Source organism: Phalacrocorax aristotelis, chromosome 3 (genome assembly GCF_949628215.1).
Source record: "Phalacrocorax aristotelis chromosome 3, bGulAri2.1, whole genome shotgun sequence".
Lineage (NCBI taxonomy): Eukaryota > Metazoa > Chordata > Aves > Suliformes > Phalacrocoracidae > Phalacrocorax > Phalacrocorax aristotelis.
Window position 1 is genome coordinate 99,209,973 of NC_134278.1, and position 72,089 is coordinate 99,282,061.

A 72,089-nucleotide genomic window follows, 5' to 3' on the forward strand; every position below is an offset into this window, starting at 1 on the left:
CTTTTACAAATGTCCAAGCCATTTTACACTGAAGTGAACAAGAACACCTCAAAGCAATGACAGAAGCACAGAAGCAACCACTAGACAGTTTAAAGGCAAGAAAATTAGCCTGATTTTTTTTGTTAAGATATGATGGTATTTGAAATTTTTGTGAAAAATCAATTAAATCCTTGTTCTGACATTTTCTGATTGTCAGTAGAACCCAGTCACATGGATTTGTCAGATGGCACATGAGAAAATGTAAAGTATGGTGGCAAACATGACATGAAGGTAGGAGTTAGTCCTGCTTTCATTTGTGACATGCACTGCCAGAGGACTCTTGACAGAAACCACTTTTGGATGTTCAACAGGGTATATGAGATCAGATTTTTATACCATGACCTGCCTTTTAAGGCACGCCATTGCCTGTGATGTTTTAAGGGGGATATACATAGGGATATACACATAATGCTTACATGATGATATATGTGGAAGCAGCTCCTCTGAAACCTGCACGCACTTGCATCAGTTAAGTGTTTAGTTCTGATTCTGGGTTTTTGTTTCTTTCTTCCTTTATCTTTTATCTTTCTTTTTAAGATGTCAGTTGCATATAATTGACGGAGTTAAGGTTTTTGTTTTAATCTCTGCAGGGCCCATTTTTACAAGTCATCTTGTCACTCTCTCATTCACTGCCCTTGCCCTCCCTCTTCCTTCTGACTCTGTTAAATCAGACTCCATTTTTCCTCCAATTGCTCTGTACAACCTTGCATTCTGCATATTGACCTTTCGTATGCTGCCGTTTGGATCACCAGCTCTAGCCATAACATTAGCAACACACAATTACACCCTCAAGGTAGACTCAAGTGCAGATCCTACGTCTACATAAATACTTTAATGAATGAGAAGATGCTGATGTATGTTAGAAGTATGTTTTCAGCTCACGTACTGGAGAAGAAGGATTTTGCAGAGACTTGAAACCGTGGGTAGTGATGGGAGCATTTTCCAAATGTTTCTGTTCCACCAGATTGCCCTCTGTATGGTGCTGTTCTCTGAAGTGCCCATGCATTATATTTTTTTCTAGAGTTTATTGCCAAAGCTGCACCCAGTTGTCACAGCGGGGCTGTCACATCTAGTGAGCTCAGATGGGTAGCTCTTGGTTGCCGTGAGGACATGGCACTTTCAAAAGAAATGTTCTTGGTGACTTATTTGATCAATTTTGTCTTTGATATGAACTGCTATCCTGATATGCTGTAGTTTGGTGATATCTGTTGCTCTTTTGGGAGTGTGTTGTGCCCAGTAAAGTACCTATGCCTTTTTTTTTTCTTTTTTTCTTTTTTTTTCTTTTTTCATGATTTTCAGAATTTTCTTTTTTCAGAATGCAACATACACTTTTCTGTGAACAAGCAACATCAGGACTGAAGCAACTCTGGCCTCCCTCACAACAAAAGTACAATCTGACAGTGAAAGATGTCAAATCTGACATGTGAAAGACTTAGCCTCATGGCTAAGTGGATAATGAACATACAGCTATGTGGGACATGATCTATTGTTTTCTTTATAGTCTTACAGTTGTGATAAATTGAGCAATATGTGAAATGGTGGGTTTCAACCAGTTCAAGGTATTGCTCACAGTCCCCAGATCACTGAGAATGAACTATCTTTCTCCCTTCTAGGAGGAATTCTGCTGTGAGAGAAGGGAATTGGAGAAAAGGAACAGTGTGAGTCTATCCTGTACCATCTCTGTGAAGAAAGAGATATCAGTCTCTCAAGGGCCCTGCTGGGCATGTGATACTAACTTAGACATCTGGCCTAGAGCAGAGATGCACCACAGGCTCCAATATCAATCATAGAATCATAGAATCGTTAAGGTTGGAAAAGACCCTTAAGATCATCAACTCCAACTGCTAACCTATCACTGCCAAGTCCACCACTAAACCATATCCTCAAGCACCATGTCTACCCTTCTTTTAAAAACCTCCAGGGATGGAGACTCCACCACCTCCCTGGGCAGCCTGTTCCAATGCCTGACAACCCTTTTGGTGAAGAAGTTTTTCCTAATATCCAACCTAAACTTCCCCTGGCAAAAACCCTGTCAGATATTGTTTTACATAAAAGCATGCAATATTGCTCTTCTTATATTCTTTACTACATTGATTTTGCAATGGGACCTCCACCAATTTACAGAAGTTTTGCCTTAGCTTTGTGCACAAAAAAAAATCCTTCTAAAATCAGTAAGTTTCATAAAGATCAGTATGCCTGTTTAATTACCCAGTTCAAAAGAGGTGAGGAAAAGAGACCACTTCTGAAAGATCCCAGAAGGAAAACAACTTATTACCAGTGAAGCTGCTTCCCTCCAGCATATTCTAGGTTAGGCCAGTGTTCGATGTAATGACTTCAGTAAAATCCAAAGTGAAGTGATGGAATGAGTAAGCGTGTGGAAAAAATAAAGGGAATTAGGAAAAAAACAGGAAATAGCCTCCTTTGGCACTCATTACAGCAAGGCTTATTCAAACCTTGTCCCTCAGAAAAAAGAGTTTCTTCACTGAGATCTTCCTGAGGAGGGGAGACGCTGGGTCAATCAATGACTGCCTCGGCGGATCTTTGATCAGCCTATGGCCCTGCTGGCAAGCACATGCAGCCTCTCAGCTGAAGCAGGTCTTCCTCAGAGGTAGTGCTGCCTGATAACAAGGCTTTCAAGGACAGGCAACTTCAAATATGCAATGCCTTTTTGCTGGGCTTGAAAGAATTAATGGCAGCAAAAACTAGGCATGCTCACAATATGGTCTCTGTCAGGATAAACATGACTCTGAAATTCTGCAAGGCTTTTGGAGTTGGGAGAATGTGGCATTTGTTTGTATATCGTGTGCAGAAAGGAGACCTGTTGCACAGACATTTGGAAGATTACGTCAATATTGATCACCCAAGGATTTAAGTCCAATTAATTCACCTACTTTTTCCTAATTAATTAGACAAATCTGCTTGCTTTACAAAAAGATAGGCAAAAAGGCAACCCATAACTGAGGGTTTCTAAGCAGTTTTACCCCACTGCAACCACGGTTTGACATTCCTTTTCCCTTTTGCCTGCAGGGCTGCAGTGCCACAAAGGTGGCAACACTGCTGCTGGTAAAGGATCTCCATAGATGCCCTCCCTCCAGTCTGTGGTGTACTGCTCTAGCATCATCCTCCCAGCAAACCTTAATTCAACAGCCAAGACACAGATTTGGGATGAAGAGCTTATGTGCAGAAAAATACAGTGTCACGACATAACCTAGGCTATTAGTGAAGTCTGAATGCATATGGGACAATCATTTATGACTGACAGAAAGTAAAAAAGGAAAGAATGAGGTGGAAATTGCTACTTTTGATTTTGACATTTTCTAATATAAATCCTTTTATTTCTCATCCCAATGGCATCTTTCAAGGTCAAATTCAGTGACACTTACTTTTCAAAAGTTAAAACAAATGAGTCTCCCTGCAACACACAACTGAAGCTCATCTTGGTCAAATTTCACTCATCTCAACTCAGCCAGATGCAATTTTTCCTGTTTTACCTATGCTGCTGCAGAACAGAGAATAAACTGTTTGTACAGCTTAACCATTAGAACATGCTTCCACATTTAGCCTTCTCAAGAAGCGGGCGCTGGTGGAAAGCGCAGCGTTCACAACCAGCACACAATTCCCATGGACCCACTTTTAATGCAGAACATAAAAATATACAATAAAAATATTTATGCAAAAGTTGAAGAATGGGTTGTGAGCTCTCAGCATATAATTCTGTTTTCAGTGGGATAAGCAATTTTTCATATGCTTTGGCAAATTTTAGCCTAATTAAAAGAACAAGTAGGTAACTACTGATAGTATATGTGGATAAATAAGAGCAATAATCTAGTCATCCATTTCAAACCTATCCAGAAATTTATGAGGACTTTGACGAGGTGCAGATGGGCCCCTTTCAGTAAAGATCATAAGGAGTCCAGAGGACTCAGGATTCAAAAATTTACACATTTTATGAAAATCTACAACTCAGCACCAGTTCTGTTCAGTTGCAGTAACAGACATGCAGAGCAGTAGAGAAAACCATCACAACATGCATAGCGGTCACTGTTACGTACTAAATGACTTGTTTAATCCACTGTGCTCTGCTGTCTCATTTTTTCTTCCACCTCCTGAAAAATGACCTCCCTTCGTCTGGCTCCACTCCTCATACTTCAATATCATCTCCAGAAAAGCGTCTGGGAATGTCAGCAGAATTATCTTAATGTTAAGATTCCCCTTAACATCAGAAAAAGCTGAGAGCAAGGGGATCCGCTCATTGATTGCTGCAGGTTTCTGAGATTTGCTCTGACACCACAAGGCAGCCTTGACTGCTCAACACTCACTTTGTATCTATGTGGAGAATCATGGAAGGACATCTTCCTTGCTTTGAACGACACCTTTGTTGGGGGCCTTGGGGATTTTGATTGGATTCCTATCCAAAATTATCCAGACAGACTGTGAACTAACATGCATTTCTGGTATAAAAAAAAATCCCTCTTCACCCTGAATCTCAGCTAAGTTCATTGTCTAGTCAATGCCTGCTGACTTCACTTCCACAGGTGTCCACTTTCTGTCATCCTTAATGCACAAGGTCTGGATGTTTCCCTCTAATGATAGAGAATAGAAATCACGGCCGTTAAACAAAAGAGTGAGATGAACTGAAAAGCCCATTCTTCTCTAACTACAAGTTTGCACCTTTCTGACTCACATTCAGGCTTCTCCCTCCCCGCCTCCCTTAAGTGCACTTTAACTGCTGGAAGAGGAAAAATCCATGTTGGATCCCAAGAGCTGGCCACTGTCTGACATATTCACATCAGGAAACTCTGGCAGTGACTGCTACTGCTCCCTGATGTTTGATCCCAGGCCTCCCACACATGGCTAGATGCAGGAGGCTCAGTACCTTGGAGGCCAGAATGATAAGAAATACAGATCTCTGATGAGAATACAGGAGATGTGAGTCAGACATGAGCAAGACCCAGATTACTGTGAACTACACACCATCTGAACAGTATCTGCTTAATGATGGTCAGAGAGTCAGTACAGGTCTCATATTAAAACAGCTAACATCTCAATTTTCCAGGATCCATAGTAATACTGTGACATTCAATAATTTGCATTCTGGCCTGTAAAAATCTCCTTTTTTTTTTTTCCTGTCTATAACCTTAAAAATTGGTTTACTTCTTGAGCTATGAAGATGATCAGGGGACTGGAGCATCTCTCATATGGGGAAAGGCTGAGAGACCTGGGTTTGTTTAGCCTGGAGAAGAAAAGACTGAGGAGGGATCTTATCAATGCTTGTAAATATCTGAAGGGTGGGTGTCAAAAGGATGGGACCGGACTCTTTTCAGTGGTGCCCAATGACAGGCCAAGGGGCAACGGGCACAAGCTGGAACACAGGAAGTTCCACCTAAACATGAGGAAAAACTTCTTTACTTTGATGGTGACAGAGCAGAGGAACAGGCTGACCAGGGAGGTTGTGGGATCTCCTTCTCTGCAAATATTCGAAATCTGCCTGGATGCAGTCCTGTGTCCCCTGCTCTAGGTGTCCCTGCTCAAGCAGGGGGGTTTGATGACATGATCTCCAGAGGCCCCTTCCAACCACTACCATTCTGTGACTCTGTGATTCTCAAAATAAAAAATAATCTTTTCACTTGTGATTTCAATCAGTAAAACAATCATACCTCCTGCTTAACACATCACTTTTCACTTTGAAATCTCATAGTTATCATCAATGAATAGGCTGTATCTTGCTGAATGTATAGAATAAATGAGGCAGCACCTGTGCTTTTCACACTCTGAATATTTGATCAAAACAGAGAGTCAGGAGGACATCCACACACAACCTCTGCTTCAACCTATGGAAGACTGCTTGCTTGCCTGTACACATTAGAGATGCAGGGATCTTTGCACAGATAGAATTTGGATGTTTACAACACCTGTTCACTTTTCTAGCAATGCTCATAGGTGGCTTTACATGTGGCAGTAAAATGCACAGAGTCCCTTGCTTGCGGTTTTACTGGGTTTGCGTGGCAAGGTTTTGGTAGCAGGGAGCTACAAGGGTGGCTTCTGTGAGCAGCTGCTAGCTGCTTCCCCCATGTCCAACAGAGTCAGTGCCAGCCAGCTCCAAGACGGATCTGCCGCTGGCCAAGGCTGAGCCCCTCAGCGACGGTGGCAGTGCCTCTGGGATAACATATTTAAGAAGGTGGAAAAAAGAAACAGCTGCACAACTGCAGCTGAAGACAGGAGTGAGAATATGTGAGCGGAACAATTGTGTGGAGACCAAGGTCAGTGAAGGAGAAGGAGGAGGTTCTCCAGGCACCAGAGCAGACATTCCCCTGCCGCCCATGGTGAAGACCATGGTGAGGCAGGCTGTCTCCCTGCAGCCCATGGAGGCCCATGGTGGAGCAGATATCCACCTGTAGCCCATGGAGGACTCCATGCCAGAGCAGGTGGATGCCCAAAGGAGGCTGTGACCCTCTGGGAAGCCAGTACTGGAGCAGGCTCCTGGCAGGACCTGTGGACCCGTGGAGAGAGGGGCCCAGGTTGGTGAAGGTTTGCTGGCAGGTCTTGTGACCGAGGGGGACCCATGCTGGAGCAGTCTGTTCCTGAAGGACTGCACCCTATGGAAAGGATCCACGCTGGAGCCGGGGAAGAGTGTGAGGAGTCCTCCCCCCGAGAAGGAAGGAGTGGCAGAGACAATGTGTGATGAACTGACTGCAAACCCCATTCCCTGTCCCCCTGTGTGGCTCGGGGGGAGGAGGTAGAGAATTTGGGATCAGGTTAAGACTGGGAAGAAGGAAGAAGGTGTTTGTAAGATTTGGCTTTATTTCTCATTACCCTGCTCTGATTTGATTGGTAATAGATTACAGTAATTTCCCCAAGTTGAGTCTGTTCTGCCTGTGACAATACTTGGTGAGTGATCTCTCCCTGTCCTTATCTCGACCCATGAGCCTTTGGTTATATTGGTTATATTTTCTCTCCCCTGTCCAGCTGAGGAGGGGAGCGATAGAGCAGATTTGGTAGGCATCTGGCATCCAGCCAGGGTCAACCCACCACAGTATAGCATATTGAAAGTGTTGCCTTTGCTCTTCCAGTAACTCCATCTGAGACGTGATTAGACTTCACAACACGTCAAAAAGAAACTCTGAAATGAAAAGAAATCACCACAGTACCATATGCCACACTGCCTCAGCACAGCAAAAGTAAGTTAAATTCACTATTGCAGCTGCCAGAGTGAATTTGTTTGCTTTTATTGGTATATGACTCAGGTTTAATATTTTTCTAAGACAGTTCTTGATAATTCTATGGACAGATAAGTAACATTAATAACAGAAAAGAGTCAGTCAGTTCCTTCTAACCAGCCTAGTAAACCTATTCTGTGTATAAAGGGAGGCAAAACAAAAATCAGAGCATCCAAATTTTCTTATTTGGAATGGAATACTCCTAACCTTTCTGTCCTGGACAGATTTTCTCATTAGCAAGAGAAAGCATTATTCAGGGAGCAGCACATGAAAGCTAAAAGTACTGACTTCCTATCCTAGGTCAGAATATTGCCTATGGTGATCTTCAGTAGCTCCTCCCACAGCCTTAATTTGTTGGACCACGAAATACAAATAACCATTTCCCTGCAGCACATGTGCAGTATCAAACAGTAAAATACTTGGTGATTCTGGGATGAGACTATAAATACAGAATTAGATGCTGCTAATTTATACATGTTCCTGCTAATCAGATGTGGAATTGCCCCTGATCCCAAAATAACTAGTCTGGCACCAGTGGAAGAAGTCTCCTGAAGCTCCTGTAATGAAAGGGGAAAGGAAGAAAGGAGGAGAAAGGACTGATTTGTCCTTAGACATCAGTTGCACAGGTGACCTTAATTCTCACATTTCCTAACCTCACATTTGTGTGATGTTGCACATCAGCAATATGAGTGGCTTCTTGTGAATAGCACCTTCATTGCTGCTGAATTCTTTTTCCTTTAAGAAATAAACCTCTGTTACCGTTAGTGTTACTGGTCTGCTCTCTACAGTTTCTTACAGCTTTGAACAAAATCCAGCCACTGCTTCTTTCTTGTGAAGTGATACAGAGCACTGTGCTTCAGCTTACAGGTCTGCAAAGTGTCATTTGGTCTTTTTTAACTGCAACCACACAAAACAAAAGGAGCTGGCTTTGCCACGACCACTGGGTTTTGTAGATCTCTCAGAACAAGCCACAAATGAAATACCTGTGACATGGTGTATTTGTGATATCATCTCAAACACAAGCGCTTCCATTTCTGTGGGCTAACCCCTATTCCCTCCTCCCACAATTTCACATCAGTCCCTGACGCTATCTCTCCCACCCTGAGGGGCTGTGTGCAAGCTGGCTATGTCTATTAGACGGAGTTAATTCCTTTCAAGCTCCTTCTGTGCATGGCTGTGACTGACAGAGACGGGTGCTGTTTGCAAGTGTCAGTGGAGCATGACCTCGAGTTAATACATTGAATGATGAAAGAAAAAAAGATGCATTCAGCAAGTGAACTCTGAGATTAGCCAGAAGTACTGAGCACATACAAATTGCTGTTTTGACAGCACAGCGCTTGGTGGAGTTTTTAAATATTCCAGCTATTCTAAGCTCTCATCTTCAAGGCTGGGGCAACTAAAAAAAGAGGAGAATCAAAATAGCATTTCCAGTCCAAACGCCATTGTTTTAGATAAGAGATTTGGACCTGGATGATTAGAGCAAGGCATGACCTATTGGCAGCTGCAGACCTCAGTTTGATGTGAAAGAACTTGCAGTAACATGCACAGAACTGTTTGAAAAACTCAGAGAAGAGACCACAACATATGTAGCTTTTCAGTGGTAGATGTCAGTTTAACTCCAGCCTGACCAGGAGCAACTGGAAGTTACAAGGATCTCCAGAGTCTGGCTGCTTGTGCTAATTGCTCTTGTTTGAGTTGCCTGTGGACGTAAATTGGTCTTCCAGATGCCATCTCTACATCTGCTGTTAGCAGAACAGCCAGGGGCCACATAGGCTATGGTAGGTGACCTCTTCTCTCACCCAAGAAGTTCTGTCTGGAGCTGAGTCTCTGGCTGTCTGGGGGGCACCGCCTGCATTAGTGTTCAGGGCATAGATCTTATCTGTAGTTGGCTAAAACTTTAGAGGGTTGAGGAAAACCCCAGGAGAATATCAGTGATATTTCTTGCGATTTCTCCCAGCTCTACAGCTGTTCCGTCCGTTCTTAGAATTTAAAAAACAATGCAACTGTTAGCAGATGGATTGGAAGAAATACAGTTTCCCTTCCTCCTCTGACTAATTCTAGTAGTAACTATCACCAGAGGCAGGACTGCAGAGAAGATATCAAATCTCCTTCTATCTGTGCTTCCTATTGTTGACTTTGACAACTACATCCATTTAGGGTCAGATTCTGTCGTACACTGCTGCTTTGAAACCAGCAGACATTTGGGGCAGACAAAAAATTCAGAATTTAGAGTACAATAACCTCAGTGCAAAGAATCCTCTCTTCACCTCTCCTCACTGCCTGTCTCAACTCATGCATGGCTCTCTTGCCTTCGTATCTGACCCTGTGTTCAGAAACCTCTGTATCACCTGTTCCTCTTGCAGTCTTAACTGAATGAGCTGCTTCTCTCCATTTCCATTGTCATCTATCAGGTTTTCAAGCCCTTTAAAACAGCAAGATCCAAAGTGTTCCTGTCTTTTCTCAAAGCTGATCATACTCTAAGACAATGCTTACTACCTTCTCCTCTTGCCCCTCTTTTACCTCCCCTTTTACAGCTGCCTCAGGGAAAGTGACGTACAAAAATCTGCTTGAGAGGCAGAGGACAGTAAATGCTTGCTTTTGTGGAGGCAGCAATATCTATCCTGGGGTTGCTGCAGCCCATTAAACCTAACACACAGAGATCTCAGGGCTTCTTTCCGTTAATAACCTTTGCTTTTTGTTACTAACCAGCAGCAGTAGCTTTTAAGAAAAAGACAGATTTTACTGAAGCCTATTGCTTATTTAATAATCATTTGACAAGCAGATACAGTTTAGACTACCAAATTATTGGCAATACATCTGTGCAACATCTGTTTTTCCCACAGCAACCCCCATCATGTGCAGACCCAGCCCAGAGCTGATTAGTTTAAAAGGCATGGATTGCAACTTAAGCTGATACAAAAGCATCCCAGCTGATATTAGCCAGTTTGTAATTCTCTATGTGCTTTTTCTCTCTATTTGTTCATCTGCTCTGCCCTCTCACGTGGCTTCTCTCTGCTTTTAATCTGGATCACTTACAGCGCTAAGGAGTAACCAAGGGGAGAAAGGAGAGGGCATCTGTAGTAACAGCTATGCAGAATTATGTACTACATATTTATATACTACTACTTGTCAAGCACTTGCTCTAATGATGTGCTTCCATTCAGTTGCTGTTGTGGGCAAAAGCCAATGTCATTTGTTTGCAAGGACATGCATATATGGAACACTGAGGCTTGCTGCTGAAAGGACCGGTTGGTCAAACTGCCAGTGAACAGCAGAGCTGAGCCAGCAGAACATAATTGTAATTATATATATATATAAAACAAACAAAAAAAAAACCAAAAAACGAGAAAGAAATAAAGAAAAAAAGACCAGGCAGCATTTCCTAGAGAGTTTGCAAGCTTGATGGGACCCTCTTAATAGTCCTGCAAATGTTGTGAGTGGTGTGCAGGCAGTTGCCACTAAACGGTGCAAACGGGAGGACTGCAGCAACTCACCATCTTTCCACAGCGTCAAGACTGGAAAATACCTAGAGCCTGCGATTCAGACGTCGTAAACTAGACTTGCTCTGCCACCTCCTGGCTGTACCAGATACCGAACAGAATTTAGTATGCTAAACAGACTACTTTGTATCTTATTCCCTTCTGGGTCATGGGCCTGATATAAAGTTCACTGAGATGACGGAGCTTCAACCGGGCCCAGGAAAGGATATGCAGAACGAATGGAGACACAGACAATGCCTTTTGGACCATATATATGGAAGAAAACCTTTGTCACAACCTTACACTGCACTTTACACATGCATTTTAAAATACAATAAAAACATCCTCAGAATTCTTTTTATGCCTCCTTCCCGTACAAATGTGTTTTATTAGAATTTCTCACCTTAAAGGGGAGGGAGATCATGTCTCTAGAGGTATCCCTGATGTTGTTGCTGTCAGACTTTGTCCTCCCAAATGTTTAGGAATCTCTGCTTCTTTATTGCTCTGTGGAAAGGCAGTTCTGTAAGCACACAAAAAAAGGACTATTTACTTGTTTGTTTTGTAACATGGGACTATAATATGGAAAAAAGCCTCTAGTTAATATTCTTCTTTCCTTCCTATCTTGCAAAGTCTAGCAATATTTCCTACTAATGTTGGTGCAGGGATGGAGATAGATATTGACTTTCATCTCTGTACAGAATTCTGGCTTTACTGCTCCATAAACTGCTCCAAGAGAATAATAATAATATGATGTCATGATTTATAAGTACAATATAGTTTTTTACATTTTTATACAGTTTCAAATAGTATTTTCTTTCACAGTTTCCTTTTATTTGAAGTTCTACTCAACAGAAAGCCATAGAAAATCTCAAGGAGATTGTAAGCCTAAGGACATATAACCTTTGGCAATATGAGTCCACAGGTAAAGAGGGAATGTGGGTTTTGAGCTCTTGTTGTGCGAAGTCTGCCCTTGCATCATCAGTTTACAGCCCCTCATTACTCCATATTCATTAAGGACTCTGATAGTTTACTGAGCAATATTACCCTTTAGAAAGACTTTTTGGAAGACGTAAACCTAGGCAAAAGCAATGGTGACTGCATTTTGAAACTCACATTATATTTGCTCTGCAGCTGAGTAACATCAAATTCACCTGGTAGGAGCACATTCTTTCCTTGGTTTACATGTGTATGAAGAAGTGATGTATTTTTAATGAGATTTATTTTCATGACAGGAATTGCATTGACAATTTGCATTAAAGATAAGCTAAATGAGCTGTTCAAGAGTAAAGCTAGCTTTTTCACATTTTTTTCCTTTAATTAACCAATATAATATGTTAATTTTGGATTAAGCCCTGCCTTACACTATCTCTGAGATCAAAGTCATCCTTCCATAAAATCTTTGATCATCTCATTTTCTTCACATCTGTTAACCCTTTGAAGACATAGCTCACAGAGAGAAATTAGAAGGGCATTTTGCTTTAATGTTCTACCACAAAAAGACAGTAACTTTTTTTTCCATTTTGCCTCAACTGAAATGGCAACTGTTAAAATTTTCAGCTGGAAAGACATTTGTATTTCCAGCTGGGTTTACTTTAAGTGCCTAGTAATTTATTGGAATTACCAAGTCACTTCCCATGTTAATCGAAAATAAATGGCATTACACAAAACCCTAGTGACCTCCAAATGGCACTGAAACCTTTTAGGTCCACAATACGGATCTCTACCACGTGTGCTAATAAGTAATTGGTAGCAGTAGACCTGTGTTATCATCCATAGGGATCAGTTGCACGAGGGAGAAACTCAATGAACAAACTTGAGGGATGTAGGATACATACTGCATCACCAGATAATACAGTTATTTCCCAACAAAGAAACATGGAGACTCAAGAAAGCCTTGGACTGTTTCAGTCCTGTATGAGAAAGAACAGACATGGGGCTGTTCTGCTTTCTCCCTGCTTATTCTCCTTCTTTCCTATAATATCAAGTCCTAATACAGTCTCCAACTTTTGCCCTTTTTATCTGCTTTCCCTGCCTGCTGGCCCTGCTCCCCACTCCTTACCCTGCAGTGCTCCGCTCCCCACAGGAGAACCTGTCAGCTGTGGGTTGCAGCATGGAGCTGCCCACAGGCAGATGAGCTGGCAGGGAGAAGCTGGAGGGCGGGAGGATGCTCACTGCAGATGTCACCAGCCAGGAATTTAGCTGCCAAATTCTAACAAGCTTCTGTTGAGGGTGACCAAATTAAAATTAGCCTGAGTTTACAATTCATGTTTTCCTGGAGACAACAAAAGGGCCTTACTTGATATCAAAATTGCCTTTCTCTATAAAGCCTGGAAGAAGTAAGAGTTCCAAGTCAAAGTATTTTAAGATTTTTAACCAGGTCGACATATTTGCCATACTCTCATTTTTATGTGTGGTTGAACAATTTTAGATAAAATTTTCCAAAGTCTGACTGACATGAGCTGTGGAGAAAGGGTGTCTAAGAAGACAGTACCATACAGCCTAATCACATCTCATTGCAGTAATGGAAACATTCCCCATACCTTCAGTCCCAGAGCACGAAGCACAGGAGAGGCATCTTGAATGTCTTTCTTGACTCCAACAGTCATACCAAAAAAAAATTAAGGAACAAAGCACAATACACACCTTACCCATAGGACATAAAGTCTAGGCCTTGTCAAAGACTTGGAACAGGAAGCCTCTATGCTGTTAAACTGCTAGCACAGCCCTGGCGCAGGTCTGGTGTTATTTTGTTATATTATCTGTCAGCTAATAAATAACATAGATGTATTATATATCATTATTCTATTTTTATATACAATTTTATATATAATATATAAGATTATATATTATCTGTCAGCTAACACTCTTCTAGACAATGCCTGCGCATGGTTTGGGGGTTGACAAAGGCTACAGATTGTCTGGATGCAGCTACTTTTTTTTGGAGGTTGCATGAGTTTATCTGTGCCTTCACAGGAGTTCACTAGTTTGTTTACTACCTTGCTTGGGTACTAGTAGTTTGTTTACTACCCTGCCAGTTTGTTTACTAGTAGAGAGAGATTCAAACAGTCTCATAACTCAAAAAAATGACCATAAACACCCAAGAAGGTGGTGTGACAGTATCTTACCCCCCGCTTACTTCCCCTTCCATTTATCATCAAAGAAATAAGCCAGTGGCACTCAAGCTGTTAAACTTGCAAGTAAGGCAGTTAAACTACCTATTTGGAACAAGACCTTTTAAAATTAGAGCAAAAGAGTAAGAGGGAAGGTCATTTTTATACCCATAGCAAGAGACAAAAAGGTAGCGTATCAATCACATTTTGGCAGGGGATGAAGCCAAGGATCACTACTTGGAGGGTTCAATAAATGTCATTAGCATCTGTACTTTTTCCCACTTTGTTCTTTTATGACATCCTGGCAATGTGCTAAGATCTATTTATAAGGAAAAGGTCACGGATGCTGGCAGATAGGATCACAGGAGCTTGAACTTGAGGAACATTATCTGCCAAATTAAAAAAAAAAAAAACCAAAACGCTATTGGAGCTAGTGAGAAAAGATCAAAAAGAACTAGCATGGCAAAGTAACAACTGCAAAGGCAAGAATGACAGAATATGTTTTTAAATCATGTGCAAGAGTCCAAGCATTATAATGAGAGCAAAAGTTAGAAACAGGAGAATTCTAAAATGATCCAAAGCAAAGGGAAAGTGTACGCAGAACACCAAGGAACTCTTACAAATATAGAATCATTTACCTGGGGAGAGGAGTGAAGAAAATACTTAAATCAGTGCTATCCAGAAATGAATTAAAATCAATGAGTTCCAGTCCAGAGGAAAACTTTAAAGCTAGATTTTGGCAAGCAAATATGGTTCATACTATCATGCTTTCTGTTTGAATCCAGTGACATAGGTGGTGCTGAAGCCTTGTGAACCTCTAAAGGGGAAGATAAACCTATCACTGACGATAATTTAAAAGAGATGACTAAGGAGGAAGGAAAAATAGAACCACCTCTCTGGCACTGTCAGTCACAAATCAGCCAGGCCTAACTCAAGGCTGCAAAACTTGAGGAATCTGACAAGCACTTAGAAAAATACACCAAAAATTTCTTCTGACAGATACTGCAGCCCCCTTCAATTAGGAGAGTTTTAAGGCCTATTGCAGAAGCAACAGAATTAGTAAAAGTAAAAAAAAAAAGTGGTCAAGAAAGAAAGATGCTGCTCTGAGAGTAGAAGCAAAAGCATATTCCTGTGTTTCGATCATTCAATTAAGTTAGCTGTGTGAATTAACCTTTCAGCCTTGACATGAACCTGCAGCCAGCCCCAAGAACTCATACTATGTTGAAATGCAAATCTTGAGGAGCAATTATGCAAAAGCTCTTACTGGGCAAGTTTGGGGGAGAAACCTTAAAAATAAATTGTAAAGAACAGCCTGACCAGAAATGAGGCAGCACTGTGTGGAATATCAATTGCTATGCCAGGGGAAAGAAATGAAAGGAGTGTGCTAAGAATGTCAACTAAGACCCTGCTGTGAAACATTGAAATTACCCAAAGCATGAACAGCTAGCACTGTAGGCCACCAGTATACGCATCCAGCCCTTCTTACAGCAAAAGAGAAGAGCTGGGCATTACAGATGCACTCTCAAGACCTGGGAGGAAACCCTCACCTGTAGGAGACAGCAGGGTCACTTCCAGAGCATGTATTGGAGGTTCGATCTCTTGCAGCTACACAATATACAATCAAATACAAATGGGGCATTCTGTATCCCTGATCTTGCTTAGGAATAAAGATCAAGCCCTCTCTTCAGACCTCTTTAGCAAGTCTGGATTAGGTGAAATGGAATCCTGGATACAGGCGAAGGGCTTGTGTGGAGTTCTGCACGGGAAACTCTGAGACCCAAACACTCTTGTAAACTGTGAGCTGTCACTGATCAGCCTTCCAACATTTGTTTGATCAGGATAAAAGAAGCATGGTTCTTTATTAATATTAAGTCCTACAGCAATGTGGCTTCTTGTAATGAACAAGCAACCCCAGGTCTTTTCTGCACCTTGATCCATGCAGAGGAGAATTACAACCTTTACAACCACCTAATTTTCACTATTTACATGGATCAGATTTTGGCCCTGGTGTAGGTTAGTGCCCTCAGAAGACTGCTGAAATGTATGCCATTTACCATTATCCCTGAAAAGACAGAAGCAGAGTCCAGTGAGGCCCTTCCTTTTGCCTATGCTCAGTATTCCCTACATGCTGCCTGTCCCAGGCTTGAGGAAACGTGGTCTGGTAAGCTCCCAGTACCAGTATGAACAGCAGCGAGGACAACAGTATCAGCCCAGCTGCTTTCTGGACTGGAGAATCACAATGTCAAGATAGAAGAGCAACAGACTTGTCTTTGATCAACTGCTGCTGCCTGGTTTTGAGGGTGGTCCCTTCAGACAGGGTGATGTGACAATTCTCTGACAGGCTGCCTATGATCCCAACCTGTGCTCTGAGTGTATTAGAGAAGCATTATCCAAACTTGTCATCAGAGTTTCAGCCACACAGCCTCCCTGCGGTAGTGCACTAGTAAGGAGAGAGCATGACTGCACACCACATACAGAAGCAGGGACCAGGAAACATGGTTGCTTTCTACTGCACGTTCTGTTGATCTCAGAGAGTAAAGGACCTGCCTCCTCTCTAGCACCTCAGTTTTACATTTGGGAAGCAGGTGAAATAGTGTTCCTTTGAAGAACATACTGTGATGGGGTTAGGAGAGAACCAAAAGGAGACACTGCTGCTGTAGCTAAATAGATGCAAACCTCCTTCCCACTGCTGAATCGATGTAAAATATACAGTTGTAAACTCTGTAACCTCACGAACTAGTAGAGTATAAGATTAGAGGCACCACCTTAACTCTGCTCCCTTCGTGTGTGCATCACAACACATCTCTGATGGCATGATTATATATGGCTTCTAAAATAATATAATATCAGGCAGTTTTGTTCTACAGCCTTATTTATTACTTCTGAGTCTGTTGTCTCTATTTAATCTTTTCCTGCCTGGAAGAACATCACTCCATCAGTGAATCAGCATCTCCAGAGAGGAAACGAAATGGATCCATGTTCATAATATACAGCAAATTGCTGTCTTAACACTCAGTTAATGTTCCACAGTGGGTTAAGAATTATTGTCCTAGTATTTCAGCTTAGTCCAGATTTAGTGCCCCAGTGGAAGAATTAAGGACTAGATGAAGCAGTGCATGTAAAGCTAGTTTCCAGAGCAATAGAGGAGCATGTTGCTATCACAGTCACTAAGGCAGGTACGTAAAAATCAAGGAGATGTCACAAAGCGGTTCCCTTTTCACAGAAGCTTGAGTAAGGGGGAAAAAATGCATTTGGATACCACAAGAGATTTCAACAGTATTGCTGGAAAGCAAACAAAGACAAGCTGTTTAAACAAAATAATTTTAATGAGTGCAATTATAGACAGAAATATCACTAGTGCCTCCATGGTCCATGTGTTGTTATGCATTCTCTGTTTAGATACTGCCTGGATTGGCTACGAAAGAGACTTTACAGCAGCTGACGCACATGTCCTAAACCTTTACTCACAAAAGATTCCCTGAGAGGTGAGGTGTTCAGTGAGGATCTAAATTAGGAGAGGGATTTTCTCTCAAATTCCTACTTCTATTCAAGGAATATTCCTGCGGCTCCATATCTGGCCACTGATCTCCCTTTCTTTTCTCTGCCTCTGACGTGCTTTTGCAGGTTTTTGATGACTAAGGGTTGTTGAACTGTGTGTGGGATCTGAATTGTAAAACCCAGGAAGAAATGCCCCCTTGGAGCTTCATATGATCCTCGCTCTTCCTGCTGCTTCAAATATCAGCTGTGCAACTGTGAGCTCACACATCTGACTCACCGCTTCTAATCTATTTCTCTCAACTCAGCTTTGCTTTGGCAATATTGCCACCCCCACGTCTCTTGCTGACTGAACACCAAGCAAATTAAATCCTGATCTTTCTCTTTGACTGTGTCCTCTTGTTATCTTTATTTTTTATAACTAAGATGCTGCCATGTCCTTTTTCCTTCAGGTAAGTAGCCAGACAGCTCTGGTTGCTCTCTGTACTCTTTTGCACATCAGGCTATACCTAAATACAAATGATTCTTCTTCTGCAATGTTTCTAAGGTTCAGGACAGATCATGCACTCGCCCACTTTTACCTTATCTTCTGCTTGATATTATCTCCCCGCTTTCTGGCCTCTCTGACACTGCAGCTAACCCAAAGGACAGCTTCCAGATCAACATCATGCCCTGCATAATGATAATATCATTGACACTTACTTTTCCCTCCTCATCCTTGATTTCCCAATACAACATTATTTGTACACATCTCTGCTTTCCACAGTGCTGTTCTCCCCTCCGTTCTGACAACAGTGCTGACTCTGAGCACCAAGTATGACTTGTTTGTCACTCTATCCTCTTCCTTTCTCTCATGCTGCCGTGACATAAGTGACTTTTTTTTTTTTTTTAACCTGGCAGATCAGGACTCTCCATTTGCCAGTAGAGCTGTCTCTGTCCCAGCCATGCACAATGACACATATTACCCCATATTCCTTCAAATCCCTTTTCAAAACCTATTTCTCTTTAAGCCAGAGTCAGACCTTATAAAATCAGAATAACCAAAATACACAATGCCATTGGGCTTGCTGAGGGAAATACAGCCGTGCATTTCTTCCTCGTGCTGCTAAAAGAAACCCACTCAGTAACAGAAAGGGAGATGGTAAATGCTGTTACTGAGCATAGCATGATGTACAGACTGAGAAAGAAACCTCAGAGTTTTAAGTTCATTCTGAACTCATCATCTCTTCACTGAAACTATACGATGCCCCCATTGAACTATACAGTTGATCACATCACTACCAGCTCCATTGCCATCAGACATTTTACAGACCCATTCCTGGGAGAAACACGTGGAGCTGCTGGTTCCACTGAAATACATGACACATTTTCCACTGACCCTGTGCAAGCCAAACATTGGTATAGGCTTTCATGATGTGATGTGTTTGTTTCTTATCCATTTCTATAGGTTAGCTGTGTACTAATTACATTTTCTGTTACGAGTTCTTCTGTGTCTCTACACTTGTTACTGTAAACTGGTACCAGATATAAATCCTAAACATTCAGGAACTGTCGCATTGTTAGGCCGTCTCCTTCTAATCTGGCCTAGAAAAAGATGAAGGGAATGCAGTTTACTTATTACTCTAACATGGGGTTTCTTCCCAGAGTGCCAGGAATGCCCAAGGCTTATAATGTCTTCCTGTTACCGCATCAGAAGGCTTTCTGATGAGTCAATTCCTAATACCAGCAAGTGGGCCACCACTTTGAAGTTGGTCCCTCATGTTGCTGCTCAGTGCAACTCATGCTATTTTGTAATTTTCTGACCTTGATCAGAAAGCGGGCTGGTAAGTGCCTTTACAGAAAGCGTAAATAGTTGGATTTGGGGATAAGAATAGGAATAGAGTGCTTGTGCTACTAGCTCAAGTCAATCATAAATAATTTCTGCTTTTCATTTTCCATGCTAGTCCATGCCTCACACCAGGAGACTTTGTTGTCCGAGAAAATGGAGGGTCATTCTTCCCTCAGGGGGAGGTAGATAATGCTGCCAGTGTGAAAGAAAGAAGTGGACTCTTATGAGCTCTCTGGCCTGTGTTTTCCACCCTCAGTGTTCTGTGATTCATCTAATTAAGGTACACAGCCTAGAAAACAAGAGGCAATTTGGAACTTCTACTCATTAGCTGGGTATGAATGTTTTTTTTTTCCTGTTGACTGTCTTCATTTTATCTGCGGCAGTTCTTCATGACTCAGACTCCAGAAAGGCTCAAGTCTGTGTGGGTTGCCTTTGGCAAAGGCGAGTAGCTTGAAAGTAAGTGTCCGTCTGTCTGACTTTTACTTCTCTCTGAAAACAAACACTGAAAAGTCTATTCCCTGTGCGGCTGACCCAGCTGCTGTGTCTCGCCTGCGTGTTGGGATACAAGATGATTAATCTCCTTCTACATAGTTCAGTACTTAAACCATATGTGAAGGGGGCACAAGGGCTTTCAGATAAAGTAGGGATAAAAAAAGACTTGTTTTACGCTTAATGAAGAAATAATTTCCTTAAGAACAAAAAGCTCCTCACAGCCAGTGCTTATAAATTGCTTAATTGGAAATACACATAACAGTCCTATGAGGATTATCTGAGAGCTTCTGGCTGGAATTAGAATTAGGAAAGAAAAGTTATTTTAGAGATACTAATAAAACAGGAGGTTGTGAAGGCTTCTGGGATATATGCAGATGTTTCATTTTAGGCTTTGCAATAAAGCTGATTTTTAACTGATTTGTTATTGGTTTGCAAGCTCTGCTGATTAGCCTTGAGGCAGAGAATAGTGAAAATAAAGGGACAGGCCCCCCAGATCAGAGGGCGATAGCTCCAGAAAGCTATACTGACTTTTGTTAGCTGAGATTTTAGGCTATCAGGCCTGCTACTGCTGTCTAGGGAGCTACTGAAATTTAATCAAATGTGCCAGAAACACAGCTAAAGTAATCTTTGGCAGTACCTTTTCTTGTTCCTGATAGGTATCAACCCCTTCAGCAGTCCTTTGCTTTCTGCAGGAGACAACCATGCTCACAGGCAGGCTCCTTGCCCTGCCACAGTGGAAATGCCATCCTCCTCAACCCACCACGGTCAGTCTCACCAGCGTCCTCTTCAGAAAGGGGAAAATGGTGGGTCTTAGAGCCCCACCACCTCCTACTCCTCTGTCTAATGAGCTTTTTTGTGCAGGAGCAGTGGACCTCCTCAGGTTGAGTCAGAGGGCTGCCTCAGATCCCTGGGTTTTACATGCTTTGCTAAATACAAATATGGAGCCTCTCCGCCGCCCACTGCCAGCTTCAGCCACCACAGCTTCTCTGGTCCCTCGGAGACAGCAAAGATGAGAGGACGGGAAATGGCTGGCTGCTCTTCAGGGCTGAAACTCATCTCTGCCCAGCGACTCCCACAAGAGCCATGCAATACAATTTGGTTCTGTTTATAGCTCGCTGTTTAGAGCCCAGCTCCACGGTCAACTTCTAGGGTAGCTGGGGCCTGTCTGTTGGTGGGTGACAGTAAAGGCACCTACACCATCTTCCTGTAACTGGTTTTGTTGGTTTGGACATTGCGTTCAAAAGTTGTGCCATCGTCATGAGCCGGGCAGGGAGAGGTGCGGACAGGGGTGGCGGGCTCACCTCACGGCCCCCGGTTCCCCCGCGGCGACCCACGGCCGCCCTTTCCCGCCGGCAGGATCGCGGCGCCATCTTGCGGCCGGGAGCGGCGCGGCGGCCCCTCGCCCGGCTGAGGCGGGGCCGCGCTGGGTTTCAGCCAGCAAGACCCACCGGGGATGCGGAGTTTTGCTCTGGAAAAATGTTTAAGACGTCGTTAAAAAAACTCAAACAAGCTAATTGCGGTGTGTGCAAATGATCATTTGTAGTATCTGCACAGGTGTAAGAAGTTTTTACTCCTTCATGTGCTGCAGCTCTGGCAGCCAACAAGCCTTGGGGAAGGTAGGCTTGTTCATAATCCCCTTTTATTTTTCTCCTGCCTTGCCCAGCTGAGTTGCCTCCATTTTAGGAGTTACTATCTTTATTTTCTCTTCAAATAAAAGGCTGTATTTGCGTTCAAAAGCCACACATGGCTCTTGCAGTGCTGACAATGAAGCGAAGCAGAAGAGACGGTCTAGATGGATCCACTTCAAAGCTGTGGCGATTTGAGGACCGACTGGGAAAAGGCAGGGAGCCAAGTAGTGATCAGACAATAGCCAGGCAAAACTGGCCTTTCAGGCAATGCTGAAGGAATGAAAGAAGCAAAAAACCCTTGAAGCATTTGAAATTTAAAACTAATGCAGGGCTTTTATTTTAAAATACACTCTTTTTTTCTTTCTTTTAGCTGGTGAGAGCATATTCATTAGCAGCTGTCCCAGGTTCAACAGTCTTTCGATTTTACTGAGGATGGTATTAAGGTCCATGCAGAGAATAAAAGCAGTAGCTACCACAAACTAAAACCACAGCTGCCTATTTAAAGTCTAACCTGATCTTCCTAAAGGCAAGGAGTTGCCTTCCTGAATCTTAGAGTAGTTGCACCAACGGGTCCAGCATGGAGGCTTGGTGATGGTGCCAAAACCTGGCAGCAGCACCAAACTGGGACGCTGTTTGTCCCCAAGGGTTACTCGTGGAGTCATGCCTGGCTGAGGCAGGGTCTTTTTACAAAGAGCAAAAGAGAGAGTGAGGAAAAAGAAGTAAGACTCATGCAAGTCCTCCTCTTTCACATCACCCACAATGCTTGCATGTGCTTTCATGCTGTATTCTGTATATCATGTGCTTTTACTGCACATGATTATAAGAGCTTTAAATTGGGGTGTTCTCCCCCCCCTTCAGGCAGTGGGGGTCAAAGTCTCAGACCATGATGGAAGGGGCTCCCCAGGTCTAAACATCTGCAAAAGGGGGCTAAGAATGGGCATGGATTGGTCTAGGTTTGGATCTTGTAATTTAATTGATGTTTTATACTTGAAGGGGTGGTGGTGATGATGATATGTGTGTGTGTTGGGGTAAAACTGAGACCTTCTGATACCTGGTTCATGTTTTCCAAAGAACACAAAGCACAAATCTGCTGCTAGAATCTGTTAATTCTACAAAAGGAGAGCTGGGTAGTTTTATGGGAAAGCTACCATCATCCTCCCTGATCCCAAATTTGCGTTACTTACTGTACCTTACACCTTCCTGAAGCTCACCAGATCTGAGTGAGGTGGTGCAAGTAAGCATGTGGATTTCTGAGTGCTTAGGGAACACACCTTTAAGCAGAAACTTAATTTAGGCAGAGCTCTTTCTTTCTATCATTTCTGCTTCCCTTTCATTAAATCATAAATTATGCATGGAATGTAATTTTATCTCTGTCTGTCACCATGCAGGGCTCTGCCGGCTGGCACAGAAGTAAGCCAAAGCTCGTAGCTATCACTGAAGCTCAGTTCCACCCACAGAAGGAGTCCCATAAAAAACATTTGATCAAGCAATCAACTATATCAGTGAGAAGTTTAGTGTCTGAAAATATGTACATCACAGCTGAAAATAGCATCTCTCTAAGATCTGTAAACTTGGAAAAAGAGACTGCTGAGAGTGTCACTGCCTAACACCTTCCAGGCAGAAGAACAGAGATTTTTGTCTTGTAGTTGCTCATTTTTGGCTTCAGTCAAAGCCTCAAAATCAGAAGAGACTTTAACAACCTCATCTAGACTTTCCCTGCAATCTCAAGACACTGTGGTTTACACTGTGATGTGGGAGTTGCTCCAGAGGGACAGGCATTACCTCATTGATAGAGACCCTACAAGTACTTCTTTCATTAACCAGGCCTAAATATGTTGAGTATCATGTACGCATAATAAACAATGTTCTTCAGGAAATTTGGGGATGAGGTCAGTAAAGAGAGACAGAAGTTAAGAAGGCAGTCCAACCTGGTTTTGTTCCAGCGCCAGAGACAGAAGTATACAGAATAAGGATTTCAGGTCTGTATATGTAGTCCTGTATTTTACAAGCCTAAAACCTAGCTTTTCAAGTCTTTAGAGGAAAGGACAACTGGACAGGGAGGTACCACAGGGAGGTATTGAGCTGCTCTGCCGACTTCCATCCCACACGGGGCAACGCTTCCATGCTGGGGGAGATGCTTCTGTAAGCAGACTTTGCACAATTTATAAAGATCTTTAGGTTCTTCTGATGGACAATGCTTTTCAGTTCTGATGTCTCCTGTCAGAACAGGTTTTACTGCAAAATGTATTTTCATAAAAATGAAATTGTTTGTAAATGACTTGTCTAACTTAAAAGGATAGAGGGTAAAGGAAAGATCCAGTGAACATAATGTATTTGGGTTCTCAAAAGGCTGTTGACAATGTTCTACACCAAAGGTTATTAAAGAAATGAAGCTGTCATGGGATTGCAGGAATTATTTCATGGAGTAAAAGCTGGTTACAGCACAGCAAAGGGTGGGATTTAGTGGTTGGCAGAGAGAAGAGCTAGCAGTGGGGTCCTCCAGGGATCAGTGCTGGAACCAGTTTTGTCTAATATATAAGCAATAACTGGAGAAAGGAGCGAGCAGTGAAATCTCTGTGTTTGCACTGGGACTGGACTTTTTCAAGTATGCAAACACCACACAGATAGAAAAAGGCACCTGAAGGATCCCAGTAAACTGAGTGGGCAGAAAAGTGGCAGATGAGCTTCAGTTTAGATAAATAATAACTTGCTGCCATAGGGTGTTGCAGATGTGACTGTATCATCAGGCTCAAAAAAAAATCAGACAAATTTGGGACACCAGGTCAAAAGACGAATACTAAAGGACTAGGCAAGGATGTATCCTCTAATATCCCTAATCCAACAGCTGGGGGTATGGAGGGAGTAAGCAGGGAATGCACTGCAGAAAGTGGCCAAAGATGCTCTCCTTACCTGGCCTCTCCTACTGCCACTGCTGGAGACACATCACGCTGCTGGGTAGACCCAGCACTGTGGTCATTATGTTCCCATTTTGACAAAATTTCTGGTAGAAGAAAATCTGAACAAAGAGTTTCAGCTATCAGAATGGTTTGTTTTGATAAAGAAAATTTTGACTTTGTCTTTTGCTTTTTTTCCAAATTGTGCTACTATTGAGGAATTTAAATGCATGCTATTTTCATTTTTTATAGTGCTGTAACACTACAATTTATGATAAAATATTAAAAATGTAAAGCAAAATATTACATTATCAAAAGTTTGCTATTCTTTAAGAAATATCATTATAGATCTGCATCAGTTTTCTTCTCTGTAAAACTGAGTCCATACCAATTTTGTTGTTTTGAGTTTTCATTCTGAATCAGAATCGAAGTGTGTTTTGCAATATTGTGATTTTTGGTGGAATAGAAACATCAATTTCCAGTCAGCTCTAGTGATTATTTCCTTTTCTAATGCTTGTCAGCCTCTTCTCCCATTTCAGAAGCCTTCACTCATATAAGCACACCAAGTCTGCTCTGTCTAAGGGGGCAGTTCAGGTATTTCTTAGGTGCACATAAGGTAGAGCATAATGGAGGCAGGGACTTGGTTCAGCATTACTAGAAATCTCCCCTGTTTAATTTTGCATTAGAGGACAATATGATCTACTGCTTAAATGAAAAGCAACCTTGGAAAGGAGTAATACTGCCTGCCTGGTTGCTCATTGCTGTTACCAGACCCCCAGTCCCCCTGGGCAGTGCTGGCACTGGTGTGACAGCACCATGATCCAGCTTTGCTGGGGCTTGCTCAGTCGAGGGCAGGGGTAGGGAGCAGGTAGGCAGCAGCAGGGTGGACCTGTGTCTCTGAGCCACTAACACTAGTTCCAGCTTGAAGATTTCATGACAGTATCTTTCGATATGAGACAAAGACCATCTGAGATAAATGTCAGCCCGAGTGTGGATGGCCAGGACATTATATTGCCTTGGTTTGAGACTGCTGCCTGACACTCCCTGTGATCCTGAAGCTGAGCTCCAGGGGAAAGTGGCAGGGTGTGGTTTCTGTGCTTTTGTGCTTCTCCTAGTTTGTACTGCAGTTTGGGATTCTCCACACTCTTTTCCCTATTTCTGTTTAACTGTAGGAGCTGCTTCCCAGAAGGAATCTTGCCATACTGCCTCTCCCAATCCTTTTCTTCCCTTTTTTCTCCCACAGTTTCTTTTGTGAGTTTGGCAACTCTGTGATAATCATTCCTCCTCCTCACAGCTCTGCACAGGAATCTGCCCATCTGATGGCGTGGGTGGGCATAGCTGGCATACAGAACACAGCTGTCTTCTCTCTGTACGCATGAAGTTCACCAAAAGCCTTCCCACTAGCAATAAACCTCTGCTTCACAGGAGATCCATAGCAAAATACGAACACACTTTACTAGAGCTGGAACTGGGACCCAGTCTGGAAAGTGACCATTGATTTTCCAATTCAAGCGGCCTTTGGGAGTCGTCCCTGGAGAAACCTGGCTGCTTGGCTTCAGAGTGGCTTCCCAAGTGCTAGAGACAACTGTGAGCATCTTGGGAGCTGGATACCAATGGCCGCATGTAGTCATCCATATCATCAGCTGACTGTGGTGGTGCAGCAAAACACAGCCCATGCTCCCAGAAGGCGTTGCTGCTGTGCTCACCAGACAGACACAGGCTAGTATGGGATGTGTCAAACCCGTCAGCTGCATTTGGGGTGACTCACTTAGGGAGGGGCACTCAGGTAACTGAGGTGTGGGCAGGATTTCAGTCAATGCGCCATCTGCTTCTGACAGTGCTTTCCCTGCACAAGGGAATATACCCTTTAAATTTCTCTCTTTATTTAAATGCCCGTCTTGCTGCCCGTTGGCGTGTGGGCTACAACTAACTACAGTTGTGAAAAACCTGATACCTAGATGAGACTGGCTCTGAGGGGTGCGTCAGCCCAGGGCTCCCTCAGCTGCCAGAGCCCTGATGGTCAGCCTCAGCAGAGCTGCCAGGGCACAAGAGAAATCAAATCAGCTTCTCATTCTCAAATAAAGGAAAGGTGGCAGCAAATAAACCAGAAAACTTACATCTCTGGGGGCCACAGTCTTGAGGTGGAGTAGTTCAGGGCTAAATCTCCCACTGTGAAAGTAAGGATATAGTCTTTTTTAAGTGAAAACAAGTCCCCTCTCTTCATTACTCTGTGAAACAAATAACTTACTATGGAAGCACAGGCTAGAGTACAAACCCCTTGGGTTACAGCCTGTATGTACTAGTGCGCATTGAGACCTGTGGGTATGGTTGGCAGTGGTGTCCAAGCCCTGTGATACCATCACCTGGAAGCCTTTGGGTAGCTGTTTTTGGCAGGGCAGTGGAGGAGCTGGGTAGTCCATGTTCATGCACAGAAGTCAGTGGATTATTACCCCAAGGGAGGTGGCACAGAGGGTGCAAGGTGCACTTTTGCCTGAGGACCTTCAGCAGCAGCTGAGCCTACAGGAGCAGGTGGAGTTGGAGCTGGAAGCCTTACTAGGGCATCCTTCCTCAGAGAAAACCTTAGGAAGGAAAGCAGCTTGTTGACTGCATACAAAACAGACAGGGAAAGGAGGCTGCTGGCACTGTTATATTCGCTGCAAACAGCTTTGTCATAAACTGCCATGAGCTGAACTCAAACCTAAAAGATTAAAATCTCCAAAACCAATTACCACTTGCCCCTGTTGAGCCCCTTCTTCTGATTCATCACCAGCTTGCAGCAGATCTATGAAATGTGGGTTCACCTCATCACTTGGGGTCATCCCCCGCCAGCACAGCCAGCTATTGCAAGCCTGTGAAGGAAAATATTATCTTCCTCAGATAGCATTTTTTGAGGTAATGGCTCAGGAGTCAGAATGAAATCATCAAACACCAAGATGAGCCAAAGCAAAAGATATTGGTGGGTGGTTTTGACCAACTGGCTAATAAAAGACGCATCAAGTTTATACTGAAAGTTTATTACAGTAGTACAACCAGATTAAATGATTTTCACAGCTGATACACCTAATTATGTCACGGTATGTATATATATTTTATTCCCAGCACGTTACAATCTTTTTATTTTTAATCATGCAGCGAGTAATGTACAAACACAATTATATGGAAGTTTATTTTTTCCCCTAAAAAAGAGAAACCAAAATTACAAAAGTATGGCTTTATAAGAAAGTCATATCATACAATGAACATTCATTTGTACTTAGACATGGCAACATTTGGTCTTAATCAGTGAACAACAGCATCTGCCACTGTCATGCTGATCCCAAAAAATGCCAAGGGAACTGGGAACAGGGAAATGCCCATCGGTGTTAGAGAGATGGAAAATATATATCTATATACATTCAAAGTACCAAAAACATAAAAAAAACGTTTTCAGGGATTAAGCGTCACATTTATTTATATGCTGAAGTCAGAGTTATGGAGCCTTGAAGAATATAAGAGCATAAACAGTTTCTGTTTTCCTTTAGACCAACAAACATCAGGAGTGATGCAATTGACTTAAAAAGCGTTACTTCAGATGTACAGAGCTGTAAGTGAGGTCAGAATCTGGCCTGTCCTTCCTGCTAATGGTGCTGCAGAAATAGACAGAAGCATAGGGTTAGGAAGTCATAGGTGGCTGAATTTTGTTGGCAGCCCAGATAAAAGAAGGACAAAGATGTATGTTTAATAGATTTTATTTAAAAAAAAAAAGGATTCAAGAATAAAATGTGTCTGCTGTCACAAACCCTTCGCTGGATGGTTGTGGCTGTTGGAGAGCAGAAGCCCTTGTGGTAGGTGTCCAGGGGTAAAACACCCATTTCAAGAGCAAAGCTGCTGCCTCTTTACAAGAGAAGAAGAAATGTCCTTACCTGTTAGCAGCACAGAGCTTGGGACACACACTTATCTCGTGAAAAGGCTGCTTTCTTAAGGCATTGATCACTGATGTGTACAAGTACGGTAAGTCAGTTACGAGTTTTACCAGGAGAGGGCAGACAGAGACACAGACACGCATGTGCACACGCGGGCCCACACATCTACACACACAGGTGCGCACGCACACACCACAGTCACTCCCAGTGCTCCCTGAAGTGATACATCGCAACTGAAGTCACACGTGCGCACACACCTCAGATCCTTACAACGCTACTCCTCAAAACTGAAATTAGAAAGCTGTAACCTGCAGAGCCAACCGGTAATCCAAAGATTAGCAAAGACTTCGCCCTCTCCCTTTTCTCTCTTGCTTTTATTCTCTTTCCCAAGTTCAGAAATAGAGATCTTGGCTACACTTACTCAGTATGTACGTATGCTAAATGTAAACATCACCACACAGCACCTAGCACCCTTTTTGATTAACCAAGTCACTAACATATTTGTCATGCAAGCATAGGGGCTTTTCAAGACTACCAACTGTCAGGTTGCAGGAAGTGTGGAAAATATTTTGAGCTTATTTTTGCTAATGACCTGGCTAGGAAAGAATGGAGAAAAAAAATCAAAACAGATGGGGCTGAGGTAGATTTGGCTGTATCTGATGTAATGTCACTGTACTGAGCAGGAAGACAAATGGGATCTTAAACTAACAGGCAGGTCACTGCAAGATAAGCAAAACAGGTTTAGGGAGAAGATTCCTCCACTCCAGCAGAAGGATGCCCCATCCTGCAGTCACATCGCTACAGGTGATGGAAAGAGATGTCACACATGGAGGTCAGATGGCAGCTTAACAGCTGAGGGCCAGCTGGTGCTTGATCTCTTGTTAAAATGGTCAGAAAAAGGAGGAAGGAGAGGGCTGTGGGGTGATCCTTGCAGTGCAGGCAGCTGCCTGTTGCGCGCTGGGCCAAGCACACCAGAGTTTTTGCACGTTGGCCAACAGTGGGCCAGCAGCTTTCTTCCAGGATGTGGTACGAGACTCATATATACTCCAGATTTTGAGTTCCTTGAGCAGTTGCTGAGAGTGCAGCTCTTATCCTCTGTCTGGGCTGGTGTATAGAGGATAGCCTCCCACATGGACAAATGCACGCATACAAGCATCCTGCTCCCTGCTACAAATCCACCCATCGAGCCTAAAGTGCCTGAACCCTGACCTTCACAATGATCCACAACTATTACAGTCCAACAAGAGATTCCTACACCATTTTAGACCCACTTGCACCCAGTAGGTTGTTCTGGCTCTCTGGGTATATCCCTCTGCCTTCTTAGAACGTGCTACCTCATTAATGCCAAGAATGCCTACCTGCCTTCTTTGATTTGTAAGTTGAACAGCCTCCTCCTCTCTCCTGCCTTTCCTGAAACTCTTTATAGCACCGAAACTCTCATGGTTTCAAGCCAGCGCAATAACAGTTGATGATTTCCCTTCCCTCCTTCCCTGGGATCTCTGCTCCCAGGGCCTAATTACTATTCTAATAATATCCACCACCAGCCCCCTCCGCCTCTCACCCACCGTCATCCGGATGAGATACCGCATTGCTGCTGAGGACAAATCCAACCCTGCTCCTCCGGACTCCAGGGGTGCCACAGAGGCTGTGCTCTGCATAGTTTCTCTCATCTGCCTTGGGCAGTGAGTGCCTGCTTTGTCCTCTGCCTACAGCTCCGCATTTCTGGGAGCCTGCAGGGCTTGGCAGAGACAGCTCAGCCACCACTTACAATGCAAATCTCCCTTGGGCTCTGCTTTGCTTCCCAAGCTGTGACAGCCTGTGCCTGCTGCAGAGGCTGCCGAGCCAGCAGCCTCTCTGCAAAACCCTCGCCCAAGACTGACCCTGAATTTCTCCACCACCGTTCACGCCCTCCCCCATGCACAAGGAGGAACAGACACAGATGGGGAAAGACATGCAAGTCCCCAGGAGCAATGGTGGAAGGACACTGCAGCATCAGGGATGTGGGATTTCAGGAGAAGGGTTAACCCCTTCGTGGCCTGCTTGCCTCTTTTAGGGCTGGGCTGACATTTTCTCCATCTCACAAGCAAGTCTGCACCTTCACCTAGCGCATCATGGGTGGCACCAGCACTGGAGTGTTTCCATGGCATGCGGGAAGGGCTGTCTGGGACGAGCATCCCAGTGTCTCCGACAGGATGTTCCAGTTGGCTGTGCCCGGCAGGTTGTGCAGCCCTGCAGGAAATCTCCACTTAGCCATGGCTGGCATCGCCAGTGCCCTGGCACACGGGAGGTACCCTGCACACAGGGGAACCCAGCGGAAGTGCTCCCTGTGCTGATGGAAAAAAGGGTGCAGCTCCATCCAGCACAGCCCCTTGGCACAGGCAGGGGATTAGCCAGATGAGACATGAGCCATTTTTGCATGGAGCAATTGAGATGCGAATGCATGTCCTTTCTTAGACAGAGTCTTGCTAAAAGGGTTTTGTGCCCCACAGCCTTTGGCTCTAAATTTGAAGAGGTGAGTGATTTCTTCACTGCTGTTCAGTACTGATCTGGGGAAGTGGGTTATGCTACTTCAGCAGAGCGGAAAGTTGCACTTACAAAAAGAGAATGTTGAGGTCCAAAATAAGGGATGTCCCCCAAAGGGAATTGGGATCCTGCCACTGCTCTGTTGGTGCTGAGCACAGCCGGAAGAGGCAGGACCAGTGCCTTGAACAGACAGGGCTCTGCCTGGGCAGCCAGGCGCAGAGCTCCCCAGAGAGCAGGGCAGCCCCAGCCCTGCTCTTTGCAAACACACCCTGCCTGCAGTGCCCAGGGGAGTCAACGGGAACTTTTTGTATTTTCCAGGATCAGGCCCTCTGTCTGGACCTGGGTGGCAAAAATACTCTAATTGACAAGAAGTGACAACTTTTAACAGCAGAACATCATACCCCAGCATAGGGTAACCAGCAGGTGCCAGTCGCTGTGAGACCTGCTGGGAAATCAAGTTAGTGTGCTACATCCCTTGTGGAGATACATTCAGCCCTAAAACACAAGTCAAGGAGAAATAATGTCACTTATGAAGGATAGGGCTTCCACTGGCCCTGCTCTGATTTCCATTTGTTTACTGGACGGCAGGGAAAACGGTTCCTTCCCCATTGCACAAGTCTGTAGAGGCATCAGGGCTGGGATTGCCTTTAACCCCCTCACTCCCAGGTGAGACAGGATGCTTTCAGTTAGCCATTCTGCCCACCTCTATCTCCCCTCCCCAGGAATACACACTCACTGCCCCTCTCTGAACTCACACCCTCTGTGCTATGACCTGCTGTAAAGTAACTCAGTAAAATCAGGTACCCTGCAGGACTGCCTCTACGCCCCTGCAGCATCAGCCATGGACCTTCTGGCTATTACTAGATGATGGTGGATCATTGTTAGAAAGGAAACCTGACATCTGAACCTTGTTGGTACAGGATGGTGTTTCTCCCAGCTCTAGCAGAACACAGTCCCATAGATACATCATTTGAAAATCCCACTGGGCACATAGTTCCTTTTTACCTGGGTAGGTTACACAGGATACAGTTATACTGGGAATTCAGATACACTGATACCAGCTGACAGCTAAGAAACCAAACATAACACAGTCTCGACTACAGTTAACCCTTCACATGCACAACAAAACAGAAAACAAGGAAGGCTTTTGCCTTTAAAAGTGCCGTGCCTGCAATCAATTAGAAAAGACATTTAAAACCTTGTCACAAAATACTGGATTTTCCAGCATAGCCTAATAGGTCAAGTACTAAAATCACACTAAAATGCAGAGGGTGGTGGATGACCAGATCCCCTAAGTTGCCTTTGAAAATCCAAGACCCAGTGAATAAAGTCAAGGAAAAACATTTACCACATTTTTTGTTGGTAGCTTTTTGCCATAGGATGGTAAGGGCTTTAGTGCCTGAGGTATAGGTAGCTCCTGGATGCTTTTAGGGAAGTGGGAGGGGGGAAGAGTCTGGAGAATAGTTTGCATAGCTTGCAGATATAAAGAAGCAGGTGTGTTCCCCACCAGGCTGTTGAATTTGTCTTCCCCCAGCAAAGCTGTCCAGTGGTCCGGATGCTCCTGCAGAACTTTCCGCATCTTAAACTGTGGGTTGGGCATGAAAAGCAAGAGGTAGTCGAGGCAGAGCTTCTTTGATGCCACATTGACTTTGGAGTCCCACATCTGCTCCAGGATGACGTCCAGCGGGGTAAGCCCTTTACTGTCCTCTATCCTGGGAGAAGCTCCATTTCCGAGGAGGATGAGGACCGTCTCTGACCTCAGCAGTTCGCAGGCAAGGTGCAGGGGGGTTTTCCCATCTTCCAGATGAAAGCAGCCAGTCCTATTGATGTAAGAGTTCAAGCTGGGGAGCTTGTGTGCAATTTTGATGATCAGCCCCAAGATATCTCTCCTGTCGTATGTGACCGCCATGGCCAAATGCGGAGCAGAGGATGGGCAATAGCAGAAGTGTTCCCCAGGCACCTTGAGAGCCTCCTCTGGAAAATGAGACAGCAGATACTGAGCGTAAGGCAGGTGGTTATGCACCACTGCATAGAGAAGGGCTTCTGAAGGTGAGTAGGTTCTTAGGCTGGCATTTTCCTCCCAGTAAAAATACTCCATAGTTCTCATGTCTTCCAGCATCCACACAGGCTTGTGATCTCTCACAGCCTGGTAGAACATATAGGATAAGAACTTGCAGTGCCTGCTCTGATCATCCTGCAGGCTGGCCTGGTTACTGGCCATGGCTCAGCAAATAAAGAGCAGCTCCACGTAAAATCACTCCAGACTGTAAGATCTGTGCACTTGGAATGCAGATCCGGATGCTGCTGCAACCTTCAGGCTGTCATTGCTGCCTGGACTGCACTAGCTGGAATGCATGGGCTGATCATCTCCACCCATTCATTGTTTTTCCCCTCACTGCAGTGGTTTTGTTTAGGTAAGCACAATCCCACAGGCTCAGTTAACCCATGCCATGCAAGCAGATGGTTAGTAAGTACATCCCGCTCTGTGTGTGGCACAGGTTACTGGAATGCTGTCAGACTGCAAGTGATTTTATACACACACAGCTAGAGAGAAGAGAGGGAGAGACTAAAATTAGCTTGAGAGGTGAGGCAGATTTCTGTCTGCATTTCGTGTCTACAGCTCATCAGCTCATACATTGCAGTAAGTGCAATAGCAATATTCGTCTATTTTTTGTATGCCACTCACACACACGCAGCTCATTACATAGTAAAAAATATGTAGCAGCATAAAATGCTCCACAGCTGATAATACACCTGATTATATGCTCAGGAAATCCAGGGATTACTGGTAGCTGTAGCATTAGAAAGGGATCCCTATTTTATAAATAATGGTATGGCTAGCCACTTAGGAGACACTGATGTTAATGGATTGTCTATAAGGCATTAGGGATGTTTAAGATCCCAACATTAATCTCTGCAGAAAAAAAAAGGGTCGAAGAGGATGTGTGGTAACCATGCCCAGAGTCATAAAGCATATTGCTTGGTTTAAATGCCTGCCTTTGTTTAGCAAGGAAATATCTAAAGTGCCTCTCCATTGCACAGGAGGTACATAAACAAAAGGTTAATGGCCAAACTCCACTGGTGGATGGAGAGCTTTGTTCTAAGCATTTCTCAGATGTCATGCTCCAGGACTGGGGTCAGAATGAGTTTTAATGGGGGGAAGTGGGTTCCCAGTGCAACGCCCAGTGAAATGCCCTGGGAAGACACAGAGGAGCAAGTCCCACAGGCTTGAGGGAGTAGTGCCTGTTGGATGAGGCAGAAGGACCTGGCCAAAATTAAATTCACAGAAAAGACATTAACTAAGCACCCTTTATGGCAACTTGTGTTTAAGGAAGGAGGGCTTCCACGCATCTTATAAATCAACAGATTGCTGTAAGATGGTATCTCACCATCTTGATAGGAAAACTGGGAAAATACAGCAAATCAAGATTTTTTTCTTAATTTAGAAAGGAGACAAAAATACATTCAGTATATTGGAACTAGAGAGTATTCAAGTATCAAATCTGAACATCTCCAAATGATGTCTGGGGTCATCCATCATGCTATCACTTCCAGCTTAAGCCATGGCACATTGACCCCAGCACAGGCAGGCTCACAGCCATCTTCTCAGATGTTAAATCCATCACTGACGGCGATCATCTTGACCAAAGTGGTTCTGCCACTGCTATGGCAGGGTGATGACCAAGCAGAGCCACTTTTGTAGTGCCTCCTGTCCCTCTGCTGTGCAGAGACTGACAGGCAGTCATCTTGCAGTAAAATGCAAATGAATTTCTGAACTCCACCTGTTGTAGACTATGGCACACAGCAGACCTGGACACCTTTGCCTTCCCTTCCTTGGCCATCCGGCCCCTGGGAGACACAGTCTGTGCAGCACATCCCCCCTCCTTACTTGCACCTGGCCTGGCGACTGCAAGCTCACAGGCTCACTTGGACCAGAAAGTTGACCATGGTTATTTTGGACATGGAGAAGGGATAATTTGGCACTGACTCTGCTTGCTGACCCAGCTAACCCTGAGGCTGCAGGACAGCCAGCCTGGCACAAGGGATGGTGCAGGAGTCTTCAGCCAGGAGAGCAGAAATGAGGAAGCCAGACCCTTTCAGGGTCAGCCCTCAGTCACTGAGGGGTGGCTGCAACGCCAAACCTAATGTGTGCAGAGACACATAAAAGTCAAGAGAAAATATCCTGTGAGTATCTCCAAGGAAAAGGGAAGCTGAAATCCCGAATCGGGGATGTCCACCAGGCTTACAGCAATTGCCTCTATACCACAGGTCCAGGATGTCCAGGACGTGGAAATATCTGTAATTACAGGTTACCTTGTAATTACAGGTTACACTGTAATTCTGCCCAGGAAGGCCAGCACAAAACTAAGGGAGTCCTTCGCATGGTTTGCTTGGTTCTGTGTGATGTTAAATGGCACAGATCTCTGCCAGAGTAATGCCTGCTGTGCTGGCTCCTGTCCTTGGCCTGTCCTTGGTTTTTTCAGTAGTTTAGAAAAGCTGGAGCCAAGGGCACATGTTTGATGGCAACGTGTCTCTTCTGAATTTTGTTACAAACATAATGCACCTCTAAAACATTCTAGAACCATTAGAAATGGAAGACGTTAATTTGGAAAGCTTTACTGAGGAACTGGAAGAAGATAAAAGAGTTTGGGAGTTTCTGTTTATTTCTTCGAATTTGGATTTGTGGCTAAAAATAATGCATCCTAATTCATAAGATATTTGTTGTGACTTCCTTCTTTGCCAGAGTGCAGGCTAGAAGGTGAGCACAATCAGTTTGGACTCACGGAGGGAGTGTCCCAGGGAGCTTTCAGTAATGATAACAATAACAATAACAACAATAATACTAACAACAACAACAACAAAAACAAAACAAAAGAAAAAAATTGCTACGCACACACTTCTTAGCTTCTACCCCTACTCCTGGTGTAATGCTCCCCCTGCCCTTGCTTCTCTGCGTCCTAAGGTTGGTGGTTTCATTCTGGGGGTGGTAGGGGTGTTACAGGACATTGTCAGCATCTGGATTCCTTCAATGGGAGGAATGTGAGGTTGATGGTGATGGTTTCTACTTCCTCACTCTAGAATCTTCTCCGGGTCAGTTTTATGATTGTATGCTTTTACACCTTGTTTTTTTTTCATTGGATTGAAACTGCATTTTACATCCTAATTTACTATATATGTTGATTGTATACATGTAATAAACTGCTTCTTTGTCCTTTTTGCTGTCCCTAAAATCATTCTTTCCCAGCTCCACATCTGTATTTCTTTGTGACCATACGTGAGTTGTTTGTAGCTGTGAGGTCTCCCGAGACAAGCCTGTGCCCTATCTCTTACCATCCCTTGCCTGTACTCCTCTGCACCGAATCCTGTGCCTCTACTTCTCTGTGCCTTTCCTGTCATACCAGGCTTATGATTAACTCTATTAACTCTAGTGTATTAAGCTGGAGTCGTGAACATCTGTTGTGTTAATGATAAGTCTGAGGAGAGGATAGGGAGAGAACCTACCGTTGAGTAACAAGGTTCAGACAGGACCCCCTTGCTTTCTAAACTCCTTCTCAGAGAGGAGTCTAGGTGCAGCTAAGTCCAGTCTTAGTCTCAGACTTGGTCAACGGTTTATTTTCTAAGGGTTGTAGAAGTAACCACTCATCAGAGTATTTGTTGTTAGTAACTAATTTGCTAAATGCTCCGGACGGTACCATTCAATGAGAACGATCCTGGCTAGTTTAATTAATAGTACAATTTATTACAGCAACAGATACACAGGTTCTTTGGGTTACCGGTGATAAGATTGCTGGTTACAAGACACACACAAATACTAAGAAGATGAGTAACACCGCTAGGCTACAAATGCATTAGGCAAATATGAAGCATTGGAGATTTAAAGTGAAGCTATAGAGAGGTTTCTAAGTTTTCCCGGGGAAACATTTGGTATAACCAGATGTTTTGATCTTACCCAAAGGTGTCCCAGTGGGGGGAGAAGAGAGGTTCAGCCTGTCGACTGGTCCCAGAAGTCAGAGTGGTACGCAGTGGTATCTTCCCCAACACCCTCTTTCTCTTCATACATTTTATACTACTTTTTATCTTTCTGGTGGAGCTTGAGTGACTCTAGTCATACATACCTTTATTATGATTGGTGTAAAATTTCCTCGCTTTACTTTTAAAAGCATAGACTAGAAGAAATTCAAAGCGCATGCCCAGTGAGGGGTAGTTGCACCTTAGAGGCAGGTATCTTTTGGGATGGAGGGGTGTTTTGGTATTATAATGAGCAAAGTTCACCAAAAGGACAGCATTTTGTCAAAAGTATGATGGACTGTTGGCCCAGGGTAGCAAATATGCAGCGTACCAGCTTCATGGTACCTCGAGTTCCCATTTATCACACAGCCTGGCCGCGATGCCTCCACACCTCTCCACCTTCCGGACAACTCCTCTTAGAGTCTGTACACCAAGTTCTCCTGGCATTGCCGACATCTCTGGTTACTAGGGAACTTCCATGGCATGGATTCCTCACATAGCAGCTGCACTTCACCCTGACAGCTTCTTCAATCCTGTACCTTTTCTAAAAATATAAGTTTAATTTCTAATTCACCTCCAGCAATTATTCCACAACGTCTCACAGTGCACAGAATAGCTACTTGTTACTGCTATATGTATAAAACTATGGTTGTACCATACAGTGCTAATGAAAGTAAAACAATTCAGCCATAGCTACCTGGTCAGAAGGAAAAAAATGCTTTTACAGGTAAACCGAATTAAAATAAAGTAGCAGGCGGGTCAATAAAAGTCCAGGCAAAGCAAGCCTGATATGCCTCAGTCCTGAGCTTTGCAAACTCAGTACAAAACCTGCAGCCTGTTACTAGCAATGGCCATACTGTACTGCAGGGATAGAGGGTTTCAATAGATCCTGTTTCTGGAATAAACCGAAGCAGAAAGGCTTTGCATACTGCATAGCACTGAGAATGTGGCTTAGGCTTATCACTCCTGTGTCATTTCTTCCTCCTGCCACTCTGTATGAAGATACCTTCTGGAAACAGACAAAAGTAACAGCAGCTTTTGGTCTCTGGGACTGAGGATAAATCTCTTGTTTGCCTGGGCGTGGGGCTTTCACATTTGTCATTTCACTGTCTGATGGGAACAAGGCATTTCCTTACTTGAAGAGAGGAGCAGGCATGCAACAGGCTGCAGCAGTCTAGAGGCTAATTTGAGCTGAGCTCAGCTCCTTCCTGCCACATTTTTGCCTGGGCACACATGTGAAAAACTTCAAGGAAGATGCTGTTTGGGAAACAGAAGAACAAAAGCTTTGGGGAAGACTGGGACAATCTCCAGCGTCCTACAACTGTCAAAAACCTCAGTGAGATGTTTCTTGCTGTCTTTCTGCCTTTCTTCAGTGATCTTTATTGACATCTGTTTGCAGGGCACCACTGACACCAATTTCTCTAGGTGCTTTGCACAGGAGGGGCACAGGATGGTCTAGACAGGACACACAAAGAAGTAAAGCCATTGCCAGGTTATCAGTTGCCTGAGTACAAAGCAAGAGGGTTACAGAAACCTTATCACTTGATTCAGAGGCATACTGGTTTTCAGTATCCTGTCTGCTGGTCTTCTTCCTTTCCTCAGGAAAAAAAACCCTGATCTGTAGGTGGTGGACGATACCCCTTCAGCCACAGTGAGCCTCTAGCAATGCTCGCTGTGTCCTGCTTTCCATGTCCAGCCCAGGCTGCGCAGCGCAGCTTGCGGGCACATTGTGTGATGAGTTAGCACCCTTGTGCAGAGCCCTACTGTGCCTCTCTGGTTTCTTCAAGCTTTTAATACTGTGGTTGTGAAAGAGCGATAGACCCAGCTGGTAGCAAGTGTGGATCCCAACTCAGGGATGCAGTGAAAAAGAGTGTGACTTAAAAAAATCTGATAAAACGAAGGTCAAAGACGGCCGGTGCTGGATAGAAAAGAAACTACCCAGTTACTAAGAAAATGGTGGACAGCTTACCTATGTCAAAAACTGGAATAGTATAGCTAACACAGAAGGCTGGTTTTATGGAACGTGAAGGGTTTCTTTTATATCCTTCTACATGCTTACCAGCTCTAATTCATCCAGCTGACTAAACAAGGCTTTGAGATGGTAGAAAAATCTACAGTCTGACCTGTCTTGAATTGCAAAATATTTCAGTACTGCTTGCAGAATCCAAACAGTGAGTGAAACAATCTCTGACTATATGGCTAGAGGCTGGAAATGAAAATAAGCAGAGCTTTACCAGTTTGGAAATCATTTGAATTACAGGTAATGGGACCAGCTGATGTGCTGTATGCAGAACAAATCAACCCCCAGATGGTTATTTACCTGCAGAAGTTTGGAAGTAAAAGAAAACTACCTAATATGCAAGTCATATCATCTAGAGACAAATGGAGGGTGTTCAGATTATGTCCACACTGGTGGTTGAGCACTGCTGTAATCCAGACATATGTCCTGTTCATACTCTACATTCAGACGCTCACCTGCACATTGTACCAAGACCTGGAGCACTCACAAGAGGTAGGGGAGCCTGGGCAACAGTTTTCCTGTGAGTTTTTGTTTATCCAGCTGGTGAAGGGTTTAGCCTATTGTGTCCGAGTTTCACCTAGTGCTTCACTTCCCAACTGCAATGAGTCTGAGCTCTACCGCAGCAAGCAACAAACAGCATGCACAGGAAATACACAAATCAAGGGGGCCAAGTGTGCCTTCGCCTGTTCCTTTGTCCACTTTTAAGCTCAGAGTACAGAGAGAGCCCTTGATATAGGAAACGCTTCCAGTATATATGGATGTTGATATGGGGCAAGCCTTTCAGAAGCAACACAGTCTGGTGGCCACCAAGAACATAGTCAATGCAACACGAGCATCATGAGAGCTATGCCAGATGGAGAGCTCCCTTGCAATACACTTAGAGTGAAGTGGAGCCTGCTGCAAATGTGACAGCATCTTTACAATGGTGAAAGAAGGAAGGTGTAAGACTGAAGATGGATCTTGAGACTACTTAGGTAGATCTGCAAAGTTTTCTTCTGTTTCCTACAGGATACTTAAGCAAAATCCTGGCATTGTAATGTTGTACTCACCTAGTGCTAACACTTCGTGTTACATCCTCTTTGTCTGGGAAATAGGAGCCAAAAGAGATGAAGATGGCAAAGCATGAAGTATCATGGGATTAGCGAATTTGTGAACTCTGGCCCGTCACAGCAATTATCAGAAATTTTTAACAGCATTTCTGGAGTTATGATTAATATTTGTTCCTTTAATCCGTCTTCTTGCTTTAAAGGATAGAAGTAATAAAATATGTGGCAGTTCTCTACCTCTACTCCAAGTGAAAGCTGAATGTTTATTTTTGGAGACACTCTCATCTCTTCTGACATACATAAGCTCAGTGTGTGTAACTGCATGGCACTGGCCAACCACAAAGGCATGTCTGGGTGTCACTGTGTGACCTTGTCGCAAATACAGATTTGTGGATAAGGCCAACTACACCAAAATGTCAGGAATATGATTTGTTACACAGCTTTGGTTAGCAATTTAGGATTTATTAATATTTTTGAGATAGATCACAGTATTAGGTTGCATAATTCTTGAGAGCATCAGCCAATTTAAAACAACAATTTGATGGAATTTTTTATAGTCAACATAGTAACTTAAAGATTCAAGAATGGCAAGGGTCGCTCTATTACTTACATAGAAGAAGTGCACAAAGGAAAATTCAGTTATACCCGAGTTAGAATGATTCACAGAGGGATTGGATACAGGAGATAAGGAGGACCCTCCTGTTGAGTCACGAGGTTCAGAATAGATGCCCTTGCTTTTTAAACTCCTTTCAGAGAGAAGTCTAGGTGCTCCTAGGTCCAATCTTAGACTCGGACTTGGTCAATGCTTTATGTGAATAGGGATTTTATATATAGAGAGAGTCAAACTGCACACACGAACCCCAAGGTTGTCCTGGGAGTAAAATTTCCCTTTTCATGAGTTTCATTAAGTACTCACTTTTGTGTGCTGGCATTCATCAACGCACAGCTGGTGAGCCTCACAAAGTCAGGCCTTTGAGTCCTTGCAAAATCGTCAACAGATGATCCTTCAGACCTGAGCGGCAGAGACCTATGGCATAATACTAACTGTGGCCCTTGACTCTGAGGTACAACCTCCCTTACCTTCAGATGAGACATGTGGGAATGTTGAGTCTTTCCCAAAGAAATTTCCCTCCTAAGTCTCAGCATGAGGAACACTGCAGGAGGCAGGCGTTGGGGTCTGAACAAGCCTGAGCAAGGGGAATGGGTTATGAGGTCTCTAGTTGGCCTTTGCTTAGGACAAAGAGTAAGATGGGCCAGGAGCAGGACCCAAATGAAGTGCTAGAATTGAAGAATCAACTTTCTCAGGGTGCTGGAGAAGACAGAAAGCAACGACATGCCACTAGTACCACCCTTCTGCCTGTGTTCTGAGTGGGGCTTTCATGGATATGGCATCCAGGGCCCAAATAAGCTATTTGGCTTATTGAACTCTCCATTTCCAGGGATACTGCTTGTGAGCAGCTGGCAGGCTTGTCAGAGTCTGGGGGCTGTCAGGTGCTGCAGGCTGGTCAGGGCAAAATCCCTATCGCCATGAATCAAATGCTTTTCCTCTGTCAACTCCCAGGGAGGATGGCCCATTTCTAAAGGCAGGCACTCAGTAAATGCTGGAATAACTCCAAAGGAAGGATAAAGATGTTGCTAACTCTCACTGAATGTCATACATCTCTTCAAATATAGGTTAGATCAAGTAGTACACTCATGTCTGGAGGATGAGATGTCAGCTTGGTTTAATCAGCTATGAAAAAAACAAGGCTCATTTTATTCCATTTTTGAAAATGCTTTTGAGATCTGATTGCACAGAGTCTGCATGTCAAAAATCCTGGTGTCTCCCATTTCTGTGAGCCCATTTGTTTCAGTTCCCAACTCCTGTCCTAATTTGAGACTACATCTCTCAAAGACAGTACATAAATAGACAGATTATCATGCCTCTTCCAGAGAGTAACCTGTCAGCTGAGCTCTGTTTAAAGAACAAAAAGCCCTTGCAGACAGTCTGTGCCTACAGATACGTTGAACCAGATGATGTTTTTCCAGTGAATGGCTGAGACTGTGAGACAGTCTTATATTGTTGGACATTTTCCTTCCTCGTGATGATTACGGGTATCAGTGCCCTGTTTTACCATAACTCTATGTAAATGTCAAGGCTGACAACTACTGAGAACGCATTCAGGAAGACAACAATACATGTAGTTTCCAAAAATTATGAAAAGCATTGCCTTCTTATACAACCCATGATTAACCTGGGGAATTCAGTGCTACACAATATGCTTTGCAGTCTCCAAAGTAAGATTTTATTTTTTTTCTAAACATTAAGGTCTCTGTTCTGTGCACATGCGGCAGCTGACACTACATCAAAACTGCAACTCTGAGGTCCTACCCCCACGCAGATGGGCAAATAAATAAAAAACTATAGCCGTGCCATCCGTAACACAAGGATGACAAATTTGTCTGAACCTTCTTAGTAGTTCTAGTGCTGTATCGGTACTGCAAACAAGAGCTTGTCAGAAACGTAACATCTCTGTGTGTGGGAAATGCAGTGCTATGAGACTGAGCTGCTTTGCAGAATGTATCAGTTTCATTCCATCTTTTGGCAAAACTCATGGTCCAAAAAGGACTGAACATATTTTTAAAATTATTTTTATTGAATACATTACAAACGAAAAATCCAGGTTGTGAGCAGTTCTGATAAACCTTACAATCTCCAGGTTGTAATCCCACAATTAACTGCTGGAGGTCGCTGAAAACAATCTTCAGCCATACTATCATTACAAATTTATTTGTTAAGGAGGTCTTTGCAGTATCTTCTGAGGCCTCAGTGACTGACAGAGACTTCAAAGTCAATTTGATCATCCAGACTGACAGTTCCTAGGCCGTGCATTTTGTTGTCTCATAGACAATATACTGAATCCAGAGTCAAAGATAACCACTGCATCCTCTGCAATTTCCAGTGGGTTTTTCTGCAATCGGCTTTTAATCTGGGCTAAGTGCACAGTCCGTTCAACACTAAGCACTTCAGAAACACCTGAAAATTGTACTTATCCAAGAAAGATCCTTCTGGACTTTATTACCTCTAATGCTTTGTTCAAAGAATTGTATTGAATGGATTCCCTGAACAGGACACTTGTGATGACTCAGCCAATGACAAATTGCTCCTACTACCACATTTAATGAGTTCAGAACCTGCTAACCTGCAGCTGGTCATCTGGTTCCTTCTTCTTTACGGTTTAATATATATGTGAAGTTGGCCAGTGAGAATTTGCTCAATAGTGGATGGATTACTAGCAAAATGAAAGAAGGAAATTCCATAAGGCTGCTTAAAGGAGAAGCATTCTGATGCTTCAGAAATGCTCTGGGCATGGTGGTTTCCCGTTAAGTCCACTGAGGTAGGGCGTTTGCTTGGACCATGGGAGGGTGTGGGAGGGATGCCTCAGTCCTCATTCACCAGCACCCAGGAAAATGTCATCCTGGACACCTCTGAGCTGTCTGAAAATACAAATACTATAAATATCAGAAATTCTGAAACAGCTATTAGTGCATAACAGCCTTTAGTGAGATCCCAGATAACAGCTGTTGAACTGAAAACTAAAGAAGAACTTAAAGATCTTCACAGTCAAAGCCACCCTGTCACTGACTGAAGTCTCTGGCTCATATATCTAGGTGATTCAGGACAGGAAAACAAAAGTAAATCTATTTGTGCCTTATTAAACATACTGAAACGCCCATCAATAATGCCCCAAAGAATGTTGAATTGCTTCAGCATACTGCAGGATTTAAGTTAATCACTCCTATGTTCCACTTAAAAAGAGTCTTCTGCAGAACATGAGCGAAACCATCTGCTTTTGATAAATTTGAAAACTAGTGATAAGCAAAGAACTTTTACTACAAGGTAACCAAGGTGAGAGGCAGAAAGAAATCAGCTCAGCTTTCAGATCTTTGCTCAAATTTAGAAGGATGACTTAAATTTTCAAGATAGATATCAGTTGGATGCTTTTCTTTTTTTTTCTTTTTTTTGTTGTTTTTAGGTGAAAACCCAGGAAGTAGAAGCGCTTTCCCTCCATAAAATGGCGACTGCACAAATTCATGTTTACATTCACCTTTCTGGGTGACTCATACCAGACTGCCTTTGCAAATATTCATTCAAGATCTCAACAGCAAGGAACTGAAATTAAACCAAAACATCAGTGTGGCCCTCTGTTCTTAATGGGATATGAGGTAATTTGCAGAAGGAGAGAGAGACTACTGGCAGCAAAATTCCTCTGGGTACCACTGTAACAATAACAATAACAATAACAATAATAACAATAACAATAACAATAACAATAATAATAATAATACAACTAATGAAGGGCCATGGCCTATATTCATGTTCTAGGACTGCAAGATCCCCTCTGCTGAGCAGCACATGCTTCAATTGAGTTCATTGCACTCTGAATGCGGTTTCTTTCTCCCTCCTTCCTTGTCTCCCTCCCTTCTTCCCTCTATCCCTCCCTGTCTCAGGCTTTGCATTTCTACACCAAGCTGTAGTCAGTGAATTAAAAATCCAGTCTCCGGAGGTCCAGGAGTTAGACTGGGGGGCTGCTGCTCTCCTTGGCATCATGGATGCTGTGAAACCTCAACAGATACCAGAGGTGGCCCTCCCTTTGCTTTGCCTAGCAGTGATGTTGGCAATGACAGACTATTCACTGAGGGGGGGGGGGTGTGTGCTGTCCCTAAATGCAACACCTAGTGCCATTTGAGATGTGCTAAGGATCTGAGATCCCTACACAGAACTTCCAAAAGGACCTACTGAAGCTCCTCACCTTCCCAGAGAAGTAGCTGGAGGCCAGAGAAATTAACCTGGAGCTTCTAACTTAGCCCCATTGTTAGACACCTTGTGTGGCTTGGCAGGCTTCAGTAGCCATCCCATGTGACACGAGTGGGGACTCCTCCCTCACCTCAGAGCTGTTGCTCCAGAGGGTGTGGGTGGCACCGTGCCGTGCACTCACCTCACCTTCTGAAGGTTGGCTGAGTTGTGGGCATGCTGAAGACCATGACTGCTTGTTCAAAGCTACTGGAGTCTTCAGTGGGAAGACTGGAAGAGTTTTATGGAAACAGTTCTCCTCTGAAGAGTTTTAGAAAACCTGTGGTGAGGTCTGACCCTAGTCGGGCTGAAGAACAGTCAGGATTTCTATTACGGCTCTCTCTGGTCCTTTTACCTTCGGGGCTGCTGTAGAGCCCAAGGATCTCCCAGGACAACCCTGCCATGCCAAGACCCAAGGATGGTCCACAGACTTGCAGGCCGGCTTGTTCCCTGAGCCCCAGAGCACTTGGGAACCCCACAGCCCCTTGAGTAAGGCTTGCAGACAGCCTTCACTCCTGCCACCCCACTGCACTACAGCTTTTTCAGGCAGGTGATAACAGAGTTGAGACTCCTTATTCTTCCAGCAGCCTGGCTAAACACTGGAGGCAGCTAGGGGTCTGCAACAGTCTTGATATTGGCAAGATTAAATGTTGTTCATCTCTAAATGATATTTGAATTTTGTGATTTTTACCTTAATCTGGGGTCTGAAAATATCCTGAAAATAGAATCATCTTTGTGAAACAGAAATCCATTCTTCCAGCCAGCTGTCAAGACTCACTCCTTCTCAAAATGAGGCAATCTATCATGGAGACAGGCACCTAACTTTATCCCAGATTTGAAACTGTTGGCTTGGAATTTTGTAACTAAAATCACAGCAACACCCCAACTGTTCTCTGGTTTACACTGAGGGGCCGCATCTGCTCAAAGTACAAATCTGAATTTGTATGAGTCACACATCAACTCATTCTATGTAAAGACACTGTAAAAGCAATGCCAAAAAAAAAAAAAAAGAAAGAAAAGAGCTGTCTGTGTGCCAGCAATGCCATATTTACATTAAAGCCTGTCAAATACAGCCCTAAAACCACTACATAAATAGGTGGAAATATTGAATGTGCTGCTGCGTCATAAAATTGAAAGTGTTAAACTATTACAGATGGCTAATATGCGTTATCTTCCTCACCCATGAAAGTGAGGACATCTCTTCATCAGGCAGAGGCATTGGCCTCCTGACAGCCACAGCTCCTGCAGGAGATGGGGACTGTCATGAGCTGCTCCACAGCTGGAGCCATCCTCTCCTTCCACAGCCCTGCTGCTGGTCATCTGTTCTATTTGGCAGCTCCATGCTAAAACAGAATCTGCAAACTGTAAAACATTGGTGTAACTATATATCAGGACCAGAAGCAGATCTGGTGCTCTGTCTTTAGTACATTGGCATTTCAGGGCCTTCATGATTTTTGTCATGCAACTCTTTCTAAGAGTGAAGAATTACTATTCAACCCTCACTTTACAAATTGGAAACTGAGGTAGAAACAGAGACAATGATTTCCCCAAATAACACAGGCAGTCAATGTTTCTTTCCAGCTGTCTTGGATTCACACAAGAGGTGGGACCTATATTTTAATATGAGCATATCAGTGTCACCTTACCTTCCGTAGCACCTGGTAAATGAACACCAAGTTATGGAGTCTGAGCTAAAAAAGTGTGAAATATGCTGCTGTTTCTACCTGATTTAAAGTCTCTTGTGTGCATGATCGGCACGTTCTGCTGACATGCTCAGGCTTGACTCCGTCACCAGGTATCAAGTCAGGAAAGAATTTCTTGCAATCAGTTTGGCAGAAAAGGTTGGATTTTTCTTTCTCCTGTTTTTGCCTTACATAAGTTATGCTACACTGTCCATTTCTTGGGACAATCTTGCCTCATGTTTGTGACCATCCCAAATGCTGCCGCAGAGATCATTTTCCCAGCTGATGGCTGTGACTGCCTTTCTCAGAGTTTCCCACTAGAGGGGCTCCCTCACACCCTTTCACCGAGGTTGCAAACGTTCACTGCTCATCTCCTCAGCCTGTAAATCCCCGTCCTTCCCTCCACTCACATTCAACAGCTGGATATTTATATCCATCTCTGACTGATCCAGGGAGCTCACTGCTGTCATCACTTTTCTGAATTTCCAAGTGAGTATCTTCATCTTTTCTCCCACATAGGCACATCTGGGACAGTGAAGAGGAAATCCTCACTAAAATCTCTAAAACTGGCTCATTTCTTCTTCCAGATCCCTGCTTTAAACTCTCTTTCACTATCATGGCTGGAAAAAGCACTCGACAGAGGTTAGACTGCTGATGTGCTGATATTACTGCCTCTCACACTGCCCAACTGTTTTCATAGTGCACGCTTTCCTATCTATACATCTTGGTCTATTGCCATGTCGTAGGCTCTCTGGGGAAGGAACTGGCTTTTATTCTGTGCTTACACAGTGCCTAAGATGGTGTGATCCTGGCTAATGACTGAGGTTATTGGTAACACACAAGCCGCTCCCTGCCTGCAGATCTCTCAGGCTCGAGGAGCAGAAACAGCCAGTAGACATCAGGCAGTGGGGACAGGAGGATGACCAGAGCCCAGAGCCTTGCTTTGACTGTCTTTGTGCCTTCTCACTGCTACCCCGATGCCTACTCTCAGATACCTCTCTTATCCCCCACCAAGCTTTCCTCATACCTTTTCCTGACACACTCCTCACTTCTTGGCTTTGACAACTTGGTTTTACCCATGGGTTCTCAGCATGTCTTTGACACAACCTTGCACCCAGCATGACCACCCTTGTAACTATGCCTAGAAAAACCCAGCTGGGTGGGCAACACTGTAAAAGCAAAATGCTCTTCCCAAAACTGAAATTGAGTTTGAGAAGCAGGCTTGAAAAATTTAATTGGCAGTTTTACTATTTGTATTTAGTTATGTTTTTACTGTGTTTCTCACCATAGGCAATAAAAGTGGATTAATATCTCTGCTCACCTGCTTATGCTATGCTTAAGCTATTGTTCCGTTTTCTTAACATACTCTAGGCTACAATATGTCCTTTTTTTCAGGACATCATATTTTTCCATCCACAAATTTTTATCTGGGTAGATTTCAAGGCACTGCTATGTAGTCTGGGATTTATAGATGTGTGATAATCCCACTTGACAAAAAAAAAATTGATACTCCATACATGTACAGTCACACTGACTCTCTCATCTGTGGCTACTTTGCATCCTGGGTTCCTGCATACCCATGATAATATGTAACCTGTTGCTGTATAAAATGCACACCAGTCAGCCAATGCTTTCTGGAAAGTCTTGGACTCATTGTACACGAGCTGTTCTATTCATGAACATATGACTGATGCTTCCCAGAATCTCTGCAGTAAAGGACACATGCTGTCACTGCCAGGGTAATCCCTAAAGGCAATCACAATACTACATATGGTAAATTCTCCAGTTACACCTCACTTTCATGAGTTTAGTGAATTTTGTGATGGACTGGCTGGCACACAGATTTCACGTCTTAGAAAGAGGGAAGACATTGCATACAGGACAGATGACCTTTCATGTGTATTTCAGTGTTTTTCCTCTGCATTTCCTCTACAACTGAAAAGTTTTAATTATTAAATCTGTGTTTACAGTTTTCCAGTAAGACCGCTAGCAAAGGCAAAATCAGTTAAACCATGAAAATCAACCACTAAGTGCTAAAAACTGTTTCTGTCAGCTGGCAGAAAACAAGCAAAAATGCAGTTCTTGATGACTGCCTAGTCTTTGACAAGCAGTGTGAGAATGAATCAACCTTTGCATGCCTCACTATTCAAATGTACCCCCGCAGAGTCAACATATGGAAAAGTCTCATCACCTTCAAGCACCCACAAGGTGGTGCCATTCAATAATTTTAGGAGGAGAGACTCCACTAAGGCATTAGGGAAGAGAAGTCAAGATACAGCTCCCCTTATGAATTACCACTTATTGCAAGCAACTCATTTTTCTAACCATAGGCCAAGCGTTATCCCAACAGCAACTTGCACTCAGTCAGTCCAAAGGATCATATCAAGGATTTCTGGGTACTGCCTCGTGCCTCCTCCAGCCTCTTCCCTGTTGTAGGCTTGTGTCCACCTCCATGTGCGGCTCTAGGGGCTTTCCTCCATACAAGATGGCTCTGTAGCATAATAAATCTCAGAGTCAAAACTGCCTCCTATCAGCACACCTCTGTGTCAGATTAACTAGAGATCACCTTTAACCTTATGGCCCAAAAATATGCAGCTTAGTTTGCTTTGGCTAATAGGCATAGGAAAAGTCCTTGGCAAGGGTAACTGTCAGCACCATGATAATTCCCCTTCCCACACAAAGGCTGCTTGTCCTTTCTGCATCGTCACCTCTTGCTCACAGGACAAACACTGTCCTCCATTAGCCATAGACTCTGGGTAACTGTGTCAACAGAGTGAAGAGTGGGAACCCCTTGTTTCAGTATTAGAAACATTATTAGTATTATAACATTATTCAGTATTAGAAACATTATTAGTATTAGAATATTAATCAGTATTAGAAACAGTATTAGACATCGCCAGCTATACTCCACATCAGTTTTCTCACTCACGTGGAGGTGACCAGCTTATTTTCTAGAAGATATTCAATGAACAGAAGATTTTGAGGACTCGGAGGCTTCCTGCCTCTGTTAGATTCAGATAGGTGGCTTAGAAGTGTACCACTCCCTCAGGCCCAGCCTGAATCCCTTGCTCTAGCAAAGCTCCTCCTGAGATTAGGGTGTGCTTTTGTAGGGTTCAGCTGGTTGCTCCTAACCTGTGGGTTATCTCCTTCCCTTCAGGCCCTGTTCTTTGCTGAATGTCAAACTGCCTGCAACATCAGTGACTTCTGTAAACAGCACATGTTGACCAGACATTAAAATTGTTGCTTGAGGATGCATACTGACTGTCCTCACAAACGCAAACCTCAGATTAGCAGGGCAAGAAGCCAAAGCAATCTTTCAGAAAGAATTACAGCTCTTTTGCACCTTTTTAACAGATTATTTTTTTTTCTCCAGTCAACTTCATCTGCAGCACTATTCATTATTCTAATGAAATTCATACGATAATCCAGCTGGGGGTCTTCAGAGCACTTCTGCCTGTGGCCAGTTTTGACTCTGTGGCCTGGAGGAATGCAGAGGAAAAATGCATTAGCCTGTCTTTCAAAGGCAAGGAATTAAACTTGTGAATGTTGCTGTCTAAAGTATGTCAGTAAATCGTATGTTTGTCATTAAGCAACTGCCAGAACAACACAGGTAAATGAGCAGGAAAATGGTTGTTTATAGCCTCAGTTACTCCTAGTTGCTGTTTACTAATGAGTGCCATAAAGACAAAGGAGAAGGAAACAGAAGACAGGAGTGAGCCTCTAAGGCTGACACTCAAATGAAGTGGAAGGAGTCACATGCTGCAGGTAACAAAGGGACAGAAAAGCAGAATATAGGATTTGTCTTACTTGCATATTTTTCTCCTCTCATTTGTTATCACTTCTATGGAGATCTATAAAATCATGAAGGGCAAGAGGATGATAAATACTATACAATGGTTCCTTGAGCTTTCTGGAAGGAGAACAAGAAATGAAACTAGCAATTAGCAAGGTCTCCACAAACAGAAGGAAGTGGTTCTTTACACACTGTGGAAAAAATCTGTAAAACTCCTTGCTGCAGGAGATTGTAGATGAAAACCAACTGGATAACTTCATGGAAGAAAAGAACCCATTAAGTGCTTTTGACAGAAACTCCTCACCCAGAAAGCCTGTAAACTGCTGGGTAGGAGGAAGGCAGCCAGCACTGAGAGAAGTTTTTTATCCTGGACTGCTTGATGGTGGTGAGGCCATGCCTGGGTTGCTGTGTCTGCCCTCAGCTCCCCTTCCCAGGTCAAGGAGGATATGGAGTAACTGGCAGGGCCTAGTGGGGGCTACCTGTGTGTTCAGGGGCCCACAGCACGTGCCCCCACAGAGAGGTGGATGGAGCTGGTCTTGCTTAGGCTGGGAAGAGGTGTCTGTAAGGTGAGCTAGTGGTGGCCTACAGCCATCCAATGGAGAGATACAAAGACAGCAGATACTTCTCAGCAGTACTAGATGGTGCAAGAGGTGGTGGCAACAGTTTGCTGTTTGTGAGGCCCAGGTTGGACTTTAGGGAAGACATTTTCACCAGGACTCCTGTAGAGGGGACCTCCAGCCAATGTCTCCGTGATTCTATGAGTATCAGTTTCAAAACTGAATACCTGCATTTTGCAGGACCCCCAAAAAAGTGGAGGGGGCTTTCTGAGACAAAATCTAAAGAGAGCCAAAATATCTAATATGATAGCTGGAGGCACCTCATTCTTATCATGCCCTGTTTTGTACTGACATCGTTACGGGTTTCCAGTGAGACAGCCTGTTATTTATGTACCTCATTAAAAGGACTGTTCTCAGTGTCACTGAGATGACACTGTTCTGTGTTCGTATTTTAACAGAAGCGACACAGTCACATCATGTTCCAATAAATAGGCCCTGACCTCCAACAGTAGCTGCATGCAAAATAAATGAGCCCCTGCTAGGAAGCTGGGTGCCTGTCATCTCAGCCTCCCCTGGTCGAGGATTCACAGGCTGTTTTGGGCCCCAGTCCACTTCCAGTTCAGCATGAATGAACTTGTCAAGCTGTGGTCCTAAAGCAGCTCACTATTCACAGTATTAACTTTATGTTCATAAAATACAGCAGTATCAATCAGAGGACCCAACCCTCTCATGCTAGCTGAGACTTAGACTCAGAGCAAAATGGCCAACACACTCCCAAAAAGTCTCTGAGAGAAAAAAAACTGAGCACAGGCTGGATGGGGGATAAAATCAGGAGCTACCAGACAAGCAAACATGAGAGCGGCACATGTCAGCCTACGCACTGCCAGCTTTTGTTGAAGCATTTGGGCTTCCTAGGAAGGATTTCAACAGAGAATAGCAAGTGAGATCCGGGGGTGTGCTGGGGGAGCCTCTCCCAGACACAGAGATCATCATGAGACTCTGCTGAGGATAACAAAACAAATGAGGGAACAAGAGCAAAACAGGATGATATGAAGAGCTTGGTAATGAACATATGTAAGGGTCAAGGATATACAGTAGAAAGAAAAGACCATTTTTGTCTGATAAAAAAGAAAACATCAAAGGAGATATGTACAAAAGGGATAACACCACCTTCCCCTAGACCTCTTTCTGGGGCAGATGAGCTCTGCTAAGCATATAGGCAGTTGCCCCTCACCTTTTGTAGAGTATTTCTGCAGTTTATCTATCCCTTGGCCTCACTGCTAGGGATAAAAAAAATCTTGTCTGTAACCTCTTGGTGGTGATTTTGTGCACTCCTGTCAATTAGCAACTAGAAGATATCATATGTTCCCTTTACTGTCTGTTAGGATGGAACCTATTTCTGTCTGAAGTGTCTCAAATGACTTCAGATAATGGTGTCATGGAGATTAAATATTTCATATCCCTGGAACATCCCAGAGCTTTCCCTATGTACCTTCCTCAGCCTAACTGCATAAGGTGTTAGAATATGTTAAAGTCAGGAAGCTTTTCAGAGAAAAACATTTATGGGAAAACATGAGGGAAAATGAGGAAATCTCCCCATTTCTGCCCCCACTGGTGCAGGATAGCTTTTGGCATATTTGATAGCAAGTGCCAGCCAGGTTTTATATTGCTTAGTATTTATATGGTTCGAGATGACTCTACATTTCTGATATCCTGTTGTGAGGGAGTTTCCTTGGCATTATTCTTTTTTTGGATTCATCTCATGAGGACAGATGTTCTAAAGTTAAACAGTCTGCACCCAGAATTCAAAGACGTGATGATTCTGGACCTGAGGTTCCCCAGGCCAATTAGCCCTGCTCTAGATCAAATGTTAGATTTCCTTAATGCCCATGATGCTCAGATCTGAGGGCTTTGAGTCTGCTTCTACACTAACATGTAATTTCTCTTAATTACAGCTCTCCTGTGCTAGTGCAGAAACTTTAACGGAGTAGCCACAGGCTACCACTTGCAGCCACAGTCCTGCTGTTTGAAGAGCAATTAATCAGACAGCAGTGGAACATCACATCTCATATTCTGGGCAGACAGACTCTTCAAAATGTTTTCCAAGAAAATTATCTGCACAGAGTTCTGTAAAAATCTAATTCTACCCCATTAACCAATAGCTTATAACCAGCACAGAAAAAAATTCAGTTATAATAGCCCTATGACAAATGTGCTACACTTAGTCAATTCATTTATCTATCTACTAAATGGATGCTTTAAACCCAAGAGCCTCACCCCTTTAACCTCCCTGGTTAATGTTTCCAGATGACATACCAAATGTATCCATTTTACAAAACTACATTAAAATTAGAGATGGGAAAAGACTGGTGGGTCATCTTGGTTAAGCAGGATTGTTTCATGAAGAATAATACTAAAAATGTATTAACAGAGCTTCAAGAGCTTTTTGACACGAAAAGGACTGATGCTAATTCTCCATTTTGCTCTAACCAACTTGCTTACTATCTGCATCTCAGCTCACAGCCCTTTGTACTGAGGTTCCCATTGGACAAAGACAGAAGAGAAAGGCAGCTCATGTGCCAGCAACCTGGCCCGATGTGACATATAAGACAACAGAGATGCTACCTCACAGGTCAGCCCTGCTCAAAGTAGTGGGTCAGAGCTGAGTTACATGTTTGGCAGCGTGTTTAGAGAATGCCATCAGTCTCATTCTCACTGAGTTTTCCACAGAGCTTATGGCAGAAGAATTTTAGGAAGGAATTTATAGGATGATCTTGAAGCGTGATGTCATGGTGTTTAAGCGGAGGAGCTACTTTGCTGCATGGTGCAGAGTGGAAAGAACATCTAGTCAATGAGACTGCTGTCCTTTGCTAAATGGAGACATCTGGATTCCATGAAAAGAGGCCACAAAAGCCCTTAGAGGCAAAGGTAAGAAATTTGGTTTTGGTGCTGCTGACAGAGGAGTTTGCAAAACACCACAGGGAGTAGCACAGTCATCCGTTTTGTCCCCTTCAGTTCTCCGCTGTCTGCCCTCTCTGCCTTTCCACAGCATCCTACCCAAGTGACCCACACTCTCCCTGTCCAATATGCCTCGACTGACTGTTCTCTTGAGTAGCCTCTTAGATGGGCTTTGATGTTCCCACTCAAACTGTGAAGGTTTTGCCTTATTCCAAGTCAAACAAACAAACTGACAGACATAAGAATTACTATGGTGTGTCAAACCACACAGGCTACTATCCTGCCCCAAAAACTGTTAAAAAAAACAACGAAAAATCAAAACATTTTTTAACAAAAAACCCCAAACCAAACAGATGCTTGGGGAGGGTTTAAGAGAATAAGCTGGTCATGGACATCCAACTGCTATTATATGCATGCCCACTCTGCACATGTTTTCACTACTACTTACAGAAACAGAAAGGAGCAGAGAAGTGCAGGGATGAAGAGGGAAGGTCAGTCAGCCTGCCACAGCTATGCAAAACCAGGTTGAGTTCTCTCAACCTGTCCAGCACCATAGCCTCTCTGCTCCTTAGCTTTTCATTAGCATGCCAGAAATCTATAAAAAGCTGGCATCACGAGTGATCACTGTCCTGAACGTATTAGGGAAGTAGGATATTCAAAACCACTGAGGTAGTCAGATTTACAACACAGGAGGCATAGGACATACAAGAGCAGCTCTGAGAACCTGGCTGGAGTCAGAACTTGGCTCCAGTTGGAGGCTGGAGGTATTTCAGGGAGGATGCAGATCAGAGAATCAGAACAGAATACCCTTTAGAAAGAAACTGTATCACACACATCAGGTTTGTCTAGAAAGACTGTGGAACCTTTGCTATTTGAGCTATGTAAAATATATTCAGGATGATCTAGAAGTACTTGCTCCTGCCTCAGCCAAGGAGGTGGAGGTTGGTGATGCCCTGACCCTTCATTATCTGAGCCTCTGGTATCAAATACTAACTTTCTGTGTCAACAACAGGTCATTGAGAAAATTAACTGTGGGTTTCTTTTTTTTTTCCCTGAGGATTTGATACCCTGTGGCAGTTGATGCCACCAAAGCATTTTTTTATTGCAGTCTACTGTGGGGATTTTTGGTCAGCCATTTGAATGGAAGCTGCCCTCACTAAACTCACATGCACAAATATTTACCTGCAGCAAAGCAGAGGCAACAATAGCTGCAGGCTCCTCTTTATTTATAGCTCACTAGCACAGGCAAGCTGCAGTCTGCCTGTCTTTGGTCACCTGCTCATATCTGAGGTTAACATGCAAGTAAGCAGTAACTTCCTGAAGGCTAAACTGTATTAGCAGAAAAGATTGTTTTATCCCAGTCACCACTATGGACAGACATAAAGTAATCCTTACAGACATCTGAAAGGTAAGCCTGCTTATCTGATGGTGTAAGGTCAGAGAAGGGACCGACTGGGGCATGTGTTTATAATAACAATTGTGATTGCTTTGAAAAAAGGCATCCCTCAAAGGGTTTCTTCAAAATACTGTCAGGCCAAAATACAGATTCTTGAGAAAAAATAGGGTTTTTGTAACATATCGTCTCCTATCAGGATACTTTTAATCACCCAAACAGAAAATAGCTGTGAGATAATTCTTAGAGAGCTCAAACTAATCAGATGTCGTCTTGCAGGGTTAAGCTAATTAGTGCAATGGTTAGGAAGGAAACTCTCCCCACCAGGCACAGTTAGTACCCACTGCTAGCTGAGGTGTTACCAAGCGTCAGTGCCTGAGCACAAGCTGTGGTAGACCCAGAGCCAAGCGTGGGCTGACAGGCCAGCCGGCGCTCACGTCCTGTCGGCTGCTGCCTTCCTCACTTAAAGGGCTTCCCTGCCTTCCCCTACATCAGGCCACCCGGTTCTCAACAGAGGGAAGCACCTACTGTCCCACTGTCAAATTTGGCTGACCTTGCCCGATGGGCTCCAGGTTTGCTGGGGAACAACTGAAGGGGAAACAGATGGACAAGCAGCATGAGAGCGTAAGCTTTGTTTCCTTAGAAAACCAGGCTAAAATGTCCTTCTTGGTTTAGAATAGCAAATATGACTTGCATGTGCACACCAACTGCTTGCTACAGCCTCATGCCTCTTTTGTCTTCAAAGCTACGAAAGCCCTATGAAATATTGCCATACCCACCACTCCCAGCTATGGCAACTGAACTGCACTCCTCCATGAATTCTGGCTGCATTGTCCAGAGCTCTGCTACAGGGAATATCTTGTCATGTGGTGCACCTCATCCTCTCCTCCTTCCCCACCATCCTTACTGGGTCTGACTCCAGCCCTGAAGATCACACAGACTCCATTGCACAGAGGGAATGCGTCTGAGAGAAGGTAACTCAGTCATAGCTAAAATACAACCATGGATTATGTTGTAGCCATGCACTGCACACCTGTAACAAGCACCACAGGTTTTTCTCAATAATAAATATTGTTAACGTATGTAATATGATAATTAATTATGCAATAAAGGTCCATCACAATATCCCTGCAAAATGGCATAAGGAAAGGAATCCAAATTAATATCTTATTGACTCAAAGTAGCTTGGGCTTCCCTCTGGGTTTTAGCTCCCCAAACCATGCAACTTCACCAACAGCATTTGACCTATGAATCAGAGCAGGTTGGTCAGTAAGAAAGAGCTCTATGTAAAGTTCCCAGGTACTCAGCAGCTTGGAGGGTGAAGGGGGCCCAGTGGGAGAGGGAAAGGGAGACTGGTCTATCTGTTGGTGGTAGATACTTGAAGAGAGACAGTCAAGGTAGGCAGGGAGCACTTTTTGGGCCAGGTTGATGGGCCTCCCTTTCAAAAAAACTAGGCTCACACCTAAGAGTTACGAATTTCTGTACAACCTGTGTTACACCAAGGAATCCAGGTTTTCAGAGGGTCCTTCGAAACAGCTGTTTTCCTGGCACTCTGTAAGCAGTGTCCTGGCTGTCTGGTCCCTGCAGTGACTAATATATATACTTGGCCTGGAGCCTCCGTAGTTTTCACTCTCCCCAGCACAGCTGCCTTCCAGCCTTGGGCAGGATGGGTTTCAGTGGGCTGAGTAGAGGTGAGGAACTGGTGCATGGCAGTGAATGGCTCGTCCTCATCAGAATTGACAGGAGCAGTCCTATGACCATCTGAAGGGATAAGGCAACTTGGTTCATTATTTCTCTCCTGTGTGCGCATGTGGAAGCAATGCAAACTCTGGCATAACCCTGGCCTATGTTATTCATCAGAAGTCACTTGATGGTGGGATTTGGCAACAAGCTGGTTCTGCGTAGCATTTCCTCCTTACAGCAACCATCATTTCATCTTCCTTATAAACATCTGCAAATTATCCTCCTTCAAATCCCACCTCTCAACTCCTCTTTGCTGGGATGCCAATGAGAACAGATATGCTTGCCTCACAGCCTCTAATGTTATCTGCCCTTATCTCATTCTTTCTTTTTTTCTTCCTTTTGCTTCCCTCTCTGAAATAAAGGGTGCTAGATCTCAACATGATTCTTGAACACTGTTTACTCCCAATCTGTCTTGTTTCCATTTCTATGCCTGCAAATACAAGCTATTGTCGGAGCTCAGTCTGAAAGAAAATATCCCAGCATATGGTTGGCAAATGCAGCATGCTCAGCTCTTGTCTCTAATCCCGTTTCCCAGCATCTCTTCAGGGAATCAACATTGATTAAAGGTACTGGTGTATTTCATTGCATTTGGAGGACCTGTAGATCATCCTTCAGAAAAGTGGAAGCATGAAAGAGTAACTGAGTAACCAAGAGCAGTTTACCATATGATACAAACTGTGATTACACTTTGAAATGCTTAAACCCCAGCTCTAGGTAAGAGATACCTCAGTGACTCCTGTGCCTTTTAATCCCTTTGCGAACAGCAGCTGATGGCACTTGGATAAACATCTGCTGGAAGTGTGAATTGAGAGCTGCCAAATTAATATCTGAGTGCAAGACTTCTTCAGGGTTTCCCAAGATTTATGGGGTCAAAATGGTCATTGATTGATTTCCAGGATTCCCAAGATTATGGGCTCCAAGGTCAAATACTCTCAGACTCCAAGCCCTCTCCCTCAGATATTGCTGCTGATTATGTTCCTTCAAGCCAACAATTATTTTCTCTCTGGATGATGAATCTTGATATGGGATGATTTTCATTGGTACGACTGATGAGGTTACCAAGTCCCACTCGCCAGGCTGCCCGGCTGATCAGATGGCTCAGCAGGCCTTGGTGCAGCTCTTGAGCTGGCTCGAGTTGGCAGCCTCACGTTTTTGTGGCGGGCAGGCACCAGTCTTGCTCTCCAGCAGCAAGGTTTGAGTGGGCAATGTAGGATCCACCTCACTAACCCAAATCAAGCCACCTTTGTTTGATACCAGAACCCCAGAAGCTGCAAGTGTTTTGAGATTTTTTCCAAGACAGCTGATATTTTGGCTGATGGGTTGGGCTCAAAGGGTTATAGTAAATGGAGTTACATCGGGCTGGCAGCCAGTCACTAGCAGGGTTCTGCACGATTCCATTTTGGGGCAGGTACTCTTCAATCTCTTTCTAAATTACTTGAATGCAGGACTTGAAGGAATACTAATTAAGTTTACTGATGACACAAAATTGGGAGGAGCTGTTGACACTCTGGAGGGCAGAGAGGCCCTGCAGAGGGATCTGGACAGACTGAAGAGCTGGGCAATCACTAAGCATATGAAGTTTAACAAGGGAAAGTGCCAGATTTTGCACCTGGGGCATGGCAATCCTGGATGTACATACAGACTGGGGAACAAGAGGCTGGAGAGCGGCTCTGTGGAGAGGGACCTGGGGGTTCTGGTTCAACAGCAAGTTGAACATGAGCCAACAGTGTGCCCTAGCAGCCAAGAGGGCCAACCATGTCCTGGGGTTCATCAAGCACTGTGTTGCTAGCTGGCTGAGGGAGGTGATTGTCCCACTATGCTCCACGCTGGTGCAGCCTCACCTCCAGTACTGTGTGCAGTTTTGGGCACCACAGTACATTAAGGATGTAAAGCTACTAGAGAGTGTCCAGAGGAGGACCACAAAGTTGGTGAAGGGTTTAGAGGAGAAACCATAAAAGAAGTGGCTGAAGTCACTGGGTTTGTTCAGCCTGGAGAAGAGGAGGCTGAGAGGAGACCTCATCACGGTCTACAGCTTCCTCAGAAGGGGAGGAAGAGGGGCAGGCGCTGATCTCTTATCTCTGGTGACCAATGACAGGACCCAAGGGAATGGCAGGAGGATGTGCCAGTGGAGGTTTAGCTTGGATATTAGGAAAAGGTTCTTCACCCAGAGGGTGGTGGAGCACTGGAACAGGCTCCCCAGGGAGGCAGTCATGGCACCAAGCCTGGCAATATTCCAGAAGCACTTGGACAATGCCCTCAGAGACATGGTGTGAATTTGGGGTTGTCCTGTGCAGGGACAGGAGTTGGACTTGATGATCCTTGTGGGTCCCTTCCAACTCAGGACATTCTATGATTCTATGATTTTCATATTTTAACTTGATCCCAGGAGCTTCTCACTGTATGGAAACAAAACAAAACAAAACAAGACAGTCCAAGGCTAATGTGAACAAACAGCTCTCCTTTTGTCCCCCCAAAACACCACTTAATATTCTTCTGCCCACTTGCCTAGAAGGCAAGTGCCATGTTGTCCTCACAGACCGTTTTTTGGGCCAGTGTGCCACAAGCAGATTTGACAGGACAGGAGATCATCGTCTCTTATTGGAAATCAAATGAAAAGCCCTGCCAAAGTTAGTAGTGACTAATCCACTCAGATAATTACTTATGGGACAGATGATGATGATTTTCAGAACACAATATTCCCTGCAAACTGCTGTCACTGAAAACATTTTACAAATTTGTCAGCGTGCCCTCCATGTAGGTCCCAGATTTCTTTTCTTCTTCCCTTTCCCATTCCAAACCAGTATCACTCTGTTTTTCAAAGACCATATTTTTAGCTCATCTGAGAGGAAAAAAAGGTCTAATACTGCAAGGTTTTTCCACTGTACAGGTAGAAGAAATTATAGTGTGCAGCTGGGATTGTTCCCCTCAGATGGAACTGGCAATCATTCCCCACCAACATGTTGTGCCAGTTAATTAAAAAGCGCTGTCTCCCTGGAGGGCTGTCCACACAAGGCCTTTTGGCCCAAATTTTCCAGGTGGTTTAGTTCCACTGGTGGGATCATGACTGGGGCCACCAGCATGGATGCTGACCCCAGATAACGTCAGTCATGAGCTTGGGCTGAGAATCATTCTCAAAGCAAATTGAGCTAGGAGAGAAAAAAAGGGGGGGAAGTCACAACCACCATAAAAATTGCTGTCTAAAAATCAAATCTGTGCCTCAATGTCAGCACCAGGCTGAGTTATTAAAGTTGAAATTATTTTCCGAGGATAATTTTCCTTTCCCTGCTTGTCTTAGTAGATCCTGCCTAGCAACAGAGTGACCTCTCGAGGTTGCTTCTAGCAGCGTTTCACGTGGCTCTGTTTGCTCGCTGTCTGCGGCTCCTTCCCATCCAGACAGCCGAACAAGAATAGCCAGTTTCTCTTTCTCTTCTCATCAGTATTATCCTCCAATTGCTATGTGACAGCCCTCCTTTGTGGCATTTCAAGTTATAAACACTGTCAAGGAAGACTTAAATCCCCCAGAAAACAATTCATCTTTAAATAAAAATAAGCGTCTATGAATCACTCCTTTCAAAAATAAGCACTTAGAATTCACACTGTTTCAGGGTAGGAAAAGCTTCTGTTTGCCTCTAACAAAATCGGGGTAAATCTGTGACAGAGACGTCTGGTTTCCTTAAGGCTTTCTTCCCTCAGCCTTGAGAAAGGATAAAGCCCAGACCACTATGCTACCAGACAGCCTCAGCTGTTTTCTCCACTTCTATCCCCAATCACAGTAGATTTAACCTAAGCTCTTGATTATAGACCCCATTCTAAAAACCGTTCCCTGCTAAAATAAGGTACCAATTATGCACAGCTCCTCTGTGGTGTGGGGGCATGCAGTACGTTAATCGGTTCTCTCAGGCCTGGTAGAGCCCCTACTGCCTTGCAAATCCCTGTCTGCGGAGTACTCCTGCCTGGGAATAGATTAACCCCTTTAGCACCATAACCGGTCTAAAGGCTATATTTAAGTAGCTTCACAACTGCAACATGAAATGTTTTGCCTGCAGCTCCCAGGTCCCAGTGAGGGCCTCGAAGGTTAGGGTCAAAGCTGAAAATAGGAAAGATGTGGAAAATGTCTGTGAACGAAGCTTGGAGCTGATTTCCTCCATGCCTGTCAAAGTGTACGGCAGCCTGCAGTCCAGGTCCTGAGAGCCTGCAGTCACAGCAAGTGCAGAAGACAGAAGAAATAAACTGCACCTACTTGTCACATATCTCTGTATACTTCTGCTGTACTTTGAAGGGATGTTTATTCCTGACTTCTTTGCCTGGGTGTAACCCATTCCTCCACCTCCCTTCTGCTTTAATATCTGAGTTTGTATAGAAAAAAAGGTGAGATGAGTTTTGGCCATCATGCAGAGCCCTAAGGGTGATTTGCTTGTAGAACCAACAGCAAAGCCCTTGTGTTCTGCCAGCTTTTTTTGGCGTAGACTCATTTAAGCAGGGAAGTGCCTTGTGGAGAACTCACCTCCTGTTCACTGTAGCACAGATGGCCTCCTCTTCTCTCCCCAGCCACAGACCAGTCTTGCTACAGCTCCACCAGTTATACGTAAAACCAACAGGAGAGTAACATCAGGAAATTATTTCCTCTATTTGCCTTTCCATTTTACATATGCTGGTTTCTAGAAATGAGGAGAAAGACGAGTGTTAGTTGGAAAGCTGAGTCCTGCTCAGCTGGTGGGAAAGAATTCCTCAATGCTGTGGGCTTCTGTTTGAGAAATGCTGTCATGAGCCAAAAATTGATTTTTAAACTGCTCTGTCTCATGTTGAGTATAATTCTATAACACTCTTCTAGAGAGGAGGGATGGCATAGCTTAGCCCAGGCTTAAATGACTCCACAAAAAGCAAAGCAGGGCAGAATCAAGCACACCGTGAACAGGGAGGAGGAACAATCTGTAAGAAACTCCCAAACACCGGTTTGCTTGAGGTGAGAAAATCAATGGGTTATGATATTACAGTGAGATATGCATAGAAGGCCTCTTGTATAAGGTGGTCTCCTGCTTTAGTGTAGCACCTCAGGGTATTTTCAAATGGTTTATATACATGGCTATTTCGGCTCACTGCTTGCTCAATCTGCTTACTTTAAGCGGCGGTGTCAACACAAATTTCTTTCTCTAGGTTTCAATGTAATTCATGTTTATCAGCTTTGTCCCAACATTACCTAGACTTCTGCATTCAACAGCTAACTCAGAGCTGGAGATTACCACTGCCTACATGCAAAGGAAAGATCAGGTTGTGGGTGTGGGCCAAAGAACTGAGGAACAGATAAAACAAACAAGCTTTGTAGCAGCAATAGCTAAAAGAAGGGCTAAGGATCATGTGCCCTCAAGTCTGATGAGTCAACATAGTCAGAGCTACGCCACACAAAAGAAAACCTCCCAGGTTACCAAGAATAAAAGCCCACGAATAATGAAGTCTTGATTAACTTAAATTGATCATTTAGCAACCATCTCCTTTGGTCCCAATTGTGTTTGCTGATGTTTTGCTTGGGGCGTATGCAGTGAGTCACTGCACAGTAACCTCCACACACACCCCCTAAGCCGCCCCCAACCGTGATCCACCATGTTCATTTTTCAGCAACTAATGACAACTATTAGTAACTGTGAGCTCGCACAGATGCAACTATGTGGGCTGCCCGTGGACGGCTGTACGGCAATTTAACATGGCTTATCTATGCATCACTGTCCTAGAAGTTGGGGATGTAGGCAGGAGTGTCGTGCTTCATACGCTATCAATAGCCATTAATGGTGCCTTCAGAAACTGGGGCGGGGAGGGGGTAATTAACAACTGCAGAAAACTCACCTGCCTGACACATGATTCAACTCTGGTTTCATTTATCAGGCGCTGAAGTGGATTTGCCAGGGAAAGCTTTTCCTAGTGTTTCAGACAGATTTTGACCTATTTATTTTTAATCCATCTCTTGGCTCTGTCATTTTGCTTTTCTGCCCATAGTTCTGAGCTGTTCCATTTGTTTCATCAGCTCCCACTTTTTTGTGTGTAAGGGTCACTGGATTTATCCTGATTGCTTGCTATTTTGGGGGAAGGAGTACTGCATTGTTCTGTTCTTTTGGGAGCTACCCACAAGAAGTCTTCCAAACAGAAACACATTTGCTCAGGACTTGCACCACCTGGAAGAAGCCAGCTCCCTTTCCTCACAAGTGGTTACACTGTCTGCACGCTGTGAGGTTCTGAATTTGCTTCTCAGCTTGAGGTAGCAAGAACAAAAAAACCACCAGACAAACCCCAGTAGGTTTGACTACCATATTTTATATGGGAGGGGAGGAAAAGTACAGAAGGGGTCTGTGAGATTACTACTGAATTGGTACTGGGGAGACAGGAAAATAAGAAAACACAGGTCAATCGAGTATCAAGTTTAAAAGTGTCCTAGTCCTTTTGATGTGCTTCTCCTTGACTTTGATCTCAGCTATCTAAAATTGGATCTCCCCAAAGTGAATTAGAAACTGCCAAGAGAGTGCATGATTTTTTGGGCAAAAATCTGCAAGGAGTTAGAATGAGATCAGGCACGTTTCTCTTGCTAACTGATCAGATTTGAACCCAAGATTCTGCCAGACTGAGGTCAGTACATTTCCATGGAGAAGGGTCATACTAAATTATAATAGATGAATTTTTAAAAAACAAGAATTAGGAAATGCCAACATAAGTGCTGTACTGTGAGAAGCTCAAATTAACCTGTTCCTACCACCCACTTCCTAGGTTAGTGGTGCCATTTTAACTCTAAAATATAGTCGTGGCCCAGAGGGCACTAAAAGGCTTTAATTGCACTGACCAGCCCTCCCCTGGGGCCCCCGCCCCCGCCCCCACCCCCACCCCCACCCCCTGCCTGTAGGCTCCAGGGCTCCATTGAAGCTCTGGACTGAGCATTTCTCAGTTCCCACCTGAGCTGTGTTGCAGGTGTGCCTGTTTGCAGCCCTGTCTCTGGCCTCACCTTCTGGCTGGACTGTGGACCTCTGCTGCCAGTAGCATTTCTCCTGGATGCATCCATCAGGTGTATGTTGCAGCTTGCCTCCAGTCCTGGTTCTGTTCCCTTTTGCTCTTGCATGGAGCCTGGACATGGTTCATCGCTTTTCTGTGTCTGGGGCTGTTGATGCACCCTGCTACCAGCTTGCTGTTCTCAGATTTTGTGGGACTGTGATCCATCACCGAGGGCACTGCTTGCGCTGGGGTTGCCTTTTTGGCTCCTGGCTTGCCTGCGCTTTGGGAACAGCAGGCCATTGCTGTTTCCTGACATGTTCTGGAGTTAAGCCTGCCTTCATTTAAGTTACTGGAAGAATCAGTTCAGTCTAGCACCCTTTGCAAGGAGGTCCAGCTATTTGTGGCACTTCATCTTCACTCATGCAGAGCTGTCTATGCATACCTTCAAAAATGGGTCCCATGAGGAATATGTCTACTTAGAGTTTGCAGCTCCTCCTTTTTATCTTACGAATGGGTTTATATGGGTCCCTTCTGTTGTCTGCTACAGATTTCTTCAGTTCTATCTACTCGTCCCCCTGGAGTTTGCTTTTTGAATGCTGCGAAGCTAGTCAGTGGAGGTAGAGAGTGGCTGGTGGTATAAGCAAGCATGGGCTAGGCATTCCTGTTGTCTCTCCGCAGGGTGTGAATTATGAGCCTGATGGTATCCTAAGCTCTACTAAACCACAGGGCATGCAGATGACCACATGTTCTCAGGGCACCTTTCAGACCTGCAGCATTAGCCTTACTAATTGGCCTGTAAAGAAGTTGTCTTGATAGCTCACTAGAGACCATAGCCCTCAAGAGAACAGGTTTTCAATGGCATTGTGCCTGCAAAGGAGACATCTCAGGGAGCCCAACACTCCTGCTGATGGTAACAGACCGCCTCCCAGGTTTGCAGACCATACAGCAGTATTTTTCCATTAAATTAAACTCTGCTGTGCTGGTATCTTCTCATTGCTGTTATCTTCTCTTTGTTGCTCTGATTAATGTATCTGAACACAACAGGAGGAGGCATGATACACCTTTGCAGGTATACTATGGTCTTTCCTGTTCAGAACTTAGCATGAGGTGGAGACTGCTTTTCATGCTGTGGTTTTCAAGGGCTAAGATGTAGCATAAGGCTGGTTTGTTAGTTCAGTCTAATGAGTCTTTTCAAACCAGTCTAGATTTTAACAGGGTACCTGTGAAGGTACGTTTGCTTTTTGCTGGTTAGAGATTCATGAAGGGACGATCACTCCATCTAGCCTCCCATGTTCCAGTCTGAGGCTGGACTATGCGTTAAGTCCCTGTAGCCTAAGTCTCTCTGAAATGAATGGGAATGAGGCACCTACATGACGCCTTTTAAAAATCTGTCTAAACACTGTAATAATAATAATAATAATAATTAGCTGTCACATTAGCAGATGCCTAAAAGCTTGACTAATTATGATGCAACAACTGTAATGATGGAATACTCTTCCATGCTTTATTGGCAAATTACTGTTTTTGTTTGCTTTGCTCCTGCTTTGTGTCCCCTCAAAAATCATGGAGTGTCCAACTCTGCCCCTAAAGCCTTCCTCTTCCAGGACAGAGACTGCTGTGCCCTCCACCCCGTGCTCTGTTGGGTGTACAGGTCCCACATCAAGTTGTCATTGCTGCAACTCAGCTCCTTGCTGAGGTACTGCTGATGCCCTGCTGCCTGCCTGTGATATACTTGTTGATGCATAATCATCTGTGAAGGCAACTATCCCCCTCGTGTCATGTCTTGCAGACCTAGCAAGAAAGCTTGCTTACCTCTGCCAAATGTGAGCAATCTGTACGTGCTGTCCCAGTGAAACAAGAAAACTGAATGAGGCATGGTTGAGGCATGGTTGCTTGCTTGCATGTTGTTCTATAGTTTTGTAAGCCAATATGAGTTTAAACCTGTTGTACCCCTTACTCTTCTTGTTTTCACCTATTTCACTGACTTATGAGTGACTCAGGCTATCTTGCTAGGCCCTTGCTAGTCTAACTTGGAGCCTGCCCTGTATAAGGCCAACCACATGCGCTGAATATTTATATTATTTGCCATATAAGCAACTGGTCACATGAAAGCCCCCAAGCACCCTTCCCTTGGGCTCTCGGCCAAGCTGGAGCCTGGAGAGCACAACAAATGGAAGACGCATTGCCTTGCGTTCCTGGCCTAACCCTGCTGTTCGCCCTCTGGCAGGAGAAGGGGTTGCAGATCATTTGCTTGGCCTCTCTTTTACTGCTAATTTTTTATCTCTGCAGCAAGAATTGCACTGCTTACTCAGCTTAGCAAAGTACTTTAAAATCTTTGTGTGCACGATACTGTGTAAGTACAAAGTCTCATCACTACATGTTCATGTGCAAGGCCTGCAGAAAACTCCCAGCTTTTTGTTACTGTTGTAACCTGGGAAGGAAAGAAATCCTTTCTCACTTCTATGGTGGGCTCAGTAATGCCCTGGAATAAACGATGCATCATCTCTCCTACTTTGTCCCCAAGGCAAATACGTTATTGTTTACTCAGCTGTACAGCCAGTCTCTGAGTTGACAGCCCCCTCACAGACCTCTGCAGCATTTACAGAAGGGGAGCTCGGTATTTTCTGTTTCATCAGGTGTGGGCTTCTCTCACAAGCTTCACTTGTTGAAACATACTGTGCCTTAAAGGAGGCGGTGCCACCCATATGTCATTGCTGCTGGACAGACACCAGATTTGAAGTCTGCCTTCTCAAGGTTTCTCCATCCTGGAGACTGGTTTTAAACATGGACATGCATCTGCTGAGGTCTCCTCTCAGTCTTATGTACCCTCCACCTTCACAGGAGTGTTTGACTACAACCAGGTATTATTAGGTCGTGAAGAAGATCACTAAACAAGTCTCTCCCACACCATTTCTGTGGTATGGGTGAAGCTACTTATTGGGTAGACTTCCATGTCCTGTTCCCTTCCCTTGCATGTCCTGTCTCCCCTTTTTATGTGGGCCACTTGTTTCTTTCCCCGGGCTTTGCTTGCCTTTTGCTCTCTGCTCCCTCTGGATTTAGCATCTTTGATAGATGTCTTTGGGTATATATTTATGAACAAAAGAGAGTAGTAAGTCTAGGGAGAGGCTGACTCTTTTCCTTTAAATAGCTCACCTTTGACACTCAAAAGTGTGCCTCCTGAGCAGGGGGTGGTACTATTAGAAGGAAGATAGCAATACCGGAGCAGCTCAAGACCTTCAAGGAAATGCTGTGTTGACTGTAGCTGGGAAACCCCACCCAGAGCTCTAGGGACAGCGAATTAAAAAGACTGACAATGCTACAAAGATTTTTTTCCTCACTCTCCTGTCTGTGAAGTGACAATTTTAATGGACAAGTTCCGTCTCCTGATAAGTGCAACCAAAAAGAAAACAGCTACAGGAATTCATCTGGGCCTCAGGTGTGCGTATATATATATTCCCAAGCTAGTAGATTCCTCTGATTACATAAAAAAACGGTGATCCAGTGTAGCCATTAAAGTGTCTATTCTGTATGTGCTCTGAATGTCTCTGTGTGGGGCCCTTTCTAGCCCAATCTGTCTTTGTTCTCATCCAGTGCTCACAGACAATAGGGAAAGCCCAAACTGTTTGATGAAGTCCACGTGCATTGGAGTAGCTGCTCTCCCCCAAAACGTTTATCCCCTCTCCTGGTAAACAGCTGTTGTGATGTTCTTCTGTGCCAAAGGAATGGTTCCAGCTTTACCTACTCAGCTGAGGATGGAAGCTTATTTGAAATTCCCTACTGCAAAATATGGGGGAGTTGGCAGCTGGATCACTGCTTGCCCTGCTCAGGTGGGTCAGCAGAATACCGCCCCACCGCAATCTCTCTCCACTCACATATGTGTGCATCAGACCAAGACTTTGTGTGAAGGAAGTGGCATAATCAGATAGCTATCATCCATGTGTTGGACACCTGATATAATCTCCCCCAAACAAAAGATTGATAACTCATAATCTTGCAGAGCATTGCCACCGTACAGCGATTTGTGAGGCAGCAGCAAAGGAGAGCACAAGCACACAGCTGTCATACAGGTAGCCTGTCCTCTGAGCCTCTTGTGATCTTCTGAGAAGGGTCAGGTTTCTAAACATTTTCAAGGAAGGAGGGATTAAGTGACCCTGTCCCTTGGCAAGATAAGGTAGTTGTGGGAGCTTGTATACAGAAAGAATAATAATCAGCCTGACCCTTCACAGGAGACCACAGCCTGAAGGCTCTTCTTATTTCAGTAATAGTCCTCCACTGTGAAAAAAATGAAAAAAGAAGGCCTAGCAATGCAAAAATCCCTGTACCATCTTTGATATGTTTGTATCAACACCCATCCTACTTAGCGACCTTGCTTTCTTTCCTTGGGAATGGAAGTGAATCCTGCTCCCTGCAATAGTGACTGGCTTCAGGGTGATTTTTGTCCCTCTGCTGGCCTCCCTGAACTGTGATGTTCACAACAATGACTCTTCACTTCTGCAGGAGAGCATTATGCATTCCCTGGCATCAGGCCTGCTTACACTTTCCGTTCCTGACATCATAATAACAGCATGTAAATTCTGAGTCCCTCTTTGGACTTTCATACAGCTTCATACTCTTTCATATGGCTCCTGAGTGCTTTGGAGTTCTACACTTAAAATCTGGCCAACGGCTACTAGGTATGGTGACAGAGTAATGAGACCGCCTCTGCCATTATGGAGAGGGAATGGAGGGACCTCCTCATCACCAATTTTCACCTTCTGGTCTTGAGATTGATCGCATATGTAACTTCCCCTGGCAAAACACAGCCATTTGAAAAAGTGTCTATAAATGGTGTCTGTGCCCATGTAATCTTTCAGGTAAGCCAAAAGCGATAGGTGTCAGCTTGTGAGGGAAAATGAAAGCTAATTAAATTTTTTTGTGTGTCAGTAGGCTTACTTTATGAGCATGAAGCTGCAGGCTGTACCATCTCCACTGAAAAACACTGGCTATCAGTAGCCACTGTCAAATAATGAGAGCAGCAAGTGGGATGAACCTGGCCTCTGATGCAAGGCAAAACCGAGAAGGCATAGAGGGGACATCTAGGAGTCGAGCTGCCTGTCAGAAAGATCACAGCCTGTAAGTCTAGTTCTGTATTTCAGCTGCCTCCTCTCTGCTGGCAGAAATCCTGGGCATGGGTGAAATAGCAATGGAAAATCCCACTAGATCATTGTCTCACCTCAGGCACGGCTGGTTTGGTAGGCTCAGCTTTGCCACACAGGAATCCATAAGCGTACTGAAAAATTAACAGTTGTTCTGGAGACTGACTAGGTGTAAAAACCACTAAGCTGTAACATTTTATCTTTAAAGAGAGAAGGTCTGCACAAGCGGGCCCCAACCCCTGACACTAATTCAGTGGGATGCACCCAGGTCCCACTGAATTCCACTGAAATTGTTAGAGGTTTTAATTAGATCAAGATGTTGGTGTCTGAGTTTCACTGCACAATTCTTTCTGAGTTTGTGATTAATTCCTCAGCCACCTAACTTTCCCTGAAACACTCCCTGCAGTGTCACTCACAACACTGAAGGGTGGGTTTAGATAGGACAAATATTAAAGGTGGGCCTTACTTAGGCTGTTGGGCGCAGACACCTCCCCTCTCTCTGGTTCATTAAGTTTCATATCTAACACAGCCTTTTCTGCTCAGTAGTGCTGCACAGGGGAGTGACTCCTCCAGAGTCATTTGACATACCGTGGTAGGAATCAGCTGTGGAAAAGGCCCAGAGTCTTCCTAAATCCCAGCGTAAGAAGTAAAGGAACAAACTGCTGACTGTACTGCATTTCTCTATGTCAGAGGAGGATTAATTAATGTTTTCAGGCTACTTTGAAAATTAAAAGTGCCATGTGGTACAATATTGCTGTTCCTGTTTTTCACCCCATAGCTGATATGTAGCACTTCCCTTACAAACTGATTGGAAATTGCTTTTGATATTTTTAATGTTCTTCAGTGGAGCTGCTACAGACTGCTGCTTTGTTCTAATAAATGTGCCCTACCTCACCCTTCTCTGTCCCCCTTCCTCTAAGCTCCTCTGCAAGGGAAATAAAAGCATCAGTCCCTGGCACCATCTGTCAAGCAGAAGTTAATCCATTCTCTGCTTGTCTCATGGTCAATTTGGTTTCCTTCCAATTGGTACAGCTACCCTTCTTATGGCTGAGAATTTAATACTATTCATAGGTTTGGGCTTTGCTTTATTTTCCTGGTAATATTATTATGACAATTGCAATGTTCTGACATACATCCCCTCCATGTCCCCAGGCTGGAGGACAGTACTTAAGCAAACACGCAACCTCCCAGTAAGGCAGGTAGCATTGCTCTCCCTGTTTTACAGAGGAAAATGAGGCAAAAATAACTGACTTGCCCAGGGACGTACAAGATGCCTCAGGAGCAGAGCTGAGCAGAGAGCTCACAGGTCCTTGGATGAGACCCAGTTACTGATGCTGACTAAAGCACTGTTGCTTTGCCTCTTTTCCCTTTTGTTTCGGCTTTGTTACAGCGATGTCTATGGGAGCTCTGCAAAGGTGATTAAGACGTGGACCTTCATATAGCTCCTGTGACAAGACTGAGCCAATCCACCAGGGACAAAGCTTGCACTTACTCAGCGAGGCACAACAGAAGCTCAGGTCAAGCTGAGCATGTTAGACCAGTTATTTCTGCTGTTTGCTGGTGGTAAAAGGGACCCCAGGCACAGTCTTTATGGCTTCCTTCTAATATTCTTAGTACTTCTGTTGTCCCCGTGCGTGCCATTAACTAAGAGGCGATTGCTGTCTGACAGACTGCTCCAACGCTTTTCACTTCCTTTGCACGATCTAATGGGAGGTTTGGTGACAGGTCAATGAGAAATGTCAATGCTTAAATGCTCAGAATCAGGCCGGAGTTGACCATACTGAAGACATCTCAATTTTTGGAGGGCTGCTCAAAGCAAATAGCAGTTCTTAGCATATCAGTGTTGACCCATCACTGACTGTCCACCCTCATGCGGGTGGTTGCGCACCCCTCTACCTAGCCGTATTTAACAGTAGGAGCCCATGCAAGAAGACGCAAGATGAGCAACAGCTGGGCACATAATTATGTACTGCCTGCTATACGTTCACAGAGATGTCTCTTTGCCTTTGATGTAAAATGACAGAACAGTCCTGCCGAGTCATTCCTTCCTGCAATGACTGCAGCTCGTCTGGTGATACCACATGGATAGACCCAGGAATCACCATATGTGAAAAATACACTTTCTCTAATGTGGATGCAATGTTATTAGAACAGAAATCCTTAAAATGCTGCGACTTTCTCCAAAGTAGAAGCAAAAAACTACCCCTTTTCACATCTTTTTTCATAACCGACAACCCAGAAGGATTTTTTTTCATTGTATTTTGGCCAAGACTACTATTTATTTGCAAAGGATGCAACCTGTGCGCGAGCACTGAGCCATTAAAAATGACAGCGAATTGGTAACACTTGCAACCAACGGCCAAGAAGGGCCACCAACGCTTTGCCTCTTTCTTCCATGATCTCCAACATCGGCAATATTTAAGGTGTCACGCAAAGACTGCAGCCTGAGTGACCTGAAAGGCTGCAAGCACGATCAGTCCCCGATTCGCTGACGTAGGATGCGGCTGACACCCATTTCAGCGCCCTCCCGCCGGGCGCGGCCGTGAGGCGACGGGGGCGGAGCCTCGGCGGCGGTGATTGACGTGTGGCGGGGGCGGGTCCGTGAGGGGGCGGAGCCGCCGCCGCGCCGGAGCGTCGGGGCTGTGGAGGGCGGGGGGAAGACACCGGGCACGGAGCTGCTGCCGCCACCGTTCCCCTGCGCCAGGTAACCGGGCAGGGGGGCCGCGCCGCCCAGCGCTGCGCGGGGAGGTCGGGGCGGGTCTGCCAGCGGCCGGGGAGGGAGGTGGCGGTCGCCGCTCCGGGCCGCGGCACTGTTGTCTCTTGGGCCGCGGCGGGGCCCCGGGGGAGCCACTCCGGCCCGGCGGCGCGGAGGGGACAGCGCCGGCCCTGCCGGCCCTGGCCGCGGCCCGAGCGCCGCGACAAAGCACCGGCCTTCCCCCACCCCGTCCCCTCCTCCGTCGGCGTCTCCCAGCGCCGCCCAGCCTTCCTGCCCGGCCCTCCGCTCAGGGCCGGCACCGAGCACCCACTCCCCGCCGCGGCCACAACTTCCTCCACGGGGCCCCGCACCGCCGCCGGCTCGGCTGGGTTCGGCTCGGCTGGGTTCGGCTCGGCTGGGTTCGGCTCGGCTGGGTTCGGCTCGGCTTCCCTCCCCGCCGGGGCGGCGGCAACTTTCGCGGCCGGTTCTTGTGAGGGGGCCCTGTGATGGGCGGCGGAACGAGAAGCCGTGCCCGGGCCCCTCCGCCGCAATCGTCCCCCACCACGGACAGGGCGGGGGGTGGCGGGGGAGCGGGGTTCGGCCCGGGCGCCCCTCACGGCGCGGGGCCTCCCGTCAGCTGTTTCCTCT

At 44.5% G+C, this 72,089-nt stretch overlaps 2 protein-coding genes across 6 annotated transcripts in view; one reads left to right on the forward strand and one right to left on the reverse strand.

The window, feature by feature from the left end:
- Positions 1-27,323: 27,323 nt before the first annotated feature.
- LOC142055144 (ankyrin repeat domain-containing protein 9-like) lies at positions 27,324-32,984 on the reverse strand. Its single transcript, XM_075088669.1, has one exon. It carries the CDS (start codon positions 32,826-32,828, stop codon positions 31,938-31,940), a length of 891 nt encoding a protein of 296 aa, XP_074944770.1. The 5' UTR covers positions 32,829-32,984; the 3' UTR covers positions 27,324-31,937.
- Positions 32,985-71,317: 38,333 nt separating this feature from the next.
- YPEL5 (yippee like 5) overlaps positions 71,318-72,089 on the forward strand; it is a 12,622-nt gene continuing 11,850 nt past the window's right edge. For 2 of the 5 annotated variants that reach the window (XM_075088670.1, XM_075088674.1), the window contains exon 1: positions 71,352-71,450. The gene's annotated coding sequence lies outside the window, so the exon portion shown is untranslated. Of the gene's footprint in view, positions 71,451-72,089 lie in introns of all 5 variants that reach the window. The other 3 variants (XM_075088671.1, XM_075088672.1, XM_075088673.1) reach the window with 3 other exon arrangements.

Coding starts and splice junctions, on each gene's coding strand:
- LOC142055144 (XM_075088669.1), bottom strand. CDS start 32,828: ATGGCCAGTAACCAGGCCAGCCTGCAGGATGATCAGAGCAGGCACTGC.